This window comes from Ictalurus punctatus, unplaced genomic scaffold (assembly GCF_001660625.3).
Source record: "Ictalurus punctatus breed USDA103 unplaced genomic scaffold, Coco_2.0 tig00064117, whole genome shotgun sequence".
NCBI classification, from domain to species: Eukaryota; Metazoa; Chordata; class Actinopteri; order Siluriformes; family Ictaluridae; genus Ictalurus; species Ictalurus punctatus.
The window spans coordinates 3,428-61,134 of record NW_026521159.1 but is presented as its reverse complement, the minus strand read 5'-3'; the positions used below and the strand labels follow the sequence as shown (position 1 = coordinate 61,134).

Below are 57,707 nucleotides of genomic sequence, written 5' to 3'. Positions count from 1 at the left end.
GGACAACCCTGATCTAAAGCAAATAACCACCGAGGTAAGTGCCACTTTGTGAGTTCTGAATCCGTCATGCCGGCTCGACGTCACTCGATGAACAGGGAAGGAACCGGGAGATGAGAAGACTTCCCACGGTTGAGGAATGGCAATTTCAGGTTGAGGGTACGTTTGCTTTGCGTTTTCCCGCTTGGAGGTGGGGAATTACAAGTCGCAACCTCGAGTCAAGCGCATCATTACTCTTGTCTTCTTGATGAAGGAAAGAGCCAGGCTTCCACATTCAGTGGAAAAGCAGAGACTGCCCGTGATTTTGCAAGCAACTGTTATCTGCCTTGCTACAAAAGCTCAATGGAAGGGAAACCGCTCCCAGTTGACCTGGGTTCGATTCCCGGCCAATGCACCGATTGTAACTTGGAGCGTCTCGTGGTATTTCATGGTAGTTGGCGGATAAGGAAGGAATCACCTGCCTGAGAATGAGTTGGTCAACAGAATGTGCCATGGGCTTCTCTGCAGGCCTCCTACGACTCTTTCTGCTTCCCACTTGAGTTCTTAGTGCTCTCTTTGCTGTTTGTAAACACGTCATTATGCAACAGGGCACGTTTGACCCGTGAACAGGGGCGAAAAGGTGAGAACATGCGGTCTCTCCGTGTCTGTCTCTTGTTAGCGACAAGCTAGCATGCAAACTGTGATGAGAGGTGTACATTTTCCGCGATCAGCCATCTATATAGTCAATGTTTTATATTTTATAAGCAAATATGTCTATATGCTGATTGGTCTTAAGCAGCGTTGTCCAATCTTCAGCTTTTGGTTCCAATCTAGCAGGAGCCACACCTGATTCCAATTGTTGGCTCCGCTGATCTTGGCTTTCAATAGACTAAAGTGTGGCTTCTGCTTGGTTAGAATGACAACCTGCAACCACACTGGCCCATTCTGGAGAAGACTGGACAACCCTGATCTAAAGCAAATAACCACCGAGGTAAGTGCCACTTTGTGAGTTCTGAATCCGTCATGCCGGCTCGACGTCACTCGATGAACAGGGAAGGAACCGGGAGATGAGAAGACTTCCCACGGTTGAGGAATGGCAATTTCAGGTTGAGGGTACGTTTGCTTTGCGTTTTCCCGCTTGGAGGTGGGGAATTACAAGTCGCAACCTCGAGTCAAGCGCATCATTACTCTTGTCTTCTTGATGAAGGAAAGAGCCAGGCTTCCACATTCAGTGGAAAAGCAGAGACTGCCCGTGATTTTGCAAGCAACTGTTATCTGCCTTGCTACAAAAGCTCAATGGAAGGGAAACCGCTCCCAGTTGACCTGGGTTCGATTCCCGGCCAATGCACCGATTGTAACTTGGAGCGTCTCGTGGTATTTCATGGTAGTTGGCGGATAAGGAAGGAATCACCTGCCTGAGAATGAGTTGGTCAACAGAATGTGCCATGGGCTTCTCTGCAGGCCTCCTACGACTCTTTCTGCTTCCCACTTGAGTTCTTAGTGCTCTCTTTGCTGTTTGTAAACACGTCATTATGCAACAGGGCACGTTTGACCCGTGAACAGGGGCGAAAAGGTGAGAACATGCGGTCTCTCCGTGTCTGTCTCTTGTTAGCGACAAGCTAGCATGCAAACTGTGATGAGAGGTGTACATTTTCCGCGATCAGCCATCTATATAGTCAATGTTTTATATTTTATAAGCAAATATGTCTATATGCTGATTGGTCTTAAGCAGCGTTGTCCAATCTTCAGCTTTTGGTTCCAATCTAGCAGGAGCCACACCTGATTCCAATTGTTGGCTCCGCTGATCTTGGCTTTCAATAGACTAAAGTGTGGCTTCTGCTTGGTTAGAATGACAACCTGCAACCACACTGGCCCATTCTGGAGAAGACTGGACAACCCTGATCTAAAGCAAATAACCACCGAGGTAAGTGCCACTTTGTGAGTTCTGAATCCGTCATGCCGGCTCGACGTCACTCGATGAACAGGGAAGGAACCGGAGATGAGAAGACTTCCCACGGTTGAGGAATGGCAATTTCAGGTTGAGGGTACGTTTGCTTTGCGTTTTCCCGCTTGGAGGTGGGGAATTACAAGTCGCAACCTCGAGTCAAGCGCATCATTACTCTTGTCTTCTTGATGAAGGAAAGAGCCAGGCTTCCACATTCAGTGGAAAAGCAGAGACTGCCCGTGATTTTGCAAGCAACTGTTATCTGCCTTGCTACAAAAGCTCAATGGAAGGGAAACCGCTCCCAGTTGACCTGGGTTCGATTCCCGGCCAATGCACCGATTGTAACTTGGAGCGTCTCGTGGTATTTCATGGTAGTTGGCGGATAAGGAAGGAATCACCTGCCTGAGAATGAGTTGGTCAACAGAATGTGCCATGGGCTTCTCTGCAGGCCTCCTACGACTCTTTCTGCTTCCCACTTGAGTTCTTAGTGCTCTCTTTGCTGTTTGTAAACACGTCATTATGCAACAGGGCACGTTTGACCCGTGAACAGGGGCGAAAAGGTGAGAACATGCGGTCTCTCCGTGTCTGTCTCTTGTTAGCGACAAGCTAGCATGCAAACTGTGATGAGAGGTGTCCATTTTCCGCGATCAGCCATCTATATAGTCAATGTTTTATATTTAATAAGCAAATATGTCTATATGCTGATTGGTCTTAAGCAGCGTTGTCCAATCTTCAGCTTTTGGTTCCAATCTAGCAGGAGCCACACCTGATTCCAATTGTTGGCTCCGCTGATCTTGGCTTTCAATAGACTAAAGTGTGGCTTCTGCTTGGTTAGAATGACAACCTGCAACCACACTGGCCCATTCTGGAGAAGACTGGACAACCCTGATCTAAAGCAAATAACCACCGAGGTAAGTGCCACTTTGTGAGTTCTGAATCCGTCATGCCGGCTCGACGTCACTCGATGAACAGGGAAGGAACCCGGAGATGAGAAGACTTCCCACGGTTGAGGAATGGCAATTTCAGGTTGAGGGTACGTTTGCTTTGCGTTTTCCCGCTTGGAGGTGGGGAATTACAAGTCGCAACCTCGAGTCAAGCGCATCATTACTCTTGTCTTCTTGATGAAGGAAAGAGCCAGGCTTCCACATTCAGTGGAAAAGCAGAGACTGCCCGTGATTTTGCAAGCAACTGTTATCTGCCTTGCTACAAAAGCTCAATGGAAGGGAAACCGCTCCCAGTTGACCTGGGTTCGATTCCCGGCCAATGCACCGATTGTAACTTGGAGCGTCTCGTGGTATTTCATGGTAGTTGGCGGATAAGGAAGGAATCACCTGCCTGAGAATGAGTTGGTCAACAGAATGTGCCATGGGCTTCTCTGCAGGCCTCCTACGACTCTTTCTGCTTCCCACTTGAGTTCTTAGTGCTCTCTTTGCTGTTTGTAAACACGTCATTATGCAACAGGGCACGTTTGACCCGTGAACAGGGGCGAAAAGGTGAGAACATGCGGTCTCTCCGTGTCTGTCTCTTGTTAGCGACAAGCTAGCATGCAAACTGTGATGAGAGGTGTACATTTTCCGCGATCAGCCATCTATATAGTCAATGTTTTATATTTTATAAGCAAATATGTCTATATGCTGATTGGTCTTAAGCAGCGTTGTCCAATCTTCAGCTTTTGGTTCCAATCTAGCAGGAGCCACACCTGATTCCAATTGTTGGCTCCGCTGATCTTGGCTTTCAATAGACTAAAGTGTGGCTTCTGCTTGGTTAGAATGACAACCTGCAACCACACTGGCCCATTCTGGAGAAGACTGGACAACCCTGATCTAAAGCAAATAACCACCGAGGTAAGTGCCACTTTGTGAGTTCTGAATCCGTCATGCCGGCTCGACGTCACTCGATGAACAGGGAAGGAACCCGGAGATGAGAAGACTTCCCACGGTTGAGGAATGGCAATTTCAGGTTGAGGGTACGTTTGCTTTGCGTTTTCCCGCTTGGGGGTGGGGAATTACAAGTCGCAACCTCGAGTCAAGCGCATCATTACTCTTGTCTTCTTGATGAAGGAAAGAGCCAGGCTTCCACATTCAGTGGAAAAGCAGAGACTGCCCGTGATTTTGCAAGCAACTGTTATCTGCCTTGCTACAAAAGCTCAATGGAAGGGAAACCGCTCCCAGTTGACCTGGGTTCGATTCCCGGCCAATGCACCGATTGTAACTTGGAGCGTCTCGTGGTATTTCATGGTAGTTGGCGGATAAGGAAGGAATCACCTGCCTGAGAATGAGTTGGTCAACAGAATGTGCCATGGGCTTCTCTGCAGGCCTCCTACGACTCTTTCTGCTTCCCACTTGAGTTCTTAGTGCTCTCTTTGCTGTTTGTAAACACGTCATTATGCAACAGGGCACGTTTGACCCGTGAACAGGGGCGAAAAGGTGAGAACATGCGGTCTCTCCGTGTCTGTCTCTTGTTAGCGACAAGCTAGCATGCAAACTGTGATGAGAGGTGTACATTTTCCGCGATCAGCCATCTATATAGTCAATGTTTTATATTTTATAAGCAAATATGTCTATATGCTGATTGGTCTTAAGCAGCGTTGTCCAATCTTCAGCTTTTGGTTCCAATCTAGCAGGAGCCACACCTGATTCCAATTGTTGGCTCCGCTGATCTTGGCTTTCAATAGACTAAAGTGTGGCTTCTGCTTGGTTAGAATGACAACCTGCAACCACACTGGCCCATTCTGGAGAAGACTGGACAACCCTGATCTAAAGCAAATAACCACCGAGGTAAGTGCCACTTTGTGAGTTCTGAATCCGTCATGCCGGCTCGACGTCACTCGATGAACAGGGAAGGAACCGGGAGATGAGAAGACTTCCCACGGTTGAGGAATGGCAATTTCAGGTTGAGGGTACGTTTGCTTTGCGTTTTCCCGCTTGGAGGTGGGGAATTACAAGTCGCAACCTCGAGTCAAGCGCATCATTACTCTTGTCTTCTTGATGAAGGAAAGAGCCAGGCTTCCACATTCAGTGGAAAAGCAGAGACTGCCCGTGATTTTGCAAGCAACTGTTATCTGCCTTGCTACAAAAGCTCAATGGAAGGGAAACCGCTCCCAGTTGACCTGGGTTCGATTCCCGGCCAATGCACCGATTGTAACTTGGAGCGTCTCGTGGTATTTCATGGTAGTTGGCGGATAAGGAAGGAATCACCTGCCTGAGAATGAGTTGGTCAACAGAATGTGCCATGGGCTTCTCTGCAGGCCTCCTACGACTCTTTCTGCTTCCCACTTGAGTTCTTAGTGCTCTCTTTGCTGTTTGTAAACACGTCATTATGCAACAGGGCACGTTTGACCCGTGAACAGGGGCGAAAAGGTGAGAACATGCGGTCTCTCCGTGTCTGTCTCTTGTTAGCGACAAGCTAGCATGCAAACTGTGATGAGAGGTGTACATTTTCCGCGATCAGCCATCTATATAGTCAATGTTTTATATTTTATAAGCAAATATGTCTATATGCTGATTGGTCTTAAGCAGCGTTGTCCAATCTTCAGCTTTTGGTTCCAATCTAGCAGGAGCCACACCTGATTCCAATTGTTGGCTCCGCTGATCTTGGCTTTCAATAGACTAAAGTGTGGCTTCTGCTTGGTTAGAATGACAACCTGCAACCACACTGGCCCATTCTGGAGAAGACTGGACAACCCTGATCTAAAGCAAATAACCACCGAGGTAAGTGCCACTTTGTGAGTTCTGAATCCGTCATGCCGGCTCGACGTCACTCGATGAACAGGGAAGGAACCCGGAGATGAGAAGACTTCCCACGGTTGAGGAATGGCAATTTCAGGTTGAGGGTACGTTTGCTTTGCGTTTTCCCGCTTGGGGTGGGGAATTACAAGTCGCAACCTCGAGTCAAGCGCATCATTACTCTTGTCTTCTTGATGAAGGAAAGAGCCAGGCTTCCACATTCAGTGGAAAAGCAGAGACTGCCCGTGATTTTGCAAGCAACTGTTATCTGCCTTGCTACAAAAGCTCAATGGAAGGGAAACCGCTCCCAGCCTTTTTCGGCCGCAGACCTCTTGCAGACCTCTCGAGGTGAACTCGGCGAGCAGTACTTTACGGAAAATTTTCCAGTCACGCACAGAGTCTTGTTGAGCAACGAAAGAGCCAGGCTTCCACTTTCTGGGGAAAACCAGAGACTCCCTTTCATTTGGTAAGCAAATATTAACTGCTTTGCTACAAAAGAAGGAAATCTCCTCTGTAAAGGAGGTCTCGCTTTCTGGCTGTTCCTAGAGGACCTGATCCTACAGTGATGACAACCGCTCAGTCATTAAAGCAAAGTTCAGAATTTCTAGCTTGTTTCTGCCCGGTCTCGAACCAGGGACCTTTTGCGTGTGAGGCAAACGTGATAACCACTACACTACAGAAACCACGGTGCGGTGGCACTTTGGTGGTGCACATACGTACACTTTGTTCACCAGAGCTGAATGGTGCAGCGTGGCATTGGTGGTATAGTGGTGAGCATAGCTCCAGTCCAAGCAGTTGACCCGGCTTCAATTCTTGGCCCGTCCACGGCTTGGAGCTTCTCCAGGTACTTTATGGTAGTTGGCACAAAAGGAAGGAATCACCTACCTGAGAATGAGTTGGTCAACAGAATGTGCCATAGGCTTCTCTGCAGGCCTCCTACGACTCTTTCTGCTTCCCACTTGAGTTCTTAGTGCTCTCTTTGCTGTTTGTAAACACGTCATTATGCAACAGGGCACGTTTGACCCGTGAACAGGGGCGAAAAGGTGAGAACATGCGGTCTCTCCGTGTCTGTCTCTTGTTAGCGACAAGCTAGCATGCAAACTGTGATGAGAGGTGTCCATTTTCCGCGATCAGCCATCTATATAGTCAATGTTTTATATTTAATAAGCAAATATGTCTATATGCTGATTGGTCTTAAGCAGCGTTGTCCAATCTTCAGCTTTTGGTTCCAATCTAGCAGGAGCCACACCTGATTCCAATTGTTGGCTCCGCTGATCTTGGCTTTCAATAGACTAAAGTGTGGCTTCTGCTTGGTTAGAATGACAACCTGCAACCACACTGGCCCATTCTGGAGAAGACTGGACAACCCTGATCTAAAGCAAATAACCACCGAGGTAAGTGCCACTTTGTGAGTTCTGAATCCGTCATGCCGGCTCGACGTCACTCGATGAACAGGGAAGGAACCGGGAGATGAGAAGACTTCCCACGGTTGAGGAATGGCAATTTCAGGTTGAGGGTACGTTTGCTTTGCGTTTTCCCGCTTGGAGGTGGGGAATTACAAGTCGCAACCTCGAGTCAAGCGCATCATTACTCTTGTCTTCTTGATGAAGGAAAGAGCCAGGCTTCCACATTCAGTGGAAAAGCAGAGACTGCCCGTGATTTTGCAAGCAACTGTTATCTGCCTTGCTACAAAAGCTCAATGGAAGGGAAACCGCTCCCAGTTGACCTGGGTTCGATTCCCGGCCAATGCACCGATTGTAACTTGGAGCGTCTCGTGGTATTTCATGGTAGTTGGCGGATAAGGAAGGAATCACCTGCCTGAGAATGAGTTGGTCAACAGAATGTGCCATGGGCTTCTCTGCAGGCCTCCTACGACTCTTTCTGCTTCCCACTTGAGTTCTTAGTGCTCTCTTTGCTGTTTGTAAACACGTCATTATGCAACAGGGCACGTTTGACCCGTGAACAGGGGCGAAAAGGTGAGAACATGCGGTCTCTCCGTGTCTGTCTCTTGTTAGCGACAAGCTAGCATGCAAACTGTGATGAGAGGTGTACATTTTCCGCGATCAGCCATCTATATAGTCAATGTTTTATATTTTATAAGCAAATATGTCTATATGCTGATTGGTCTTAAGCAGCGTTGTCCAATCTTCAGCTTTTGGTTCCAATCTAGCAGGAGCCACACCTGATTCCAATTGTTGGCTCCGCTGATCTTGGCTTTCAATAGACTAAAGTGTGGCTTCTGCTTGGTTAGAATGACAACCTGCAACCACACTGGCCCATTCTGGAGAAGACTGGACAACCCTGATCTAAAGCAAATAACCACCGAGGTAAGTGCCACTTTGTGAGTTCTGAATCCGTCATGCCGGCTCGACGTCACTCGATGAACAGGGAAGGAACCCGGAGATGAGAAGACTTCCCACGGTTGAGGAATGGCAATTTCAGGTTGAGGGTACGTTTGCTTTGCGTTTTCCCGCTTGGGGGTGGGGAATTACAAGTCGCAACCTCGAGTCAAGCGCATCATTACTCTTGTCTTCTTGATGAAGGAAAGAGCCAGGCTTCCACATTCAGTGGAAAAGCAGAGACTGCCCGTGATTTTGCAAGCAACTGTTATCTGCCTTGCTACAAAAGCTCAATGGAAGGGAAACCGCTCCCAGTTGACCTGGGTTCGATTCCCGGCCAATGCACCGATTGTAACTTGGAGCGTCTCGTGGTATTTCATGGTAGTTGGCGGATAAGGAAGGAATCACCTGCCTGAGAATGAGTTGGTCAACAGAATGTGCCATGGGCTTCTCTGCAGGCCTCCTACGACTCTTTCTGCTTCCCACTTGAGTTCTTAGTGCTCTCTTTGCTGTTTGTAAACACGTCATTATGCAACAGGGCACGTTTGACCCGTGAACAGGGGCGAAAAGGTGAGAACATGCGGTCTCTCCGTGTCTGTCTCTTGTTAGCGACAAGCTAGCATGCAAACTGTGATGAGAGGTGTACATTTTCCGCGATCAGCCATCTATATAGTCAATGTTTTATATTTAATAAGCAAATATGTCTATATGCTGATTGGTCTTAAGCAGCGTTGTCCAATCTTCAGCTTTTGGTTCCAATCTAGCAGGAGCCACACCTGATTCCAATTGTTGGCTCCGCTGATCTTGGCTTTCAATAGACTAAAGTGTGGCTTCTGCTTGGTTAGAATGACAACCTGCAACCACACTGGCCCATTCTGGAGAAGACTGGACAACCCTGATCTAAAGCAAATAACCACCGAGGTAAGTGCCACTTTGTGAGTTCTGAATCCGTCATGCCGGCTCGACGTCACTCGATGAACAGGGAAGGAACCGGGAGATGAGAAGACTTCCCACGGTTGAGGAATGGCAATTTCAGGTTGAGGGTACGTTTGCTTTGCGTTTTCCCGCTTGGAGGTGGGGAATTACAAGTCGCAACCTCGAGTCAAGCGCATCATTACTCTTGTCTTCTTGATGAAGGAAAGAGCCAGGCTTCCACATTCAGTGGAAAAGCAGAGACTGCCCGTGATTTTGCAAGCAACTGTTATCTGCCTTGCTACAAAAGCTCAATGGAAGGGAAACCGCTCCCAGTTGACCTGGGTTCGATTCCCGGCCAATGCACCGATTGTAACTTGGAGCGTCTCGTGGTATTTCATGGTAGTTGGCGGATAAGGAAGGAATCACCTGCCTGAGAATGAGTTGGTCAACAGAATGTGCCATGGGCTTCTCTGCAGGCCTCCTACGACTCTTTCTGCTTCCCACTTGAGTTCTTAGTGCTCTCTTTGCTGTTTGTAAACACGTCATTATGCAACAGGGCACGTTTGACCCGTGAACAGGGGCGAAAAGGTGAGAACATGCGGTCTCTCCGTGTCTGTCTCTTGTTAGCGACAAGCTAGCATGCAAACTGTGATGAGAGGTGTACATTTTCCGCGATCAGCCATCTATATAGTCAATGTTTTATATTTTATAAGCAAATATGTCTATATGCTGATTGGTCTTAAGCAGCGTTGTCCAATCTTCAGCTTTTGGTTCCAATCTAGCAGGAGCCACACCTGATTCCAATTGTTGGCTCCGCTGATCTTGGCTTTCAATAGACTAAAGTGTGGCTTCTGCTTGGTTAGAATGACAACCTGCAACCACACTGGCCCATTCTGGAGAAGACTGGACAACCCTGATCTAAAGCAAATAACCACCGAGGTAAGTGCCACTTTGTGAGTTCTGAATCCGTCATGCCGGCTCGACGTCACTCGATGAACAGGGAAGGAACCGGGAGATGAGAAGACTTCCCACGGTTGAGGAATGGCAATTTCAGGTTGAGGGTACGTTTGCTTTGCGTTTTCCCGCTTGGAGGTGGGGAATTACAAGTCGCAACCTCGAGTCAAGCGCATCATTACTCTTGTCTTCTTGATGAAGGAAAGAGCCAGGCTTCCACATTCAGTGGAAAAGCAGAGACTGCCCGTGATTTTGCAAGCAACTGTTATCTGCCTTGCTACAAAAGCTCAATGGAAGGGAAACCGCTCCCAGTTGACCTGGGTTCGATTCCCGGCCAATGCACCGATTGTAACTTGGAGCGTCTCGTGGTATTTCATGGTAGTTGGCGGATAAGGAAGGAATCACCTGCCTGAGAATGAGTTGGTCAACAGAATGTGCCATGGGCTTCTCTGCAGGCCTCCTACGACTCTTTCTGCTTCCCACTTGAGTTCTTAGTGCTCTCTTTGCTGTTTGTAAACACGTCATTATGCAACAGGGCACGTTTGACCCGTGAACAGGGGCGAAAAGGTGAGAACATGCGGTCTCTCCGTGTCTGTCTCTTGTTAGCGACAAGCTAGCATGCAAACTGTGATGAGAGGTGTACATTTTCCGCGATCAGCCATCTATATAGTCAATGTTTTATATTTTATAAGCAAATATGTCTATATGCTGATTGGTCTTAAGCAGCGTTGTCCAATCTTCAGCTTTTGGTTCCAATCTAGCAGGAGCCACACCTGATTCCAATTGTTGGCTCCGCTGATCTTGGCTTTCAATAGACTAAAGTGTGGCTTCTGCTTGGTTAGAATGACAACCTGCAACCACACTGGCCCATTCTGGAGAAGACTGGACAACCCTGATCTAAAGCAAATAACCACCGAGGTAAGTGCCACTTTGTGAGTTCTGAATCCGTCATGCCGGCTCGACGTCACTCGATGAACAGGGAAGGAACCCGGAGATGAGAAGACTTCCCACGGTTGAGGAATGGCAATTTCAGGTTGAGGGTACGTTTGCTTTGCGTTTTCCCGCTTGGGGTGGGGAATTACAAGTCGCAACCTCGAGTCAAGCGCATCATTACTCTTGTCTTCTTGATGAAGGAAAGAGCCAGGCTTCCACATTCAGTGGAAAAGCAGAGACTGCCCGTGATTTTGCAAGCAACTGTTATCTGCCTTGCTACAAAAGCTCAATGGAAGGGAAACCGCTCCCAGCCTTTTTCGGCCGCAGACCTCTTGCAGACCTCTCGAGGTGAACTCGGCGAGCAGTACTTTACGGAAAATTTTCCAGTCACGCACAGAGTCTTGTTGAGCAACGAAAGAGCCAGGCTTCCACTTTCTGGGGAAAACCAGAGACTCCCTTTCATTTGGTAAGCAAATATTAACTGCTTTGCTACAAAAGAAGGAAATCTCCTCTGTAAAGGAGGTCTCGCTTTCTGGCTGTTCCTAGAGGACCTGATCCTACAGTGATGACAACCGCTCAGTCATTAAAGCAAAGTTCAGAATTTCTAGCTTGTTTCTGCCCGGTCTCGAACCAGGGACCTTTTGCGTGTGAGGCAAACGTGATAACCACTACACTACAGAAACCACGGTGCGGTGGCACTTTGGTGGTGCACATACGTACACTTTGTTCACCAGAGCTGAATGGTGCAGCGTGGCATTGGTGGTATAGTGGTGAGCATAGCTCCAGTCCAAGCAGTTGACCCGGCTCCAATTCTTGGCCCGTCCACGGCTTGGAGCTTCTCCAGGTACTTTATGGTAGTTGGCACAAAAGGAAGGAATCACCTACCTGAGAATGAGTTGGTCAACAGAATGTGCCATAGGCTTCTCTGCAGGCCTCCTACGACTCTTTCTGCTTCCCACTTGAGTTCTTAGTGCTCTCTTTGCTGTTTGTAAACACGTCATTATGCAACAGGGCACGTTTGACCCGTGAACAGGGGCGAAAAGGTGAGAACATGCGGTCTCTCCGTGTCTGTCTCTTGTTAGCGACAAGCTAGCATGCAAACTGTGATGAGAGGTGTCCATTTTCCGCGATCAGCCATCTATATAGTCAATGTTTTATATTTAATAAGCAAATATGTCTATATGCTGATTGGTCTTAAGCAGCGTTGTCCAATCTTCAGCTTTTGGTTCCAATCTAGCAGGAGCCACACCTGATTCCAATTGTTGGCTCCGCTGATCTTGGCTTTCAATAGACTAAAGTGTGGCTTCTGCTTGGTTAGAATGACAACCTGCAACCACACTGGCCCATTCTGGAGAAGACTGGACAACCCTGATCTAAAGCAAATAACCACCGAGGTAAGTGCCACTTTGTGAGTTCTGAATCCGTCATGCCGGCTCGACGTCACTCGATGAACAGGGAAGGAACCGGGAGATGAGAAGACTTCCCACGGTTGAGGAATGGCAATTTCAGGTTGAGGGTACGTTTGCTTTGCGTTTTCCCGCTTGGAGGTGGGGAATTACAAGTCGCAACCTCGAGTCAAGCGCATCATTACTCTTGTCTTCTTGATGAAGGAAAGAGCCAGGCTTCCACATTCAGTGGAAAAGCAGAGACTGCCCGTGATTTTGCAAGCAACTGTTATCTGCCTTGCTACAAAAGCTCAATGGAAGGGAAACCGCTCCCAGTTGACCTGGGTTCGATTCCCGGCCAATGCACCGATTGTAACTTGGAGCGTCTCGTGGTATTTCATGGTAGTTGGCGGATAAGGAAGGAATCACCTGCCTGAGAATGAGTTGGTCAACAGAATGTGCCATGGGCTTCTCTGCAGGCCTCCTACGACTCTTTCTGCTTCCCACTTGAGTTCTTAGTGCTCTCTTTGCTGTTTGTAAACACGTCATTATGCAACAGGGCACGTTTGACCCGTGAACAGGGGCGAAAAGGTGAGAACATGCGGTCTCTCCGTGTCTGTCTCTTGTTAGCGACAAGCTAGCATGCAAACTGTGATGAGAGGTGTACATTTTCCGCGATCAGCCATCTATATAGTCAATGTTTTATATTTTATAAGCAAATATGTCTATATGCTGATTGGTCTTAAGCAGCGTTGTCCAATCTTCAGCTTTTGGTTCCAATCTAGCAGGAGCCACACCTGATTCCAATTGTTGGCTCCGCTGATCTTGGCTTTCAATAGACTAAAGTGTGGCTTCTGCTTGGTTAGAATGACAACCTGCAACCACACTGGCCCATTCTGGAGAAGACTGGACAACCCTGATCTAAAGCAAATAACCACCGAGGTAAGTGCCACTTTGTGAGTTCTGAATCCGTCATGCCGGCTCGACGTCACTCGATGAACAGGGAAGGAACCGGGAGATGAGAAGACTTCCCACGGTTGAGGAATGGCAATTTCAGGTTGAGGGTACGTTTGCTTTGCGTTTTCCCGCTTGGAGGTGGGGAATTACAAGTCGCAACCTCGAGTCAAGCGCATCATTACTCTTGTCTTCTTGATGAAGGAAAGAGCCAGGCTTCCACATTCAGTGGAAAAGCAGAGACTGCCCGTGATTTTGCAAGCAACTGTTATCTGCCTTGCTACAAAAGCTCAATGGAAGGGAAACCGCTCCCAGTTGACCTGGGTTCGATTCCCGGCCAATGCACCGATTGTAACTTGGAGCGTCTCGTGGTATTTCATGGTAGTTGGCGGATAAGGAAGGAATCACCTGCCTGAGAATGAGTTGGTCAACAGAATGTGCCATGGGCTTCTCTGCAGGCCTCCTACGACTCTTTCTGCTTCCCACTTGAGTTCTTAGTGCTCTCTTTGCTGTTTGTAAACACGTCATTATGCAACAGGGCACGTTTGACCCGTGAACAGGGGCGAAAAGGTGAGAACATGCGGTCTCTCCGTGTCTGTCTCTTGTTAGCGACAAGCTAGCATGCAAACTGTGATGAGAGGTGTACATTTTCCGCGATCAGCCATCTATATAGTCAATGTTTTATATTTTATAAGCAAATATGTCTATATGCTGATTGGTCTTAAGCAGCGTTGTCCAATCTTCAGCTTTTGGTTCCAATCTAGCAGGAGCCACACCTGATTCCAATTGTTGGCTCCGCTGATCTTGGCTTTCAATAGACTAAAGTGTGGCTTCTGCTTGGTTAGAATGACAACCTGCAACCACACTGGCCCATTCTGGAGAAGACTGGACAACCCTGATCTAAAGCAAATAACCACCGAGGTAAGTGCCACTTTGTGAGTTCTGAATCCGTCATGCCGGCTCGACGTCACTCGATGAACAGGGAAGGAACCCGGAGATGAGAAGACTTCCCACGGTTGAGGAATGGCAATTTCAGGTTGAGGGTACGTTTGCTTTGCGTTTTCCCGCTTGGAGGTGGGGAATTACAAGTCGCAACCTCGAGTCAAGCGCATCATTACTCTTGTCTTCTTGATGAAGGAAAGAGCCAGGCTTCCACATTCAGTGGAAAAGCAGAGACTGCCCGTGATTTTGCAAGCAACTGTTATCTGCCTTGCTACAAAAGCTCAATGGAAGGGAAACCGCTCCCAGTTGACCTGGGTTCGATTCCCGGCCAATGCACCGATTGTAACTTGGAGCGTCTCGTGGTATTTCATGGTAGTTGGCGGATAAGGAAGGAATCACCTGCCTGAGAATGAGTTGGTCAACAGAATGTGCCATGGGCTTCTCTGCAGGCCTCCTACGACTCTTTCTGCTTCCCACTTGAGTTCTTAGTGCTCTCTTTGCTGTTTGTAAACACGTCATTATGCAACAGGGCACGTTTGACCCGTGAACAGGGGCGAAAAGGTGAGAACATGCGGTCTCTCCGTGTCTGTCTCTTGTTAGCGACAAGCTAGCATGCAAACTGTGATGAGAGGTGTACATTTTCCGCGATCAGCCATCTATATAGTCAATGTTTTATATTTATAAGCAAATATGTCTATATGCTGATTGGTCTTAAGCAGCGTTGTCCAATCTTCAGCTTTTGGTTCCAATCTAGCAGGAGCCACACCTGATTCCAATTGTTGGCTCCGCTGATCTTGGCTTTCAATAGACTAAAGTGTGGCTTCTGCTTGGTTAGAATGACAACCTGCAACCACACTGGCCCATTCTGGAGAAGACTGGACAACCCTGATCTAAAGCAAATAACCACCGAGGTAAGTGCCACTTTGTGAGTTCTGAATCCGTCATGCCGGCTCGACGTCACTCGATGAACAGGGAAGGAACCGGAGATGAGAAGACTTCCCACGGTTGAGGAATGGCAATTTCAGGTTGAGGGTACGTTTGCTTTGCGTTTTCCCGCTTGGAGGTGGGGAATTACAAGTCGCAACCTCGAGTCAAGCGCATCATTACTCTTGTCTTCTTGATGAAGGAAAGAGCCAGGCTTCCACATTCAGTGGAAAAGCAGAGACTGCCCGTGATTTTGCAAGCAACTGTTATCTGCCTTGCTACAAAAGCTCAATGGAAGGGAAACCGCTCCCAGTTGACCTGGGTTCGATTCCCGGCCAATGCACCGATTGTAACTTGGAGCGTCTCGTGGTATTTCATGGTAGTTGGCGGATAAGGAAGGAATCACCTGCCTGAGAATGAGTTGGTCAACAGAATGTGCCATGGGCTTCTCTGCAGGCCTCCTACGACTCTTTCTGCTTCCCACTTGAGTTCTTAGTGCTCTCTTTGCTGTTTGTAAACACGTCATTATGCAACAGGGCACGTTTGACCCGTGAACAGGGGCGAAAAGGTGAGAACATGCGGTCTCTCCGTGTCTGTCTCTTGTTAGCGACAAGCTAGCATGCAAACTGTGATGAGAGGTGTACATTTTCCGCGATCAGCCATCTATATAGTCAATGTTTTATATTTTATAAGCAAATATGTCTATATGCTGATTGGTCTTAAGCAGCGTTGTCCAATCTTCAGCTTTTGGTTCCAATCTAGCAGGAGCCACACCTGATTCCAATTGTTGGCTCCGCTGATCTTGGCTTTCAATAGACTAAAGTGTGGCTTCTGCTTGGTTAGAATGACAACCTGCAACCACACTGGCCCATTCTGGAGAAGACTGGACAACCCTGATCTAAAGCAAATAACCACCGAGGTAAGTGCCACTTTGTGAGTTCTGAATCCGTCATGCCGGCTCGACGTCACTCGATGAACAGGGAAGGAACCGGGAGATGAGAAGACTTCCCACGGTTGAGGAATGGCAATTTCAGGTTGAGGGTACGTTTGCTTTGCGTTTTCCCGCTTGGAGGTGGGGAATTACAAGTCGCAACCTCGAGTCAAGCGCATCATTACTCTTGTCTTCTTGATGAAGGAAAGAGCCAGGCTTCCACATTCAGTGGAAAAGCAGAGACTGCCCGTGATTTTGCAAGCAACTGTTATCTGCCTTGCTACAAAAGCTCAATGGAAGGGAAACCGCTCCCAGTTGACCTGGGTTCGATTCCCGGCCAATGCACCGATTGTAACTTGGAGCGTCTCGTGGTATTTCATGGTAGTTGGCGGATAAGGAAGGAATCACCTGCCTGAGAATGAGTTGGTCAACAGAATGTGCCATGGGCTTCTCTGCAGGCCTCCTACGACTCTTTCTGCTTCCCACTTGAGTTCTTAGTGCTCTCTTTGCTGTTTGTAAACACGTCATTATGCAACAGGGCACGTTTGACCCGTGAACAGGGGCGAAAAGGTGAGAACATGCGGTCTCTCCGTGTCTGTCTCTTGTTAGCGACAAGCTAGCATGCAAACTGTGATGAGAGGTGTACATTTTCCGCGATCAGCCATCTATATAGTCAATGTTTTATATTTTATAAGCAAATATGTCTATATGCTGATTGGTCTTAAGCAGCGTTGTCCAATCTTCAGCTTTTGGTTCCAATCTAGCAGGAGCCACACCTGATTCCAATTGTTGGCTCCGCTGATCTTGGCTTTCAATAGACTAAAGTGTGGCTTCTGCTTGGTTAGAATGACAACCTGCAACCACACTGGCCCATTCTGGAGAAGACTGGACAACCCTGATCTAAAGCAAATAACCACCGAGGTAAGTGCCACTTTGTGAGTTCTGAATCCGTCATGCCGGCTCGACGTCACTCGATGAACAGGGAAGGAACCGGGAGATGAGAAGACTTCCCACGGTTGAGGAATGGCAATTTCAGGTTGAGGGTACGTTTGCTTTGCGTTTTCCCGCTTGGAGGTGGGGAATTACAAGTCGCAACCTCGAGTCAAGCGCATCATTACTCTTGTCTTCTTGATGAAGGAAAGAGCCAGGCTTCCACATTCAGTGGAAAAGCAGAGACTGCCCGTGATTTTGCAAGCAACTGTTATCTGCCTTGCTACAAAAGCTCAATGGAAGGGAAACCGCTCCCAGTTGACCTGGGTTCGATTCCCGGCCAATGCACCGATTGTAACTTGGAGCGTCTCGTGGTATTTCATGGTAGTTGGCGGATAAGGAAGGAATCACCTGCCTGAGAATGAGTTGGTCAACAGAATGTGCCATGGGCTTCTCTGCAGGCCTCCTACGACTCTTTCTGCTTCCCACTTGAGTTCTTAGTGCTCTCTTTGCTGTTTGTAAACACGTCATTATGCAACAGGGCACGTTTGACCCGTGAACAGGGGCGAAAAGGTGAGAACATGCGGTCTCTCCGTGTCTGTCTCTTGTTAGCGACAAGCTAGCATGCAAACTGTGATGAGAGGTGTACATTTTCCGCGATCAGCCATCTATATAGTCAATGTTTTATATTTTATAAGCAAATATGTCTATATGCTGATTGGTCTTAAGCAGCGTTGTCCAATCTTCAGCTTTTGGTTCCAATCTAGCAGGAGCCACACCTGATTCCAATTGTTGGCTCCGCTGATCTTGGCTTTCAATAGACTAAAGTGTGGCTTCTGCTTGGTTAGAATGACAACCTGCAACCACACTGGCCCATTCTGGAGAAGACTGGACAACCCTGATCTAAAGCAAATAACCACCGAGGTAAGTGCCACTTTGTGAGTTCTGAATCCGTCATGCCGGCTCGACGTCACTCGATGAACAGGGAAGGAACCCGGAGATGAGAAGACTTCCCACGGTTGAGGAATGGCAATTTCAGGTTGAGGGTACGTTTGCTTTGCGTTTTCCCGCTTGGGGGTGGGGAATTACAAGTCGCAACCTCGAGTCAAGCGCATCATTACTCTTGTCTTCTTGATGAAGGAAAGAGCCAGGCTTCCACATTCAGTGGAAAAGCAGAGACTGCCCGTGATTTTGCAAGCAACTGTTATCTGCCTTGCTACAAAAGCTCAATGGAAGGGAAACCGCTCCCAGCCTTTTTCGGCCGCAGACCTCTTGCAGACCTCTCGAGGTGAACTCGGCGAGCAGTACTTTACGGAAAATTTTCCAGTCACGCACAGAGTCTTGTTGAGCAACGAAAGAGCCAGGCTTCCACTTTCTGGGGAAAACCAGAGACTCCCTTTCATTTGGTAAGCAAATATTAACTGCTTTGCTACAAAAGAAGGAAATCTCCTCTGTAAAGGAGGTCTCGCTTTCTGGCTGTTCCTAGAGGACCTGATCCTACAGTGATGACAACCGCTCAGTCATTAAAGCAAAGTTCAGAATTTCTAGCTTGTTTCTGCCCGGTCTCGAACCAGGGACCTTTTGCGTGTGAGGCAAACGTGATAACCACTACACTACAGAAACCACGGTGCGGTGGCACTTTGGTGGTGCACATACGTACACTTTGTTCACCAGAGCTGAATGGTGCAGCGTGGCATTGGTGGTATAGTGGTGAGCATAGCTCCAGTCCAAGCAGTTGACCCGGCTCCAATTCTTGGCCCGTCCACGGCTTGGAGCTTCTCCAGGTACTTTATGGTAGTTGGCACAAAAGGAAGGAATCACCTACCTGAGAATGAGTTGGTCAACAGAATGTGCCATAGGCTTCTCTGCAGGCCTCCTACGACTCTTTCTGCTTCCCACTTGAGTTCTTAGTGCTCTCTTTGCTGTTTGTAAACACGTCATTATGCAACAGGGCACGTTTGACCCGTGAACAGGGGCGAAAAGGTGAGAACATGCGGTCTCTCCGTGTCTGTCTCTTGTTAGCGACAAGCTAGCATGCAAACTGTGATGAGAGGTGTCCATTTTCCGCGATCAGCCATCTATATAGTCAATGTTTTATATTTAATAAGCAAATATGTCTATATGCTGATTGGTCTTAAGCAGCGTTGTCCAATCTTCAGCTTTTGGTTCCAATCTAGCAGGAGCCACACCTGATTCCAATTGTTGGCTCCGCTGATCTTGGCTTTCAATAGACTAAAGTGTGGCTTCTGCTTGGTTAGAATGACAACCTGCAACCACACTGGCCCATTCTGGAGAAGACTGGACAACCCTGATCTAAAGCAAATAACCACCGAGGTAAGTGCCACTTTGTGAGTTCTGAATCCGTCATGCCGGCTCGACGTCACTCGATGAACAGGGAAGGAACCGGGAGATGAGAAGACTTCCCACGGTTGAGGAATGGCAATTTCAGGTTGAGGGTACGTTTGCTTTGCGTTTTCCCGCTTGGAGGTGGGGAATTACAAGTCGCAACCTCGAGTCAAGCGCATCATTACTCTTGTCTTCTTGATGAAGGAAAGAGCCAGGCTTCCACATTCAGTGGAAAAGCAGAGACTGCCCGTGATTTTGCAAGCAACTGTTATCTGCCTTGCTACAAAAGCTCAATGGAAGGGAAACCGCTCCCAGTTGACCTGGGTTCGATTCCCGGCCAATGCACCGATTGTAACTTGGAGCGTCTCGTGGTATTTCATGGTAGTTGGCGGATAAGGAAGGAATCACCTGCCTGAGAATGAGTTGGTCAACAGAATGTGCCATGGGCTTCTCTGCAGGCCTCCTACGACTCTTTCTGCTTCCCACTTGAGTTCTTAGTGCTCTCTTTGCTGTTTGTAAACACGTCATTATGCAACAGGGCACGTTTGACCCGTGAACAGGGGCGAAAAGGTGAGAACATGCGGTCTCTCCGTGTCTGTCTCTTGTTAGCGACAAGCTAGCATGCAAACTGTGATGAGAGGTGTACATTTTCCGCGATCAGCCATCTATATAGTCAATGTTTTATATTTTATAAGCAAATATGTCTATATGCTGATTGGTCTTAAGCAGCGTTGTCCAATCTTCAGCTTTTGGTTCCAATCTAGCAGGAGCCACACCTGATTCCAATTGTTGGCTCCGCTGATCTTGGCTTTCAATAGACTAAAGTGTGGCTTCTGCTTGGTTAGAATGACAACCTGCAACCACACTGGCCCATTCTGGAGAAGACTGGACAACCCTGATCTAAAGCAAATAACCACCGAGGTAAGTGCCACTTTGTGAGTTCTGAATCCGTCATGCCGGCTCGACGTCACTCGATGAACAGGGAAGGAACCCGGAGATGAGAAGACTTCCCACGGTTGAGGAATGGCAATTTCAGGTTGAGGGTACGTTTGCTTTGCGTTTTCCCGCTTGGGGTGGGGAATTACAAGTCGCAACCTCGAGTCAAGCGCATCATTACTCTTGTCTTCTTGATGAAGGAAAGAGCCAGGCTTCCACATTCAGTGGAAAAGCAGAGACTGCCCGTGATTTTGCAAGCAACTGTTATCTGCCTTGCTACAAAAGCTCAATGGAAGGGAAACCGCTCCCAGCCTTTTTCGGCCGCAGACCTCTTGCAGACCTCTCGAGGTGAACTCGGCGAGCAGTACTTTACGGAAAATTTTCCAGTCACGCACAGAGTCTTGTTGAGCAACGAAAGAGCCAGGCTTCCACTTTCTGGGGAAAACCAGAGACTCCCTTTCATTTGGTAAGCAAATATTAACTGCTTTGCTACAAAAGAAGGAAATCTCCTCTGTAAAGGAGGTCTCGCTTTCTGGCTGTTCCTAGAGGACCTGATCCTACAGTGATGACAACCGCTCAGTCATTAAAGCAAAGTTCAGAATTTCTAGCTTGTTTCTGCCCGGTCTCGAACCAGGGACCTTTTGCGTGTGAGGCAAACGTGATAACCACTACACTACAGAAACCACGGTGCGGTGGCACTTTGGTGGTGCACATACGTACACTTTGTTCACCAGAGCTGAATGGTGCAGCGTGGCATTGGTGGTATAGTGGTGAGCATAGCTCCAGTCCAAGCAGTTGACCCGGCTCAATTCTTGGCCCGTCCACGGCTTGGAGCTTCTCCAGGTACTTTATGGTAGTTGGCACAAAAGGAAGGAATCACCTACCTGAGAATGAGTTGGTCAACAGAATGTGCCATAGGCTTCTCTGCAGGCCTCCTACGACTCTTTCTGCTTCCCACTTGAGTTCTTAGTGCTCTCTTTGCTGTTTGTAAACACGTCATTATGCAACAGGGCACGTTTGACCCGTGAACAGGGGCGAAAAGGTGAGAACATGCGGTCTCTCCGTGTCTGTCTCTTGTTAGCGACAAGCTAGCATGCAAACTGTGATGAGAGGTGTCCATTTTCCGCGATCAGCCATCTATATAGTCAATGTTTTATATTTAATAAGCAAATATGTCTATATGCTGATTGGTCTTAAGCAGCGTTGTCCAATCTTCAGCTTTTGGTTCCAATCTAGCAGGAGCCACACCTGATTCCAATTGTTGGCTCCGCTGATCTTGGCTTTCAATAGACTAAAGTGTGGCTTCTGCTTGGTTAGAATGACAACCTGCAACCACACTGGCCCATTCTGGAGAAGACTGGACAACCCTGATCTAAAGCAAATAACCACCGAGGTAAGTGCCACTTTGTGAGTTCTGAATCCGTCATGCCGGCTCGACGTCACTCGATGAACAGGGAAGGAACCGGGAGATGAGAAGACTTCCCACGGTTGAGGAATGGCAATTTCAGGTTGAGGGTACGTTTGCTTTGCGTTTTCCCGCTTGGAGGTGGGGAATTACAAGTCGCAACCTCGAGTCAAGCGCATCATTACTCTTGTCTTCTTGATGAAGGAAAGAGCCAGGCTTCCACATTCAGTGGAAAAGCAGAGACTGCCCGTGATTTTGCAAGCAACTGTTATCTGCCTTGCTACAAAAGCTCAATGGAAGGGAAACCGCTCCCAGTTGACCTGGGTTCGATTCCCGGCCAATGCACCGATTGTAACTTGGAGCGTCTCGTGGTATTTCATGGTAGTTGGCGGATAAGGAAGGAATCACCTGCCTGAGAATGAGTTGGTCAACAGAATGTGCCATGGGCTTCTCTGCAGGCCTCCTACGACTCTTTCTGCTTCCCACTTGAGTTCTTAGTGCTCTCTTTGCTGTTTGTAAACACGTCATTATGCAACAGGGCACGTTTGACCCGTGAACAGGGGCGAAAAGGTGAGAACATGCGGTCTCTCCGTGTCTGTCTCTTGTTAGCGACAAGCTAGCATGCAAACTGTGATGAGAGGTGTACATTTTCCGCGATCAGCCATCTATATAGTCAATGTTTTATATTTTATAAGCAAATATGTCTATATGCTGATTGGTCTTAAGCAGCGTTGTCCAATCTTCAGCTTTTGGTTCCAATCTAGCAGGAGCCACACCTGATTCCAATTGTTGGCTCCGCTGATCTTGGCTTTCAATAGACTAAAGTGTGGCTTCTGCTTGGTTAGAATGACAACCTGCAACCACACTGGCCCATTCTGGAGAAGACTGGACAACCCTGATCTAAAGCAAATAACCACCGAGGTAAGTGCCACTTTGTGAGTTCTGAATCCGTCATGCCGGCTCGACGTCACTCGATGAACAGGGAAGGAACCCGGAGATGAGAAGACTTCCCACGGTTGAGGAATGGCAATTTCAGGTTGAGGGTACGTTTGCTTTGCGTTTTCCCGCTTGGGGGTGGGGAATTACAAGTCGCAACCTCGAGTCAAGCGCATCATTACTCTTGTCTTCTTGATGAAGGAAAGAGCCAGGCTTCCACATTCAGTGGAAAAGCAGAGACTGCCCGTGATTTTGCAAGCAACTGTTATCTGCCTTGCTACAAAAGCTCAATGGAAGGGAAACCGCTCCCAGCCTTTTTCGGCCGCAGACCTCTTGCAGACCTCTCGAGGTGAACTCGGCGAGCAGTACTTTACGGAAAATTTTCCAGTCACGCACAGAGTCTTGTTGAGCAACGAAAGAGCCAGGCTTCCACTTTCTGGGGAAAACCAGAGACTCCCTTTCATTTGGTAAGCAAATATTAACTGCTTTGCTACAAAAGAAGGAAATCTCCTCTGTAAAGGAGGTCTCGCTTTCTGGCTGTTCCTAGAGGACCTGATCCTACAGTGATGACAACCGCTCAGTCATTAAAGCAAAGTTCAGAATTTCTAGCTTGTTTCTGCCCGGTCTCGGACCAGGGACCTTTTGCGTGTGAGGCAAACGTGATAACCACTACACTACAGAAACCACGGTGCGGTGGCACTTTGGTGGTGCACATACGTACACTTTGTTCACCAGAGCTGAATGGTGCAGCGTGGCATTGGTGGTATAGTGGTGAGCATAGCTCCAGTCCAAGCAGTTGACCCGGCTTCAATTCTTGGCCCGTCCACGGCTTGGAGCTTCTCCAGGTACTTTATGGTAGTTGGCACAAAAGGAAGGAATCACCTACCTGAGAATGAGTTGGTCAACAGAATGTGCCATAGGCTTCTCTGCAGGCCTCCTACGACTCTTTCTGCTTCCCACTTGAGTTCTTAGTGCTCTCTTTGCTGTTTGTAAACACGTCATTATGCAACAGGGCACGTTTGACCCGTGAACAGGGGCGAAAAGGTGAGAACATGCGGTCTCTCCGTGTCTGTCTCTTGTTAGCGACAAGCTAGCATGCAAACTGTGATGAGAGGTGTCCATTTTCCGCGATCAGCCATCTATATAGTCAATGTTTTATATTTAATAAGCAAATATGTCTATATGCTGATTGGTCTTAAGCAGCGTTGTCCAATCTTCAGCTTTTGGTTCCAATCTAGCAGGAGCCACACCTGATTCCAATTGTTGGCTCCGCTGATCTTGGCTTTCAATAGACTAAAGTGTGGCTTCTGCTTGGTTAGAATGACAACCTGCAACCACACTGGCCCATTCTGGAGAAGACTGGACAACCCTGATCTAAAGCAAATAACCACCGAGGTAAGTGCCACTTTGTGAGTTCTGAATCCGTCATGCCGGCTCGACGTCACTCGATGAACAGGGAAGGAACCGGGAGATGAGAAGACTTCCCACGGTTGAGGAATGGCAATTTCAGGTTGAGGGTACGTTTGCTTTGCGTTTTCCCGCTTGGAGGTGGGGAATTACAAGTCGCAACCTCGAGTCAAGCGCATCATTACTCTTGTCTTCTTGATGAAGGAAAGAGCCAGGCTTCCACATTCAGTGGAAAAGCAGAGACTGCCCGTGATTTTGCAAGCAACTGTTATCTGCCTTGCTACAAAAGCTCAATGGAAGGGAAACCGCTCCCAGTTGACCTGGGTTCGATTCCCGGCCAATGCACCGATTGTAACTTGGAGCGTCTCGTGGTATTTCATGGTAGTTGGCGGATAAGGAAGGAATCACCTGCCTGAGAATGAGTTGGTCAACAGAATGTGCCATGGGCTTCTCTGCAGGCCTCCTACGACTCTTTCTGCTTCCCACTTGAGTTCTTAGTGCTCTCTTTGCTGTTTGTAAACACGTCATTATGCAACAGGGCACGTTTGACCCGTGAACAGGGGCGAAAAGGTGAGAACATGCGGTCTCTCCGTGTCTGTCTCTTGTTAGCGACAAGCTAGCATGCAAACTGTGATGAGAGGTGTACATTTTCCGCGATCAGCCATCTATATAGTCAATGTTTTATATTTTATAAGCAAATATGTCTATATGCTGATTGGTCTTAAGCAGCGTTGTCCAATCTTCAGCTTTTGGTTCCAATCTAGCAGGAGCCACACCTGATTCCAATTGTTGGCTCCGCTGATCTTGGCTTTCAATAGACTAAAGTGTGGCTTCTGCTTGGTTAGAATGACAACCTGCAACCACACTGGCCCATTCTGGAGAAGACTGGACAACCCTGATCTAAAGCAAATAACCACCGAGGTAAGTGCCACTTTGTGAGTTCTGAATCCGTCATGCCGGCTCGACGTCACTCGATGAACAGGGAAGGAACCCGGAGATGAGAAGACTTCCCACGGTTGAGGAATGGCAATTTCAGGTTGAGGGTACGTTTGCTTTGCGTTTTCCCGCTTGGGGTGGGGAATTACAAGTCGCAACCTCGAGTCAAGCGCATCATTACTCTTGTCTTCTTGATGAAGGAAAGAGCCAGGCTTCCACATTCAGTGGAAAAGCAGAGACTGCCCGTGATTTTGCAAGCAACTGTTATCTGCCTTGCTACAAAAGCTCAATGGAAGGGAAACCGCTCCCAGTTGACCTGGGTTCGATTCCCGGCCAATGCACCGATTGTAACTTGGAGCGTCTCGTGGTATTTCATGGTAGTTGGCGGATAAGGAAGGAATCACCTGCCTGAGAATGAGTTGGTCAACAGAATGTGCCATGGGCTTCTCTGCAGGCCTCCTACGACTCTTTCTGCTTCCCACTTGAGTTCTTAGTGCTCTCTTTGCTGTTTGTAAACACGTCATTATGCAACAGGGCACGTTTGACCCGTGAACAGGGGCGAAAAGGTGAGAACATGCGGTCTCTCCGTGTCTGTCTCTTGTTAGCGACAAGCTAGCATGCAAACTGTGATGAGAGGTGTCCATTTTCCGCGATCAGCCATCTATATAGTCAATGTTTTATATTTAATAAGCAAATATGTCTATATGCTGATTGGTCTTAAGCAGCGTTGTCCAATCTTCAGCTTTTGGTTCCAATCTAGCAGGAGCCACACCTGATTCCAATTGTTGGCTCCGCTGATCTTGGCTTTCAATAGACTAAAGTGTGGCTTCTGCTTGGTTAGAATGACAACCTGCAACCACACTGGCCCATTCTGGAGAAGACTGGACAACCCTGATCTAAAGCAAATAACCACCGAGGTAAGTGCCACTTTGTGAGTTCTGAATCCGTCATGCCGGCTCGACGTCACTCGATGAACAGGGAAGGAACCGGGAGATGAGAAGACTTCCCACGGTTGAGGAATGGCAATTTCAGGTTGAGGGTACGTTTGCTTTGCGTTTTCCCGCTTGGAGGTGGGGAATTACAAGTCGCAACCTCGAGTCAAGCGCATCATTACTCTTGTCTTCTTGATGAAGGAAAGAGCCAGGCTTCCACATTCAGTGGAAAAGCAGAGACTGCCCGTGATTTTGCAAGCAACTGTTATCTGCCTTGCTACAAAAGCTCAATGGAAGGGAAACCGCTCCCAGTTGACCTGGGTTCGATTCCCGGCCAATGCACCGATTGTAACTTGGAGCGTCTCGTGGTATTTCATGGTAGTTGGCGGATAAGGAAGGAATCACCTGCCTGAGAATGAGTTGGTCAACAGAATGTGCCATGGGCTTCTCTGCAGGCCTCCTACGACTCTTTCTGCTTCCCACTTGAGTTCTTAGTGCTCTCTTTGCTGTTTGTAAACACGTCATTATGCAACAGGGCACGTTTGACCCGTGAACAGGGGCGAAAAGGTGAGAACATGCGGTCTCTCCGTGTCTGTCTCTTGTTAGCGACAAGCTAGCATGCAAACTGTGATGAGAGGTGTACATTTTCCGCGATCAGCCATCTATATAGTCAATGTTTTATATTTTATAAGCAAATATGTCTATATGCTGATTGGTCTTAAGCAGCGTTGTCCAATCTTCAGCTTTTGGTTCCAATCTAGCAGGAGCCACACCTGATTCCAATTGTTGGCTCCGCTGATCTTGGCTTTCAATAGACTAAAGTGTGGCTTCTGCTTGGTTAGAATGACAACCTGCAACCACACTGGCCCATTCTGGAGAAGACTGGACAACCCTGATCTAAAGCAAATAACCACCGAGGTAAGTGCCACTTTGTGAGTTCTGAATCCGTCATGCCGGCTCGACGTCACTCGATGAACAGGGAAGGAACCCGGAGATGAGAAGACTTCCCACGGTTGAGGAATGGCAATTTCAGGTTGAGGGTACGTTTGCTTTGCGTTTTCCCGCTTGGGGTGGGGAATTACAAGTCGCAACCTCGAGTCAAGCGCATCATTACTCTTGTCTTCTTGATGAAGGAAAGAGCCAGGCTTCCACATTCAGTGGAAAAGCAGAGACTGCCCGTGATTTTGCAAGCAACTGTTATCTGCCTTGCTACAAAAGCTCAATGGAAGGGAAACCGCTCCCAGCCTTTTTCGGCCGCAGACCTCTTGCAGACCTCTCGAGGTGAACTCGGCGAGCAGTACTTTACGGAAAATTTTCCAGTCACGCACAGAGTCTTGTTGAGCAACGAAAGAGCCAGGCTTCCACTTTCTGGGGAAAACCAGAGACTCCCTTTCATTTGGTAAGCAAATATTAACTGCTTTGCTACAAAAGAAGGAAATCTCCTCTGTAAAGGAGGTCTCGCTTTCTGGCTGTTCCTAGAGGACCTGATCCTACAGTGATGACAACCGCTCAGTCATTAAAGCAAAGTTCAGAATTTCTAGCTTGTTTCTGCCCGGTCTCGAACCAGGGACCTTTTGCGTGTGAGGCAAACGTGATAACCACTACACTACAGAAACCACGGTGCGGTGGCACTTTGGTGGTGCACATACGTACACTTTGTTCACCAGAGCTGAATGGTGCAGCGTGGCATTGGTGGTATAGTGGTGAGCATAGCTCCAGTCCAAGCAGTTGACCCGGCTCCAATTCTTGGCCCGTCCACGGCTTGGAGCTTCTCCAGGTACTTTATGGTAGTTGGCACAAAAGGAAGGAATCACCTACCTGAGAATGAGTTGGTCAACAGAATGTGCCATAGGCTTCTCTGCAGGCCTCCTACGACTCTTTCTGCTTCCCACTTGAGTTCTTAGTGCTCTCTTTGCTGTTTGTAAACACGTCATTATGCAACAGGGCACGTTTGACCCGTGAACAGGGGCGAAAAGGTGAGAACATGCGGTCTCTCCGTGTCTGTCTCTTGTTAGCGACAAGCTAGCATGCAAACTGTGATGAGAGGTGTCCATTTTCCGCGATCAGCCATCTATATAGTCAATGTTTTATATTTAATAAGCAAATATGTCTATATGCTGATTGGTCTTAAGCAGCGTTGTCCAATCTTCAGCTTTTGGTTCCAATCTAGCAGGAGCCACACCTGATTCCAATTGTTGGCTCCGCTGATCTTGGCTTTCAATAGACTAAAGTGTGGCTTCTGCTTGGTTAGAATGACAACCTGCAACCACACTGGCCCATTCTGGAGAAGACTGGACAACCCTGATCTAAAGCAAATAACCACCGAGGTAAGTGCCACTTTGTGAGTTCTGAATCCGTCATGCCGGCTCGACGTCACTCGATGAACAGGGAAGGAACCGGGAGATGAGAAGACTTCCCACGGTTGAGGAATGGCAATTTCAGGTTGAGGGTACGTTTGCTTTGCGTTTTCCCGCTTGGAGGTGGGGAATTACAAGTCGCAACCTCGAGTCAAGCGCATCATTACTCTTGTCTTCTTGATGAAGGAAAGAGCCAGGCTTCCACATTCAGTGGAAAAGCAGAGACTGCCCGTGATTTTGCAAGCAACTGTTATCTGCCTTGCTACAAAAGCTCAATGGAAGGGAAACCGCTCCCAGTTGACCTGGGTTCGATTCCCGGCCAATGCACCGATTGTAACTTGGAGCGTCTCGTGGTATTTCATGGTAGTTGGCGGATAAGGAAGGAATCACCTGCCTGAGAATGAGTTGGTCAACAGAATGTGCCATGGGCTTCTCTGCAGGCCTCCTACGACTCTTTCTGCTTCCCACTTGAGTTCTTAGTGCTCTCTTTGCTGTTTGTAAACACGTCATTATGCAACAGGGCACGTTTGACCCGTGAACAGGGGCGAAAAGGTGAGAACATGCGGTCTCTCCGTGTCTGTCTCTTGTTAGCGACAAGCTAGCATGCAAACTGTGATGAGAGGTGTACATTTTCCGCGATCAGCCATCTATATAGTCAATGTTTTATATTTTATAAGCAAATATGTCTATATGCTGATTGGTCTTAAGCAGCGTTGTCCAATCTTCAGCTTTTGGTTCCAATCTAGCAGGAGCCACACCTGATTCCAATTGTTGGCTCCGCTGATCTTGGCTTTCAATAGACTAAAGTGTGGCTTCTGCTTGGTTAGAATGACAACCTGCAACCACACTGGCCCATTCTGGAGAAGACTGGACAACCCTGATCTAAAGCAAATAACCACCGAGGTAAGTGCCACTTTGTGAGTTCTGAATCCGTCATGCCGGCTCGACGTCACTCGATGAACAGGGAAGGAACCGGGAGATGAGAAGACTTCCCACGGTTGAGGAATGGCAATTTCAGGTTGAGGGTACGTTTGCTTTGCGTTTTCCCGCTTGGAGGTGGGGAATTACAAGTCGCAACCTCGAGTCAAGCGCATCATTACTCTTGTCTTCTTGATGAAGGAAAGAGCCAGGCTTCCACATTCAGTGGAAAAGCAGAGACTGCCCGTGATTTTGCAAGCAACTGTTATCTGCCTTGCTACAAAAGCTCAATGGAAGGGAAACCGCTCCCAGTTGACCTGGGTTCGATTCCCGGCCAATGCACCGATTGTAACTTGGAGCGTCTCGTGGTATTTCATGGTAGTTGGCGGATAAGGAAGGAATCACCTGCCTGAGAATGAGTTGGTCAACAGAATGTGCCATGGGCTTCTCTGCAGGCCTCCTACGACTCTTTCTGCTTCCCACTTGAGTTCTTAGTGCTCTCTTTGCTGTTTGTAAACACGTCATTATGCAACAGGGCACGTTTGACCCGTGAACAGGGGCGAAAAGGTGAGAACATGCGGTCTCTCCGTGTCTGTCTCTTGTTAGCGACAAGCTAGCATGCAAACTGTGATGAGAGGTGTACATTTTCCGCGATCAGCCATCTATATAGTCAATGTTTTATATTTTATAAGCAAATATGTCTATATGCTGATTGGTCTTAAGCAGCGTTGTCCAATCTTCAGCTTTTGGTTCCAATCTAGCAGGAGCCACACCTGATTCCAATTGTTGGCTCCGCTGATCTTGGCTTTCAATAGACTAAAGTGTGGCTTCTGCTTGGTTAGAATGACAACCTGCAACCACACTGGCCCATTCTGGAGAAGACTGGACAACCCTGATCTAAAGCAAATAACCACCGAGGTAAGTGCCACTTTGTGAGTTCTGAATCCGTCATGCCGGCTCGACGTCACTCGATGAACAGGGAAGGAACCGGGAGATGAGAAGACTTCCCACGGTTGAGGAATGGCAATTTCAGGTTGAGGGTACGTTTGCTTTGCGTTTTCCCGCTTGGAGGTGGGGAATTACAAGTCGCAACCTCGAGTCAAGCGCATCATTACTCTTGTCTTCTTGATGAAGGAAAGAGCCAGGCTTCCACATTCAGTGGAAAAGCAGAGACTGCCCGTGATTTTGCAAGCAACTGTTATCTGCCTTGCTACAAAAGCTCAATGGAAGGGAAACCGCTCCCAGTTGACCTGGGTTCGATTCCCGGCCAATGCACCGATTGTAACTTGGAGCGTCTCGTGGTATTTCATGGTAGTTGGCGGATAAGGAAGGAATCACCTGCCTGAGAATGAGTTGGTCAACAGAATGTGCCATGGGCTTCTCTGCAGGCCTCCTACGACTCTTTCTGCTTCCCACTTGAGTTCTTAGTGCTCTCTTTGCTGTTTGTAAACACGTCATTATGCAACAGGGCACGTTTGACCCGTGAACAGGGGCGAAAAGGTGAGAACATGCGGTCTCTCCGTGTCTGTCTCTTGTTAGCGACAAGCTAGCATGCAAACTGTGATGAGAGGTGTCCATTTTCCGCGATCAGCCATCTATATAGTCAATGTTTTATATTTAATAAGCAAATATGTCTATATGCTGATTGGTCTTAAGCAGCGTTGTCCAATCTTCAGCTTTTGGTTCCAATCTAGCAGGAGCCACACCTGATTCCAATTGTTGGCTCCGCTGATCTTGGCTTTCAATAGACTAAAGTGTGGCTTCTGCTTGGTTAGAATGACAACCTGCAACCACACTGGCCCATTCTGGAGAAGACTGGACAACCCTGATCTAAAGCAAATAACCACCGAGGTAAGTGCCACTTTGTGAGTTCTGAATCCGTCATGCCGGCTCGACGTCACTCGATGAACAGGGAAGGAACCCGGAGATGAGAAGACTTCCCACGGTTGAGGAATGGCAATTTCAGGTTGAGGGTACGTTTGCTTTGCGTTTTCCCGCTTGGAGGTGGGGAATTACAAGTCGCAACCTCGAGTCAAGCGCATCATTACTCTTGTCTTCTTGATGAAGGAAAGAGCCAGGCTTCCACATTCAGTGGAAAAGCAGAGACTGCCCGTGATTTTGCAAGCAACTGTTATCTGCCTTGCTACAAAAGCTCAATGGAAGGGAAACCGCTCCCAGTTGACCTGGGTTCGATTCCCGGCCAATGCACCGATTGTAACTTGGAGCGTCTCGTGGTATTTCATGGTAGTTGGCGGATAAGGAAGGAATCACCTGCCTGAGAATGAGTTGGTCAACAGAATGTGCCATGGGCTTCTCTGCAGGCCTCCTACGACTCTTTCTGCTTCCCACTTGAGTTCTTAGTGCTCTCTTTGCTGTTTGTAAACACGTCATTATGCAACAGGGCACGTTTGACCCGTGAACAGGGGCGAAAAGGTGAGAACATGCGGTCTCTCCGTGTCTGTCTCTTGTTAGCGACAAGCTAGCATGCAAACTGTGATGAGAGGTGTACATTTTCCGCGATCAGCCATCTATATAGTCAATGTTTTATATTTTATAAGCAAATATGTCTATATGCTGATTGGTCTTAAGCAGCGTTGTCCAATCTTCAGCTTTTGGTTCCAATCTAGCAGGAGCCACACCTGATTCCAATTGTTGGCTCCGCTGATCTTGGCTTTCAATAGACTAAAGTGTGGCTTCTGCTTGGTTAGAATGACAACCTGCAACCACACTGGCCCATTCTGGAGAAGACTGGACAACCCTGATCTAAAGCAAATAACCACCGAGGTAAGTGCCACTTTGTGAGTTCTGAATCCGTCATGCCGGCTCGACGTCACTCGATGAACAGGGAAGGAACCGGGAGATGAGAAGACTTCCCACGGTTGAGGAATGGCAATTTCAGGTTGAGGGTACGTTTGCTTTGCGTTTTCCCGCTTGGAGGTGGGGAATTACAAGTCGCAACCTCGAGTCAAGCGCATCATTACTCTTGTCTTCTTGATGAAGGAAAGAGCCAGGCTTCCACATTCAGTGGAAAAGCAGAGACTGCCCGTGATTTTGCAAGCAACTGTTATCTGCCTTGCTACAAAAGCTCAATGGAAGGGAAACCGCTCCCAGTTGACCTGGGTTCGATTCCCGGCCAATGCACCGATTGTAACTTGGAGCGTCTCGTGGTATTTCATGGTAGTTGGCGGATAAGGAAGGAATCACCTGCCTGAGAATGAGTTGGTCAACAGAATGTGCCATGGGCTTCTCTGCAGGCCTCCTACGACTCTTTCTGCTTCCCACTTGAGTTCTTAGTGCTCTCTTTGCTGTTTGTAAACACGTCATTATGCAACAGGGCACGTTTGACCCGTGAACAGGGGCGAAAAGGTGAGAACATGCGGTCTCTCCGTGTCTGTCTCTTGTTAGCGACAAGCTAGCATGCAAACTGTGATGAGAGGTGTCCATTTTCCGCGATCAGCCATCTATATAGTCAATGTTTTATATTTTATAAGCAAATATGTCTATATGCTGATTGGTCTTAAGCAGCGTTGTCCAATCTTCAGCTTTTGGTTCCAATCTAGCAGGAGCCACACCTGATTCCAATTGTTGGCTCCGCTGATCTTGGCTTTCAATAGACTAAAGTGTGGCTTCTGCTTGGTTAGAATGACAACCTGCAACCACACTGGCCCATTCTGGAGAAGACTGGACAACCCTGATCTAAAGCAAATAACCACCGAGGTAAGTGCCACTTTGTGAGTTCTGAATCCGTCATGCCGGCTCGACGTCACTCGATGAACAGGGAAGGAACCGGGAGATGAGAAGACTTCCCACGGTTGAGGAATGGCAATTTCAGGTTGAGGGTACGTTTGCTTTGCGTTTTCCCGCTTGGAGGTGGGGAATTACAAGTCGCAACCTCGAGTCAAGCGCATCATTACTCTTGTCTTCTTGATGAAGGAAAGAGCCAGGCTTCCACATTCAGTGGAAAAGCAGAGACTGCCCGTGATTTTGCAAGCAACTGTTATCTGCCTTGCTACAAAAGCTCAATGGAAGGGAAACCGCTCCCAGTTGACCTGGGTTCGATTCCCGGCCAATGCACCGATTGTAACTTGGAGCGTCTCGTGGTATTTCATGGTAGTTGGCGGATAAGGAAGGAATCACCTGCCTGAGAATGAGTTGGTCAACAGAATGTGCCATGGGCTTCTCTGCAGGCCTCCTACGACTCTTTCTGCTTCCCACTTGAGTTCTTAGTGCTCTCTTTGCTGTTTGTAAACACGTCATTATGCAACAGGGCACGTTTGACCCGTGAACAGGGGCGAAAAGGTGAGAACATGCGGTCTCTCCGTGTCTGTCTCTTGTTAGCGACAAGCTAGCATGCAAACTGTGATGAGAGGTGTACATTTTCCGCGATCAGCCATCTATATAGTCAATGTTTTATATTTTATAAGCAAATATGTCTATATGCTGATTGGTCTTAAGCAGCGTTGTCCAATCTTCAGCTTTTGGTTCCAATCTAGCAGGAGCCACACCTGATTCCAATTGTTGGCTCCGCTGATCTTGGCTTTCAATAGACTAAAGTGTGGCTTCTGCTTGGTTAGAATGACAACCTGCAACCACACTGGCCCATTCTGGAGAAGACTGGACAACCCTGATCTAAAGCAAATAACCACCGAGGTAAGTGCCACTTTGTGAGTTCTGAATCCGTCATGCCGGCTCGACGTCACTCGATGAACAGGGAAGGAACCCGGAGATGAGAAGACTTCCCACGGTTGAGGAATGGCAATTTCAGGTTGAGGGTACGTTTGCTTTGCGTTTTCCCGCTTGGGGGTGGGGAATTACAAGTCGCAACCTCGAGTCAAGCGCATCATTACTCTTGTCTTCTTGATGAAGGAAAGAGCCAGGCTTCCACATTCAGTGGAAAAGCAGAGACTGCCCGTGATTTTGCAAGCAACTGTTATCTGCCTTGCTACAAAAGCTCAATGGAAGGGAAACCGCTCCCAGCCTTTTTCGGCCGCAGACCTCTTGCAGACCTCTCGAGGTGAACTCGGCGAGCAGTACTTTACGGAAAATTTTCCAGTCACGCACAGAGTCTTGTTGAGCAACGAAAGAGCCAGGCTTCCACTTTCTGGGGAAAACCAGAGACTCCCTTTCATTTGGTAAGCAAATATTAACTGCTTTGCTACAAAAGAAGGAAATCTCCTCTGTAAAGGAGGTCTCGCTTTCTGGCTGTTCCTAGAGGACCTGATCCTACAGTGATGACAACCGCTCAGTCATTAAAGCAAAGTTCAGAATTTCTAGCTTGTTTCTGCCCGGTCTCGAACCAGGGACCTTTTGCGTGTGAGGCAAACGTGATAACCACTACACTACAGAAACCACGGTGCGGTGGCACTTTGGTGGTGCACATACGTACACTTTGTTCACCAGAGCTGAATGGTGCAGCGTGGCATTGGTGGTATAGTGGTGAGCATAGCTCCAGTCCAAGCAGTTGACCCGGCTCCAATTCTTGGCCCGTCCACGGCTTGGAGCTTCTCCAGGTACTTTATGGTAGTTGGCACAAAAGGAAGGAATCACCTACCTGAGAATGAGTTGGTCAACAGAATGTGCCATAGGCTTCTCTGCAGGCCTCCTACGACTCTTTCTGCTTCCCACTTGAGTTCTTAGTGCTCTCTTTGCTGTTTGTAAACACGTCATTATGCAACAGGGCACGTTTGACCCGTGAACAGGGGCGAAAAGGTGAGAACATGCGGTCTCTCCGTGTCTGTCTCTTGTTAGCGACAAGCTAGCATGCAAACTGTGATGAGAGGTGTCCATTTTCCGCGATCAGCCATCTATATAGTCAATGTTTTATATTTAATAAGCAAATATGTCTATATGCTGATTGGTCTTAAGCAGCGTTGTCCAATCTTCAGCTTTTGGTTCCAATCTAGCAGGAGCCACACCTGATTCCAATTGTTGGCTCCGCTGATCTTGGCTTTCAATAGACTAAAGTGTGGCTTCTGCTTGGTTAGAATGACAACCTGCAACCACACTGGCCCATTCTGGAGAAGACTGGACAACCCTGATCTAAAGCAAATAACCACCGAGGTAAGTGCCACTTTGTGAGTTCTGAATCCGTCATGCCGGCTCGACGTCACTCGATGAACAGGGAAGGAACCGGGAGATGAGAAGACTTCCCACGGTTGAGGAATGGCAATTTCAGGTTGAGGGTACGTTTGCTTTGCGTTTTCCCGCTTGGAGGTGGGGAATTACAAGTCGCAACCTCGAGTCAAGCGCATCATTACTCTTGTCTTCTTGATGAAGGAAAGAGCCAGGCTTCCACATTCAGTGGAAAAGCAGAGACTGCCCGTGATTTTGCAAGCAACTGTTATCTGCCTTGCTACAAAAGCTCAATGGAAGGGAAACCGCTCCCAGTTGACCTGGGTTCGATTCCCGGCCAATGCACCGATTGTAACTTGGAGCGTCTCGTGGTATTTCATGGTAGTTGGCGGATAAGGAAGGAATCACCTGCCTGAGAATGAGTTGGTCAACAGAATGTGCCATGGGCTTCTCTGCAGGCCTCCTACGACTCTTTCTGCTTCCCACTTGAGTTCTTAGTGCTCTCTTTGCTGTTTGTAAACACGTCATTATGCAACAGGGCACGTTTGACCCGTGAACAGGGGCGAAAAGGTGAGAACATGCGGTCTCTCCGTGTCTGTCTCTTGTTAGCGACAAGCTAGCATGCAAACTGTGATGAGAGGTGTACATTTTCCGCGATCAGCCATCTATATAGTCAATGTTTTATATTTTATAAGCAAATATGTCTATATGCTGATTGGTCTTAAGCAGCGTTGTCCAATCTTCAGCTTTTGGTTCCAATCTAGCAGGAGCCACACCTGATTCCAATTGTTGGCTCCGCTGATCTTGGCTTTCAATAGACTAAAGTGTGGCTTCTGCTTGGTTAGAATGACAACCTGCAACCACACTGGCCCATTCTGGAGAAGACTGGACAACCCTGATCTAAAGCAAATAACCACCGAGGTAAGTGCCACTTTGTGAGTTCTGAATCCGTCATGCCGGCTCGACGTCACTCGATGAACAGGGAAGGAACCGGGAGATGAGAAGACTTCCCACGGTTGAGGAATGGCAATTTCAGGTTGAGGGTACGTTTGCTTTGCGTTTTCCCGCTTGGAGGTGGGGAATTACAAGTCGCAACCTCGAGTCAAGCGCATCATTACTCTTGTCTTCTTGATGAAGGAAAGAGCCAGGCTTCCACATTCAGTGGAAAAGCAGAGACTGCCCGTGATTTTGCAAGCAACTGTTATCTGCCTTGCTACAAAAGCTCAATGGAAGGGAAACCGCTCCCAGTTGACCTGGGTTCGATTCCCGGCCAATGCACCGATTGTAACTTGGAGCGTCTCGTGGTATTTCATGGTAGTTGGCGGATAAGGAAGGAATCACCTGCCTGAGAATGAGTTGGTCAACAGAATGTGCCATGGGCTTCTCTGCAGGCCTCCTACGACTCTTTCTGCTTCCCACTTGAGTTCTTAGTGCTCTCTTTGCTGTTTGTAAACACGTCATTATGCAACAGGGCACGTTTGACCCGTGAACAGGGGCGAAAAGGTGAGAACATGCGGTCTCTCCGTGTCTGTCTCTTGTTAGCGACAAGCTAGCATGCAAACTGTGATGAGAGGTGTCCATTTTCCGCGATCAGCCATCTATATAGTCAATGTTTTATATTTAATAAGCAAATATGTCTATATGCTGATTGGTCTTAAGCAGCGTTGTCCAATCTTCAGCTTTTGGTTCCAATCTAGCAGGAGCCACACCTGATTCCAATTGTTGGCTCCGCTGATCTTGGCTTTCAATAGACTAAAGTGTGGCTTCTGCTTGGTTAGAATGACAACCTGCAACCACACTGGCCCATTCTGGAGAAGACTGGACAACCCTGATCTAAAGCAAATAACCACCGAGGTAAGTGCCACTTTGTGAGTTCTGAATCCGTCATGCCGGCTCGACGTCACTCGATGAACAGGGAAGGAACCGGGAGATGAGAAGACTTCCCACGGTTGAGGAATGGCAATTTCAGGTTGAGGGTACGTTTGCTTTGCGTTTTCCCGCTTGGAGGTGGGGAATTACAAGTCGCAACCTCGAGTCAAGCGCATCATTACTCTTGTCTTCTTGATGAAGGAAAGAGCCAGGCTTCCACATTCAGTGGAAAAGCAGAGACTGCCCGTGATTTTGCAAGCAACTGTTATCTGCCTTGCTACAAAAGCTCAATGGAAGGGAAACCGCTCCCAGTTGACCTGGGTTCGATTCCCGGCCAATGCACCGATTGTAACTTGGAGCGTCTCGTGGTATTTCATGGTAGTTGGCGGATAAGGAAGGAATCACCTGCCTGAGAATGAGTTGGTCAACAGAATGTGCCATGGGCTTCTCTGCAGGCCTCCTACGACTCTTTCTGCTTCCCACTTGAGTTCTTAGTGCTCTCTTTGCTGTTTGTAAACACGTCATTATGCAACAGGGCACGTTTGACCCGTGAACAGGGGCGAAAAGGTGAGAACATGCGGTCTCTCCGTGTCTGTCTCTTGTTAGCGACAAGCTAGCATGCAAACTGTGATGAGAGGTGTACATTTTCCGCGATCAGCCATCTATATAGTCAATGTTTTATATTTTATAAGCAAATATGTCTATATGCTGATTGGTCTTAAGCAGCGTTGTCCAATCTTCAGCTTTTGGTTCCAATCTAGCAGGAGCCACACCTGATTCCAATTGTTGGCTCCGCTGATCTTGGCTTTCAATAGACTAAAGTGTGGCTTCTGCTTGGTTAGAATGACAACCTGCAACCACACTGGCCCATTCTGGAGAAGACTGGACAACCCTGATCTAAAGCAAATAACCACCGAGGTAAGTGCCACTTTGTGAGTTCTGAATCCGTCATGCCGGCTCGACGTCACTCGATGAACAGGGAAGGAACCCGGAGATGAGAAGACTTCCCACGGTTGAGGAATGGCAATTTCAGGTTGAGGGTACGTTTGCTTTGCGTTTTCCCGCTTGGAGGTGGGGAATTACAAGTCGCAACCTCGAGTCAAGCGCATCATTACTCTTGTCTTCTTGATGAAGGAAAGAGCCAGGCTTCCACATTCAGTGGAAAAGCAGAGACTGCCCGTGATTTTGCAAGCAACTGTTATCTGCCTTGCTACAAAAGCTCAATGGAAGGGAAACCGCTCCCAGTTGACCTGGGTTCGATTCCCGGCCAATGCACCGATTGTAACTTGGAGCGTCTCGTGGTATTTCATGGTAGTTGGCGGATAAGGAAGGAATCACCTGCCTGAGAATGAGTTGGTCAACAGAATGTGCCATGGGCTTCTCTGCAGGCCTCCTACGACTCTTTCTGCTTCCCACTTGAGTTCTTAGTGCTCTCTTTGCTGTTTGTAAACACGTCATTATGCAACAGGGCACGTTTGACCCGTGAACAGGGGCGAAAAGGTGAGAACATGCGGTCTCTCCGTGTCTGTCTCTTGTTAGCGACAAGCTAGCATGCAAACTGTGATGAGAGGTGTACATTTTCCGCGATCAGCCATCTATATAGTCAATGTTTTATATTTTATAAGCAAATATGTCTATATGCTGATTGGTCTTAAGCAGCGTTGTCCAATCTTCAGCTTTTGGTTCCAATCTAGCAGGAGCCACACCTGATTCCAATTGTTGGCTCCGCTGATCTTGGCTTTCAATAGACTAAAGTGTGGCTTCTGCTTGGTTAGAATGACAACCTGCAACCACACTGGCCCATTCTGGAGAAGACTGGACACCCTGATCTAAAGCAAATAACCACCGAGGTAAGTGCCACTTTGTGAGTTCTGAATCCGTCATGCCGGCTCGACGTCACTCGATGAACAGGGAAGGAACCGGGAGATGAGAAGACTTCCCACGGTTGAGGAATGGCAATTTCAGGTTGAGGGTACGTTTGCTTTGCGTTTTCCCGCTTGGAGGTGGGGAATTACAAGTCGCAACCTCGAGTCAAGCGCATCATTACTCTTGTCTTCTTGATGAAGGAAAGAGCCAGGCTTCCACATTCAGTGGAAAAGCAGAGACTGCCCGTGATTTTGCAAGCAACTGTTATCTGCCTTGCTACAAAAGCTCAATGGAAGGGAAACCGCTCCCAGTTGACCTGGGTTCGATTCCCGGCCAATGCACCGATTGTAACTTGGAGCGTCTCGTGGTATTTCATGGTAGTTGGCGGATAAGGAAGGAATCACCTGCCTGAGAATGAGTTGGTCAACAGAATGTGCCATGGGCTTCTCTGCAGGCCTCCTACGACTCTTTCTGCTTCCCACTTGAGTTCTTAGTGCTCTCTTTGCTGTTTGTAAACACGTCATTATGCAACAGGGCACGTTTGACCCGTGAACAGGGGCGAAAAGGTGAGAACATGCGGTCTCTCCGTGTCTGTCTCTTGTTAGCGACAAGCTAGCATGCAAACTGTGATGAGAGGTGTCCATTTTCCGCGATCAGCCATCTATATAGTCAATGTTTTATATTTATAAGCAAATATGTCTATATGCTGATTGGTCTTAAGCAGCGTTGTCCAATCTTCAGCTTTTGGTTCCAATCTAGCAGGAGCCACACCTGATTCCAATTGTTGGCTCCGCTGATCTTGGCTTTCAATAGACTAAAGTGTGGCTTCTGCTTGGTTAGAATGACAACCTGCAACCACACTGGCCCATTCTGGAGAAGACTGGACAACCCTGATCTAAAGCAAATAACCACCGAGGTAAGTGCCACTTTGTGAGTTCTGAATCCGTCATGCCGGCTCGACGTCACTCGATGAACAGGGAAGGAACCGGGAGATGAGAAGACTTCCCACGGTTGAGGAATGGCAATTTCAGGTTGAGGGTACGTTTGCTTTGCGTTTTCCCGCTTGGAGGTGGGGAATTACAAGTCGCAACCTCGAGTCAAGCGCATCATTACTCTTGTCTTCTTGATGAAGGAAAGAGCCAGGCTTCCACATTCAGTGGAAAAGCAGAGACTGCCCGTGATTTTGCAAGCAACTGTTATCTGCCTTGCTACAAAAGCTCAATGGAAGGGAAACCGCTCCCAGTTGACCTGGGTTCGATTCCCGGCCAATGCACCGATTGTAACTTGGAGCGTCTCGTGGTATTTCATGGTAGTTGGCGGATAAGGAAGGAATCACCTGCCTGAGAATGAGTTGGTCAACAGAATGTGCCATGGGCTTCTCTGCAGGCCTCCTACGACTCTTTCTGCTTCCCACTTGAGTTCTTAGTGCTCTCTTTGCTGTTTGTAAACACGTCATTATGCAACAGGGCACGTTTGACCCGTGAACAGGGGCGAAAAGGTGAGAACATGCGGTCTCTCCGTGTCTGTCTCTTGTTAGCGACAAGCTAGCATGCAAACTGTGATGAGAGGTGTACATTTTCCGCGATCAGCCATCTATATAGTCAATGTTTTATATTTAATAAGCAAATATGTCTATATGCTGATTGGTCTTAAGCAGCGTTGTCCAATCTTCAGCTTTTGGTTCCAATCTAGCAGGAGCCACACCTGATTCCAATTGTTGGCTCCGCTGATCTTGGCTTTCAATAGACTAAAGTGTGGCTTCTGCTTGGTTAGAATGACAACCTGCAACCACACTGGCCCATTCTGGAGAAGACTGGACAACCCTGATCTAAAGCAAATAACCACCGAGGTAAGTGCCACTTTGTGAGTTCTGAATCCGTCATGCCGGCTCGACGTCACTCGATGAACAGGGAAGGAACCGGGAGATGAGAAGACTTCCCACGGTTGAGGAATGGCAATTTCAGGTTGAGGGTACGTTTGCTTTGCGTTTTCCCGCTTGGAGGTGGGGAATTACAAGTCGCAACCTCGAGTCAAGCGCATCATTACTCTTGTCTTCTTGATGAAGGAAAGAGCCAGGCTTCCACATTCAGTGGAAAAGCAGAGACTGCCCGTGATTTTGCAAGCAACTGTTATCTGCCTTGCTACAAAAGCTCAATGGAAGGGAAACCGCTCCCAGTTGACCTGGGTTCGATTCCCGGCCAATGCACCGATTGTAACTTGGAGCGTCTCGTGGTATTTCATGGTAGTTGGCGGATAAGGAAGGAATCACCTGCCTGAGAATGAGTTGGTCAACAGAATGTGCCATGGGCTTCTCTGCAGGCCTCCTACGACTCTTTCTGCTTCCCACTTGAGTTCTTAGTGCTCTCTTTGCTGTTTGTAAACACGTCATTATGCAACAGGGCACGTTTGACCCGTGAACAGGGGCGAAAAGGTGAGAACATGCGGTCTCTCCGTGTCTGTCTCTTGTTAGCGACAAGCTAGCATGCAAACTGTGATGAGAGGTGTACATTTTCCGCGATCAGCCATCTATATAGTCAATGTTTTATATTTTATAAGCAAATATGTCTATATGCTGATTGGTCTTAAGCAGCGTTGTCCAATCTTCAGCTTTTGGTTCCAATCTAGCAGGAGCCACACCTGATTCCAATTGTTGGCTCCGCTGATCTTGGCTTTCAATAGACTAAAGTGTGGCTTCTGCTTGGTTAGAATGACAACCTGCAACCACACTGGCCCATTCTGGAGAAGACTGGACAACCCTGATCTAAAGCAAATAACCACCGAGGTAAGTGCCACTTTGTGAGTTCTGAATCCGTCATGCCGGCTCGACGTCACTCGATGAACAGGGAAGGAACCCGGAGATGAGAAGACTTCCCACGTTGAGGAATGGCAATTTCAGGTTGAGGGTACGTTTGCTTGCGTTTTCCCGCTTGGGGTGGGGAATTACAAGTCGCAACCTCGAGTCAAGCGCATCATTACTCTTGTCTTCTTGATGAAGGAAAGAGCCAGGCTTCCACATTCAGTGGAAAAGCAGAGACTGCCCGTGATTTTGCAAGCAACTGTTATCTGCCTTGCTAAAAAGCTCAATGGAAGGGAAACCGCTCCCAGTTGACCTGGGTTCGATTCCCGGCAATGCACCGATTGTAACTTGGAGCGTCTCGTGGTATTTCATGGTAGTTGGCGGATAAGGAAGGAATCACCTGCCTGAGAATGAGTTGGTCAACAGAATGTGCCATGGGCTTCTCTGCAGGCCTCCTACGACTCTTTCTGCTTCCCACTTGAGTTCTTAGTGCTCTCTTTGCTGTTTGTAAACACGTCATTATGCAACAGGGCACGTTTGACCCGTGAACAGGGGCGAAAAGGTGAGAACATGCGGTCTCTCCGTGTCTGTCTCTTGTTAGCGACAAGCTAGCATGCAAACTGTGATGAGAGGTGTCCATTTTCCGCGATCAGCCATCTATATAGTCAATGTTTTATATTTTAAGCAAATATGTCTATATGCTGATTGGTCTTAAGCAGCGTTGTCCAATCTTCAGCTTTTGGTTCCAATCTAGCAGGAGCCACACCTGATTCCAATTGTTGGCTCCGCTGATCTTGGCTTTCAATAGACTAAAGTGTGGCTTCTGCTTGGTTAGAATGACAACCTGCAACCACACTGGCCCATTCTGGAGAAGACTGGACAACCCTGATCTAAAGCAAATAACCACCGAGGTAAGTGCCACTTTGTGAGTTCTGAATCCGTCATGCCGGCTCGACGTCACTCGATGAACAGGGAAGGAACCGGGAGATGAGAAGACTTCCCACGGTTGAGGAATGGCAATTTCAGGTTGAGGGTACGTTTGCTTTGCGTTTTCCCGCTTGGAGGTGGGGAATTACAAGTCGCAACCTCGAGTCAAGCGCATCATTACTCTTGTCTTCTTGATGAAGGAAAGAGCCAGGCTTCCACATTCAGTGGAAAAGCAGAGACTGCCCGTGATTTTGCAAGCAACTGTTATCTGCCTTGCTACAAAAGCTCAATGGAAGGGAAACCGCTCCCAGTTGACCTGGGTTCGATTCCCGGCCAATGCACCGATTGTAACTTGGAGCGTCTCGTGGTATTTCATGGTAGTTGGCGGATAAGGAAGGAATCACCTGCCTGAGAATGAGTTGGTCAACAGAATGTGCCATGGGCTTCTCTGCAGGCCTCCTACGACTCTTTCTGCTTCCCACTTGAGTTCTTAGTGCTCTCTTTGCTGTTTGTAAACACGTCATTATGCAACAGGGCACGTTTGACCCGTGAACAGGGGCGAAAAGGTGAGAACATGCGGTCTCTCCGTGTCTGTCTCTTGTTAGCGACAAGCTAGCATGCAAACTGTGATGAGAGGTGTCCATTTTCCGCGATCAGCCATCTATATAGTCAATGTTTTATATTTTATAAGCAAATATGTCTATATGCTGATTGGTCTTAAGCAGCGTTGTCCAATCTTCAGCTTTTGGTTCCAATCTAGCAGGAGCCACACCTGATTCCAATTGTTGGCTCCGCTGATCTTGGCTTTCAATAGACTAAAGTGTGGCTTCTGCTTGGTTAGAATGACAACCTGCAACCACACTGGCCCATTCTGGAGAAGACTGGACAACCCTGATCTAAAGCAAATAACCACCGAGGTAAGTGCCACTTTGTGAGTTCTGAATCCGTCATGCCGGCTCGACGTCACTCGATGAACAGGGAAGGAACCGGGAGATGAGAAGACTTCCCACGGTTGAGGAATGGCAATTTCAGGTTGAGGGTACGTTTGCTTTGCGTTTTCCCGCTTGGAGGTGGGGAATTACAAGTCGCAACCTCGAGTCAAGCGCATCATTACTCTTGTCTTCTTGATGAAGGAAAGAGCCAGGCTTCCACATTCAGTGGAAAAGCAGAGACTGCCCGTGATTTTGCAAGCAACTGTTATCTGCCTTGCTACAAAAGCTCAATGGAAGGGAAACCGCTCCCAGTTGACCTGGGTTTCGATTCCCGGCCAATGCACCGATTGTAACTTGGAGCGTCTCGTGGTATTTCATGGTAGTTGGCGGATAAGGAAGGAATCACCTGCCTGAGAATGAGTTGGTCAACAGAATGTGCCATGGGCTTCTCTGCAGGCCTCCTACGACTCTTTCTGCTTCCCACTTGAGTTCTTAGTGCTCTCTTTGCTGTTTGTAAACACGTCATTATGCAACAGGGCACGTTTGACCCGTGAACAGGGGCGAAAAGGTGAGAACATGCGGTCTCTCCGTGTCTGTCTCTTGTTAGCGACAAGCTAGCATGCAAACTGTGATGAGAGGTGTACATTTTCCGCGATCAGCCATCTATATAGTCAATGTTTTATATTTTATAAGCAAATATGTCTATATGCTGATTGGTCTTAAGCAGCGTTGTCCAATCTTCAGCTTTTGGTTCCAATCTAGCAGGAGCCACACCTGATTCCAATTGTTGGCTCCGCTGATCTTGGCTTTCAATAGACTAAAGTGTGGCTTCTGCTTGGTTAGAATGACAACCTGCAACCACACTGGCCCATTCTGGAGAAGACTGGACAACCCTGATCTAAAGCAAATAACCACCGAGGTAAGTGCCACTTTGTGAGTTCTGAATCCGTCATGCCGGCTCGACGTCACTCGATGAACAGGGAAGGAACCGGGAGATGAGAAGACTTCCCACGGTTGAGGAATGGCAATTTCAGGTTGAGGGTACGTTTGCTTTGCGTTTTCCCCGCTTGGAGGTGGGGAATTACAAGTCGCAACCTCGAGTCAAGCGCATCATTACTCTTGTCTTCTTGATGAAGGAAAGAGCCAGGCTTCCACATTCAGTGGAAAAGCAGAGACTGCCCGTGATTTTGCAAGCAACTGTTATCTGCCTTGCTACAAAAGCTCAATGGAAGGGAAACCGCTCCCAGTTGACCTGGGTTCGATTCCCGGCCAATGCACCGATTGTAACTTGGAGCGTCTCGTGGTATTTCATGGTAGTTGGCGGATAAGGAAGGAATCACCTGCCTGAGAATGAGTTGGTCAACAGAATGTGCCATGGGCTTCTCTGCAGGCCTCCTACGACTCTTTCTGCTTCCCACTTGAGTTCTTAGTGCTCTCTTTGCTGTTTGTAAACACGTCATTATGCAACAGGGCACGTTTGACCCGTGAACAGGGGCGAAAAGGTGAGAACATGCGGTCTCTCCGTGTCTGTCTCTTGTTAGCGACAAGCTAGCATGCAAACTGTGATGAGAGGTGTCCATTTTCCGCGATCAGCCATCTATATAGTCAATGTTTTATATTTAATAAGCAAATATGTCTATATGCTGATTGGTCTTAAGCAGCGTTGTCCAATCTTCAGCTTTTGGTTCCAATCTAGCAGGAGCCACACCTGATTCCAATTGTTGGCTCCGCTGATCTTGGCTTTCAATAGACTAAAGTGTGGCTTCTGCTTGGTTAGAATGACAACCTGCAACCACACTGGCCCATTCTGGAGAAGACTGGACAACCCTGATCTAAAGCAAATAACCACCGAGGTAAGTGCCACTTTGTGAGTTCTGAATCCGTCATGCCGGCTCGACGTCACTCGATGAACAGGGAAGGAACCGGGAGATGAGAAGACTTCCCACGGTTGAGGAATGGCAATTTCAGGTTGAGGGTACGTTTGCTTTGCGTTTTCCCGCTTGGAGGTGGGGAATTACAAGTCGCAACCTCGAGTCAAGCGCATCATTACTCTTGTCTTCTTGATGAAGGAAAGAGCCAGGCTTCCACATTCAGTGGAAAAGCAGAGACTGCCCGTGATTTTGCAAGCAACTGTTATCTGCCTTGCTACAAAAGCTCAATGGAAGGGAAACCGCTCCCAGTTGACCTGGGTTCGATTCCGGCCAATGCACCGATTGTAACTTGGAGCGTCTCGTGGTATTTCATGGTAGTTGGCGGATAAGGAAGGAATCACCTGCCTGAGAATGAGTTGGTCAACAGAATGTGCCATGGCTTCTCTGCAGGCCTCCTACGACTCTTTCTGCTTCCCACTTGAGTTCTTAGTGCTCTCTTTGCTGTTTGTAAACACGTCATTATGCAACAGGGCACGTTTGACCCGTGAACAGGGGCGAAAAGGTGAGAACATGCGGTCTCTCCGTGTCTGTCTCTTGTTAGCGACAAGCTAGCATGCAAACTGTGATGAGAGGTGTACATTTTCCGCGATCAGCCATCTATATAGTCAATGTTTATATTTTTATAAGCATATGTCTATATGCTGATTGGTCTTAAGCAGCGTTGTCCAATCTTCAGCTTTTGGTTCCAATCTAGCAGGAGCCACACCTGATTCCAATTGTTGGCTCCGCTGATCTTGGCTTTCAATAGACTAAAGTGTGGCTTCTGCTTGGTTAGAATGACAACCTGCAACCACACTGGCCCATTCTGGAGAAGACTGGACAACCCTGATCTAAAGCAAATAACCACCGAGGTAAGTGCCACTTTGTGAGTTCTGAATCCGTCATGCCGGCTCGACGTCACTCGATGAACAGGGAAGGAACCCGGAGATGAGAAGACTTCCCACGGTTGAGGAATGGCAATTTCAGGTTGAGGGTACGTTTGCTTTGCGTTTTCCCGCTTGAGGTGGGGAATTACAAGTCGCAACCTCGAGTCAAGCGCATCATTACTCTTGTCTTCTTGATGAAGGAAAGAGCCAGGCTTCCACATTCAGTGGAAAAGCAGAGACTGCCCGTGATTTTGCAAGCACCTGTTATCTGCCTTGCTACAAAAGCTCAATGGAAGGGAAACCGCTCCCAGTTGACCTGGTTCGATTCCCGGCAATGCACCGATTGTAACTTGGAGCGTCTCGTGGTATTTCATGGTAGTTGGCGGATAAGGAAGGAATCACCTGCCTGAGAATGAGTTGGTCAACAGAATGTGCCATGGCTTCTCTGCAGGCCTCCTACGACTCTTCTGCTTCCCACTTGAGTTCTTAGTGCTCTCTTTGCTGTTTGTAAACACGTCATTATGCAACAGGGCACGTTTGACCCGTGAACAGGGCGAAAAGGTGAGAACATGCGGTCTCTCCGTGTCTGTCTCTTGTTAGCGACAAGCTAGCATGCAAACTGTGATGAGAGTGTACATTTTCCGCGATCAGCCATCTATATAGTCAATGTTTTATATTTTATAAGCAAATATGTCTATATGCTGATTGGTCTTAAGCAGCGTTGTCCAATCTTCAGCTTTTGGTTCCAATCTAGCAGGAGCCACACCTGATTCCAATTGTTGGCTCCGCTGATCTTGGCTTTCAATAGACTAAAGTGTGGCTTCTGCTTGGTTAGAATGACAACCTGCAACCACACTGGCCCATTCTGGAGAAGACTGGACAACCCTGATCTAAAGCAAATAACCACCGAGGTAAGTGCCACTTTGTGAGTTCTGAATCCGTCATGCCGGCTCGACGTCACTCGATGAACAGGGAAGGAACCGGGAGATGAGAAGACTTCCCACGGTTGAGGAATGGCAATTTCAGGTTGAGGGTACGTTTGCTTTGCGTTTTCCCGCTTGGAGGTGGGGAATTACAAGTCGCAACCTCGAGTCAAGCGCATCATTACTCTTGTCTTCTTGATGAAGGAAAGAGCCAGGCTTCCACATTCAGTGGAAAAGCAGAGACTGCCCGTGATTTTGCAAGCAACTGTTATCTGCCTTGCTACAAAAGCTCAATGGAAGGGAAACCGCTCCCAGTTGACCTGGGTTCGATTCCCGGCCAATGCACCGATTGTAACTTGGAGCGTCTCGTGGTATTTCATGGTAGTTGGCGGATAAGGAAGGAATCACCTGCCTGAGAATGAGTTGGTCAACAGAATGTGCCATGGGCTTCTCTGCAGGCCTCCTACGACTCTTTCTGCTTCCCACTTGAGTTCTTAGTGCTCTCTTTGCTGTTTGTAAACACGTCATTATGCAACAGGGCACGTTTGACCCGTGAACAGGGCGAAAAGGTGAGAACATGCGGTCTCTCCGTGTCTGTCTCTTGTTAGCGACAAGCTAGCATGCAAACTGTGATGAGAGGTGTACATTTTCCGCGATCAGCCATCTATATAGTCAATGTTTTATATTTTATAAGCAAATATGTCTATATGCTGATTGGTCTTAAGCAGCGTTGTCCAATCTTCAGCTTTTGGTTCCAATCTAGCAGGAGCCACACCTGATTCCAATTGTTGGCTCCGCTGATCTTGGCTTTCAATAGACTAAAGTGTGGCTTCTGCTTGGTTAGAATGACAACCTGCAACCACACTGGCCCATTCTGGAGAAGACTGGACAACCCTGATCTAAAGCAAATAACCACCGAGGTAAGTGCCACTTTGTGAGTTCTGAATCCGTCATGCCGGCTCGACGTCACTCGATGAACAGGGAAGGAACCCGGAGATGAGAAGACTTCCCACGGTTGAGGAATGGCAATTTCAGGTTGAGGGTACGTTTGCTTTGCGTTTTCCCGCTTGGGGTGGGGAATTACAAGTCGCAACCTCGAGTCAAGCGCATCATTACTCTTGTCTTCTTGATGAAGGAAAGAGCCAGGCTTCCACATTCAGTGGAAAAGCAGAGACTGCCCGTGATTTTGCAAGCAACTGTTATCTGCCTTGCTACAAAAGCTCAATGGAAGGGAAACCGCTCCCAGTTGACCTGGGTTCGATTCCCGGCCAATGCACCGATTGTAACTTGGAGCGTCTCGTGGTATTTCATGGTAGTTGGCGGATAAGGAAGGAATCACCTGCCTGAGAATGAGTTGGTCAACAGAATGTGCCATGGGCTTCTCTGCAGGCCTCCTACGACTCTTTCTGCTTCCCACTTGAGTTCTTAGTGCTCTCTTTGCTGTTTGTAAACACGTCATTATGCAACAGGGCACGTTTGACCCGTGAACAGGGGCGAAAAGGTGAGAACATGCGGTCTCTCTCGTGTGTCTGTCTCTTGTTAGCGACAAGCTAGCATGCAAACTGTGATGAGAGGTGTACATTTTCCGCGATCAGCCATCTATATAGTCAATGTTTTATATTTTATAAGCAAATATGTCTATATGCTGATTGGTCTTAAGCAGCGTTGTCCAATCTTCAGCTTTTGGTTCCAATCTAGCAGGAGCCACACCTGATTCCAATTGTTGGCTCCGCTGATCTTGGCTTTCAATAGACTAAAGTGTGGCTTCTGCTTGGTTAGAATGACAACCTGCAACCACACTGGCCCATTCTGGAGAAGACTGGACAACCCTGATCTAAAGCAAATAACCACCGAGGTAAGTGCCACTTTGTGAGTTCTGAATCCGTCATGCCGGCTCGACGTCACTCGATGAACAGGGAAGGAACCGGGAGATGAGAAGACTTCCCACGGTTGAGGAATGGCATTTCAGGTTGAGGGTACGTTTGCTTTGCGTTTTCCCGCTTGGAGGTGGGGATTACAAGTCGCAACCTCGAGTCAAGCGCATCATTACTCTTGTCTTCTTGATGAAGGAAAGAGCCAGGCTTCCACATTCAGTGGAAAAGCAGAGACTGCCCGTGATTTTGCAAGCAACTGTTATCTGCCTTGCTACAAAAGCTCAATGGAAGGGAAACCGCTCCCAGTTGACCTGGGTTCGATTCCCGGCCAATGCACCGATTGTAACTTGGAGCGTCTCGTGGTATTTCATGGTAGTTGGCGGATAAGGAAGGAATCACCTGCCTGAGAATGAGTTGGTCAACAGAATGTGCCATGGGCTTCTCTGCAGGCCTCCTACGACTCTTTCTGCTTCCCACTTGAGTTCTTAGTGCTCTCTTTGCTGTTTGTAAACACGTCATTATGCAACAGGGCACGTTTGACCCGTGAACAGGGGCGAAAAGGTGAGAACATGCGGTCTCTCCGTGTCTGTCTCTTGTTAGCGACAAGCTAGCATGCAAACTGTGATGAGAGGTGTCCATTTTCCGCGATCAGCCATCTATATAGTCAATGTTTTATATTTATAAGCAAATATGTCTATATGCTGATTGGTCTTAAGCAGCGTTGTCCAATCTTCAGCTTTTGGTTCCAATCTAGCAGGAGCCACACCTGATTCCAATTGTTGGCTCCGCTGATCTTGGCTTTCAATAGACTAAAGTGTGGCTTCTGCTTGGTTAGAATGACAACCTGCAACCACACTGGCCCATTCTGGAGAAGACTGGACAACCCTGATCTAAAGCAAATAACCACGAGGTAAGTGCCACTTTGTGAGTTCTGAATCCGTCATGCCGGCGTCGACGTCACTCGATGAACAGGGAAGGAACCGGGAGATGAGAAGACTTCCCACGGTTGAGGAATGGCAATTTCAGTTGAGGGTACGTTTGCTTTGCGTTTTCCCGCTTGGAGGTGGGGAATTACAAGTCGCAACCTCGAGTCAAGCGCATCATTACTCTTGTCTTCTTGATGAAGGAAAGAGCCAGGCTTCCACATTCAGTGGAAAAGCAGAGACTGCCCGTGATTTTGCAAGCAACTGTTATCTGCCTTGCTACAAAAGCTCAATGGAAGGGAAACCGCTCCCAGCCTTTTTCGGCGCAGACCTCTTGCAGACCTCTCGAGGTGAACTCGGCGAGCAGTACTTTACGGAAAATTTTCCAGTCACGCACAGAGTCTTGTTGAGCAACGAAAGAGCCAGGCTTCCACTTTCTGGGAAAACCAGAGACTCCCCTTTCATTTGGTAAGCAAATATTAACTGCTTTGCTACAAAAGAAGGAATCTCCTCTGTAAAGGAGGTCTCGCTTTCTGGCTGTTCCTAGAGGACCTGATCCTACAGTGATGACAACCGCTCAGTCATTAAAGCAAAGTTCAGAATTTCTAGCTTGTTTCTGCCCGTTCTCGAACCAGGGACCTTTGCGTGTGAGGCAAACGTGATAACCACTACACTACAGAAACCACGGTGCGGTGGCACTTTGTGGTGCACATACGTACACTTTGTTCACCAGAGCTGAATGGTGCAGCGTGGCATTGGTGGTATAGTGGTGAGCATAGCTCCAGTCCAAGCAGTTGACCCGGCTTCAATTCTTGGCCCGTCCACGGCTTGGAGCTTCTCCAGGTACTTTATGGTAGTTGGCACAAAAGGAAGGAATCACCTACCTGAGAATGAGTTGGTCAACAGAATGTGCCATAGGCTTCTCTGCAGGCCTCCTACGACTCTTTCTGCTTCCCACTTGAGTTCTTAGTGCTCTCTTTGCTGTTTGTAAACACGTCATTATGCAACAGGGCACGTTTGACCCGTGAACAGGGGCGAAAAGGTGAGAACATGCGGTCTCTCCGTGTCTGTCTCTTGTTAGCGACAAGCTAGCATGCAAACTGTGATGATGAAGGTGTACATTTTCCCGACCATCAGCCACTCATATAGTCAATGTTTTATATTTTATAAGCAAATATGTCCTATATGCTGATTGGTCTTAAGCAGGCGTTGTCCAATCTTCAGCTTTTGGTTCCAATCTAGCAGGAGCCACACCTGATTCCAATTGTTGGCTCCGCTGATCTTGGCTTTCAATAGACTAAAGTGTGGCTTCTGCTTGGTTAAATGACAACCTGCAACCACACTGGCCCATTCTGGAGAAGCTGGACAACCCTGATCTAAAGCAAATAACCACCGAGGTAAGTGCCACTTTGTGAGTTCTGAATCCGTCATGCCGGCTCGACGTCACTCGATGAACAGGGAAGGAACCGGGAGATGAGAAGACTTCCCACGGTTGAGGAATGGCAATTTCAGGTTGAGGGTACGTTTGCTTTTGCGTGTTTCTCCCGCTTGGAGGTGGGGAATTCCAAGTCGCAACCTCGAGTCAAGCGCATATCATTACATCTTGTCTTCTTGATGAAGGAAAGAGCCAGGCTTCCACATTCAGTGGAAAAGCAGAGGACTGCCCCGTGATTTTGCAAGCAACTGTTATCTGCCTTGCTACAAAAGCTCAATGGAAGGGAAACCGCTCCCAGTTGACCTGGGTTCGATTCCCGGCCAATGCACCGATTGTAACTTGGAGCGTCTCGTGGTATTTCATGGTAGTTGGCGGATAAGGAAGGAATCACCTGCCTGAGAATGAGTTGGGTCAACAGAATGTGCCATGGGCTTCTCTGCAGGCCTCCTACGACTCTTTCTGCTTCCCACTTGAGTTCTTAGTGCTCTCTTTGCTGTTTGTAAACACGTCATTATGCAACAGGGCACGTTTGACCCGTGAACAGGGGCGAAAAGGTGAGAACATGCGGTCTCTCCGTGTCTGTCTCTTGTTAGGCGACAAGCTAGCATGCAAACTGTGATGAGAGGTGTACATTTTCCGCGCGATCAGCCATCTATATAGTCAATGTTTTATATTTATAAGCAAATATGTCTATATGCTGATTGGTCTTAAGCAGCGTTGTCCAATCTTCAGCTTTTGGTTCCAATCTAGCAGGAGCCACACCTGATTCCAATTGTTGGCTCCGCTGATCTTGGCTTTCAATAGACTAAAGTGTGGCTTCTGCTTGGTTAGAATGACAACCTGCAACCACACTGGCCCATTCTGGAGAAGACTGGACAACCCTGATCTAAAGCAAATAATAACCACCGAGGTAAGTGCCACTTTGTGAGTTCTGAATCCGTCATGCCGGCTCGACGTCACTCGATGAACAGGGAAGGAACCGGAGATGAGAAGACTTCCCACGGTTGAGGAATGGCAATTTCAGGTTGAGGGTACGTTTGCTTTGCGTTTTCCCGCTTGGAGGTGGGGAATTACAAGTCGCAAACCTCGAGTCAAGCGCATCATTACTCTTGTCTTCTTGATGAGGAAAGAGCCAGGCTTCCACATTCAGTGGAAAAGCAGAGACTGCCCGTGATTTTGCAAGCAACTGTTATCTGCCTTGCTACAAAAGCTCAATGGAAGGGAAACCGCTCCCAGCCTTTTTCGGCCGCAGACCTCTTGCAGACCTCTCGAGGTGAACTCGGCGAGCAGTACTTTACGGAAAATTTTCCAGTCACGCACAGAGTCTTGTTGAGCAACGAAGAGCCAGGCTTCCACTTTCTGGGGAAACCAGAGACTCCCTTTCATTTGGTAAGCAAATATTAACTGCTTTGCTACAAAAGAAGGAAATCTCCTCTGTAAAGGAGGTCTCGCTTTGCGCTGGCTGTTCCTAGAGGACCTGATCCTACAGTGATGACAACCGCTCAGTCATTAAAGCAAAGTTCAGAATTTCTAGCTTGTTTCTGCCCGGTCTCGAACCAGGGACCTTTTGCGTGTGAGGCAAACGTGATACCACTACACTACAGAAACCACGGTGCGGTGGCACTTTGGTGGTGCACATACGTACACTTTGTTCACCAGAGCTGAATGGTGCAGCGTGGCATTGGTGGTATAGTGGTGAGCATAGCTCCAGTCCAAGCAGTTGACCCGGCTTCCAATTCTTGGCCCGTCCACGGGCTTGGAGCTTCTCCAGGTACTTTATGGTAGTTGGCACAAAAGAAGGAATCACCTACCTGAGAATGAGTTGGTCAACAGAATGTGCCATAGGCTTCTCTGCAGGCCTCCTACGACTCTTTCTGCTTCCCACTTGAGTTCTTAGTGCTCTCTTTGCTGTTTGTAAACACGTCATTATGCAACAGGGCACGTTTGACCCGTGACAGGGGCGAAAAGGTGAGAACATGCGGTCTCTCCGTGTCTGTCTCTTGTTAGCGACAAGCTAGCATGCAAACTGTGATGAGAGGTGTCCATTTTCCGCGATCAGCCATCTATATAGTCAATGTTTTATATTTAATAAGCAAATATGTCTATATGCTGATTGGTCTTAAGCAGCGTTGTCCAATCTTCAGCTTTTGGTTCCAATCTAGCAGGAGCCACACCTGATTCCAATTGTTGGCTCCGCTGATCTTGGCTTTCAATAGACTAAAGTGTGGCTTCTGCTTGGTTAGAATGACAACCTGCAACCACACTGGCCCATTCTGGAGAAGACTGGACAACCCTGATCTAAAGCAAATAACCACCGAGGTAAGTGCCACTTTGTGAGTTCTGAATCCGTCATGCCGGCTCGACGTCACTCGATGAACAGGGAAGGAACCGGGAGATGAGAAGACTTCCCACGGTTGAGGAATGGCAATTTCAGGTTGAGGGTACGTTTGCTTTGCGTTTTCCCCCTTGGAGGTGGGGAATTACAAGTCGCAACCTCGAGTCAAGCGCATCATTACTCTTGTCTTCTTGATGAAGGAAAGAGCCAGGCTTCCACATTCAGTGGAAAAGCAGAGACTGCCCGTGATTTTGCAAGCAACTGTTATCTGCCTTGCTACAAAAGCTCAATGGAAGGGAAACCGCTCCCAGTTGACCTGGGTTCGATTCCGGCCAATGCACCGATTGTAACTTGGAGCGTCTCGTGGTATTTCATGGTAGTTGGCGGATAAGGAAGGAATCACCTGCCTGAGAATGAGTTGGTCAACAGAATGTGCCATGGGCTTCTCTGCAGGCCTCCTACGACTCTTTCTGCTTCCCACTTGAGTTCTTAGTGCTCTCTTTGCTGTTTGTAAACACGTCATTATGCAACAGGGCACGTTTGACCCGTGAACAGGGGCGAAAAGGTGAGAACATGCGGTCTCTCCGTGTCTGTCTCTTGTTAGCGACAAGCTAGCATGCAAACTGTGATGAGAGGTGTACATTTCCGCAATCAGCCATCTATATAGTCAATGTTTTATATTTTATAAGCAAATATGTCTATATGCTGATTGGTCTTAAGCAGCGTTGTCCAATCTTCAGCTTTTGGTTCCAATCTAGCAGGAGCCACACCTGATGTCCAATTGTTGGCTCCGCTGATCTTATGGCTTTCAATAGACTAAAGTGTGGCTTTCTGCTTGGTTAGAATGACAACCTGCAACCACACTGGCCCATTCTGGAGAAGACTGGACAACCCTGATCTAAAGCAAATAACCACCGAGGTAAGTGCCACTTTGTGAGTTCTGAATCCGTCATGCCGGCTCGACGTCACTCGATGAACAGGGAAGGAACCCGGAGATGAGAAGACTTCCCACGGTTGAGGAATGGCAATTTCAGGTTGAGGGTACGTTTGCTTTGCGTTTTCCCGCTTGGAGGTGGGGAATTACAAGTCGCAACCTCGAGTCAAGCGCATCATTACTCTTGTCTTCTTGATGAAGGAAAGAGCCAGGCTTCCACATTCAGTGGAAAAGCAGAGACTGCCCGTGATTTTGCAAGCAACTGTTATCTGCCTTGCTACAAAAGCTCAATGGAAGGGAAACCGCTCCCAGTTGACCTGGGTTCGATTCCCGGCCAATGCACCGATTGTAACTTGGAGCGTCTCGTGGTATTTATGGTAGTTGGCGGATAAGGAAGGAATCACCTGCCTGAGAATGAGTTGGTCAACAGAATGTGCCATGGGCTTCTCTGCAGGCCTCCTACGACTCTTTCGCTTCCCACTTGAGTTCTTAGTGCTCTCTTTGCTGTTTGTAAACACGTCATTATGCAACAGGGCACGTTTGACCCGTGAACAGGGGCGAAAAGGTGAGAACATGCGGTCTCTCCGTGTCTGTCTCTTGTTAGCGACAAGCTAGCATGCAAACTGTGAGAGAGGTGTACATTTTCCCGCGATCAGCCATCTATATAGTCAATGTTTTATATTTTATAAGCAAATATGTCTATATGCTGATTGGTCTTAAGCAGCGTTGTCCAATCTTCAGCTTTTGGTTCCAATCTAGCAGGAGCCACACCTGATTCCAATTGTTGGCTCCGCTGATCTTGGCTTTCAATAGACTAAAGTGTGGCTTCTGCTTGGTTAGAATGACAACCTGCAACCACACTGGCCCATTCTGGAGAAGACTGGACAACCCTGATCTAAAGCAAATAACCACCGAGGTAAGTGCCACTTTGTGAGTTCTGAATCCGTCATGCCGGCTCGACGTCACTCGATGAACAGGGAAGGAACCGGGAGATGAGAAGACTTCCCACGGTTGAGGAATGGCAATTTCAGGTTGAGGGTACGTTTGCTTTGCGTTTCCCGCTTGGAGGTGGGGAATTACAAGTCGCAACCTCGAGTCAAGCGCATCATTACTCTTGTCTTCTTGATGAAGGAAAGAGCCAGGCTTCCACATTCAGTGGAAAAGCAGAGACTGCCCGTGATTTTGCAAGCAACTGTTATCTGCCTTGCTACAAAAGCTCAATGGAAGGGAAACCGCTCCCAGTTGACCTGGGTTCGATTCCCGGCCAATGCACCGATTGTAACTTGGAGCGTCTCGTGGTATTTCATGGTAGTTGGCGGATAAGGAAGGAATCACCTGCCTGAGAATGAGTTGGTCAACAGAATGTGCCATGGGCTTCTCTGCAGGCCTCCTACGACTCTTTCTGCTTCCCACTTGAGTTCTTAGTGCTCTCTTTGCTGTTTGTAAACACGTCATTATGCAACAGGGCACGTTTGACCCGTGAACAGGGGCGAAAAGGTGAGAACATGCGGTCTCTCCGTGTCTGTCTCTTGTTAGCGACAAGCTAGCATGCAAACTGTGATGAGAGGTGTACATTTTCCGCGATCAGCCATCTATATAGTCAATGTTTTATATTTATAAGCAAATATGTCTATATGCTGATTGGTCTTAAGCAGCGTTGTCCAATCTTCAGCTTTTGGTTCCAATCTAGCAGGAGCCACACCTGATTCCAATTGTTGGCTCCGCTGATCTTGGCTTTCAATAGACTAAAGTGTGGCTTCTGCTTGGTTAGAATGACAACCTGCAACCACACTGGCCCATTCTGGAGAAGACTGGACAACCCTGATCTAAAGCAAATAACCACCGAGGTAAGTGCCACTTTGTGAGTTCTGAATCCGTCATGCCGGCTCGACGTCACTCGATGAACAGGGAAGGAACCGGAGATGAGAAGACTTCCCCACGGTTGAGGAATGCAATTTCAGGTTGAGGGTACGTTTGCTTTGCGTTTTCCCGCTTGGAGGTGGGGAATTACAAGTCGCAACCTCGAGTCAAGCGCATCATTACTCTTGTCTTCTTGATGAAGGAAAGAGCCAGGCTTCCACATTCAGTGGAAAAGCAGAGACTGCCCGTGATTTTGCAAGCAACTGTTATCTGCCTTGCTACAAAAGCTCAATGGAAGGGAAACCGCTCCCAGTTGACCTGGGTTCGATTCCCGGCCAATGCACCGATTGTAACTTGGAGCGTCTCGTGGTATTTCATGGTAGTTGGCGGATAAGGAAGGAATCACCTGCCTGAGAATGAGTTGGTCAACAGAATGTGCCATGGGCTTCTCTGCAGGCCTCCTACGACTCTTTCTGCTTCCCACTTGAGTTCTTAGTGCTCTCTTTGCTGTTTGTAAACACGTCATTATGCAACAGGGCACGTTTGACCCGTGAACAGGGGCGAAAAGGTGAGAACATGCGGTCTCTCCGTGTCTGTCTCTTGTTAGCGACAAGCTAGCATGCAAACTGTGATGAGAGGTGTACATTTTCCGCGATCAGCCATCTATATAGTCAATGTTTTATATTTATAAGCAAATATGTCTATATGCTGATTGGTCTTAAGCAGCGTTGTCCAATCTTCAGCTTTTGGTTCCAATCTAGCAGGAGCCACACCTGATTCCAATTGTTGGCTCCGCTGATCTTGGCTTTCAATAGACTAAAGTGTGGCTTCTGCTTGGTTAGAATGACAACCTGCAACCACACTGGCCCATTCTGGAGAAGACTGGACAACCCTGATCTAAAGCAAATAACCACCGAGGTAAGTGCCACTTTGTGAGTTCTGAATCCGTCATGCCGGCTCGACGTCACTCGATGAACAGGGAAGGAACCGGGAGATGAGAAGACTTCCCACGGTTGAGGAATGGCAATTTCAGGTTGAGGGTACGTTTGCTTTGCGTTTTCCCGCTTGGAGGTGGGGAATTACAAGTCGCAACCTCGAGTCAAGCGCATCATTACTCTTGTCTTCTTGATGAAGGAA

At 48.0% G+C, this 57,707-nt stretch overlaps 7 non-coding genes across 7 annotated transcripts; all 7 read right to left on the bottom strand.

Annotated features, from left to right (window-relative positions):
• Positions 1-6,256: 6,256 nt before the first annotated feature.
• Positions 6,257-6,329, bottom strand: trnav-cac (transfer RNA valine (anticodon CAC)). The gene has a single exon. It is a non-coding gene; the product is annotated as a tRNA-Val (tRNA).
• A 5,068-nt stretch (positions 6,330-11,397) lies between these two features.
• trnav-cac (transfer RNA valine (anticodon CAC)) lies at positions 11,398-11,470 on the bottom strand. Its single transcript has one exon. It is a non-coding gene; the product is annotated as a tRNA-Val (tRNA).
• A 6,933-nt stretch (positions 11,471-18,403) lies between these two features.
• On the bottom strand, positions 18,404-18,476 carry trnav-cac (transfer RNA valine (anticodon CAC)). The gene has a single exon. It is a non-coding gene; the product is annotated as a tRNA-Val (tRNA).
• Positions 18,477-20,745: 2,269 nt separating this feature from the next.
• trnav-cac (transfer RNA valine (anticodon CAC)) lies at positions 20,746-20,818 on the bottom strand. The gene has a single exon. It is a non-coding gene; the product is annotated as a tRNA-Val (tRNA).
• A 6,476-nt stretch (positions 20,819-27,294) lies between these two features.
• Positions 27,295-27,367, bottom strand: trnav-cac (transfer RNA valine (anticodon CAC)). Its single transcript has one exon. It is a non-coding gene; the product is annotated as a tRNA-Val (tRNA).
• Positions 27,368-34,302: 6,935 nt separating this feature from the next.
• On the bottom strand, positions 34,303-34,375 carry trnav-cac (transfer RNA valine (anticodon CAC)). The gene has a single exon. It is a non-coding gene; the product is annotated as a tRNA-Val (tRNA).
• Positions 34,376-52,977: 18,602 nt separating this feature from the next.
• trnav-cac (transfer RNA valine (anticodon CAC)) lies at positions 52,978-53,049 on the bottom strand. Its single transcript has one exon. It is a non-coding gene; the product is annotated as a tRNA-Val (tRNA).
• Between the last annotated feature and the right edge of the window lie 4,658 nt (positions 53,050-57,707).